General features: G+C 42.4%; 2 protein-coding genes across 4 annotated transcripts; one reads left to right on the plus strand and one right to left on the minus strand.

The window, feature by feature from the left end:
* Window positions 1–19,063: 19,063 nt before the first annotated feature.
* Window positions 19,064–49,988, minus strand: nsun2.S (NOP2/Sun RNA methyltransferase 2 S homeolog). 3 transcript variants are annotated; one of them, XM_041567112.1, is made up of 20 exons: window positions 49,785–49,988; window positions 49,307–49,473; window positions 41,379–41,536; window positions 38,525–38,629; window positions 31,054–31,159; window positions 30,300–30,371; window positions 30,084–30,168; window positions 29,779–29,971; window positions 26,635–26,709; window positions 26,338–26,468; window positions 26,076–26,149; window positions 25,860–25,990; window positions 25,130–25,226; window positions 24,366–24,538; window positions 24,187–24,279; window positions 23,966–24,101; window positions 22,556–22,636; window positions 21,726–21,864; window positions 20,906–20,945; window positions 19,064–19,848 (listed from the first exon to the last, which is right to left on the minus strand). In XM_041567112.1, the coding sequence occupies exons 1-20, from the start codon at window positions 49,831–49,833 to the stop codon at window positions 19,446–19,448; spliced, it is 2,508 nt and encodes an 835-aa protein (XP_041423046.1). In that variant the 5' UTR covers window positions 49,834–49,988; the 3' UTR covers window positions 19,064–19,445.
* Window positions 49,989–50,244: 256 nt separating this feature from the next.
* On the plus strand, window positions 50,245–54,687 carry srd5a1.S (steroid-5-alpha-reductase, alpha polypeptide 1 (3-oxo-5 alpha-steroid delta 4-dehydrogenase alpha 1) S homeolog). Its single transcript, NM_001098696.1, is given in 5 exon segments — window positions 50,245–50,532; window positions 51,591–51,757; window positions 52,123–52,224; window positions 53,443–53,593; window positions 53,988–54,687. Coding segments are annotated over 5 exon segments (774 nt in total). The 5' UTR covers window position 50,245; the 3' UTR covers window positions 54,055–54,687.
* Window positions 54,688–72,089: the final 17,402 nt, after the last annotated feature.

A 72,089-nucleotide genomic window follows, 5' to 3' on the forward strand; every position in this document is an offset into this window, starting at 1 on the left:
CGGAAGATGGTGATGGGGGCAAGCTGCCCGGCTGGGGTGCCTAGGGCGCCCAGCCGGCTAGGCTCGCCTTTGTCTCACTGTGCTGTATGGGACGTAAGGGTATAAGGGATTTAACTAGCCAGAAATGTATTTGACGAAAGATGGGTATTTAAACTAAATGATACACTTCTGCCCCAACTAGAGAAGACAATAAACACAAAATGTTAAACTTTTTTATGTTTGAGCAAAGACATTAGAAGCCAACAGCTATTTCCATTTAAGTCAATAAAACTAAAACTCCCTGTGAAGCAAAGGAAACAAGTAGGAAATTCTGGCCTTTATTATTTTGGGCAGCAAGCTTCCATAGGGTCACAACCAGTAACAATACAAAATGTAGCATAGGAATAAACCCAACATAAGAAGCAAGTGTGAAGGGATTTGTTACCCGGTTGTACTTGTTTCCAGTATTGTACAGGTTTTTTTTTTGGGGGGGGGGGGGGGAGTTGTACTAAACAAAGTGCAAGGGTTTTCCTATTGAGAACAGGCATCATGGGACAAAAAAGAGGAGAAGTGGAAAGTCATCTACAAGACCTGCAAAAAATCTTCCGAAGCTTAATTTATTTATCAGCAGTAGTCATGCACAGGTAAGAAATAAAATGAGCTTCCTCTTATGATTCTCAACAGAAACATCTTTTGATTTCACTTTGTAAGTCTGCCCCTCTCCAGGGTACCCTCTGAGATATGCCCTCTGAATGGAATAGTTAGACATCACCAAACAAGATGTGCCTGGTAACCTCAACAAAAGGGTTGGGAGGTATGTACTGATATCACCAGGGTGTCAGATGTTTAAAATGCTTGTCCACCGCCATCCTTGGGGTAAAGGGGAATTTTCCTTTCTTCCCTAAGTGGACTCCATCTTAGCCATAAAATCTAAGAAGTGGAGAGATAAGGAGATTTTGTGTACTCACCGTTAAATCTCTTTCTCTTCAGGCGCTTGGGGGGGGACACAGGGACAGTGGGGTATAGCTAGTACCACTAGGAGGCAGGACACAACTATAGAAAAAATTCACTCCGCCTCCACTGGCTATACCCCCAGCAGGCAGAGCTTAGCTCAGTTTGTATCAAAGTCAACAGGAATAAACTTGAAATTTAACGCGACAAGCGTTGTAAAACTTGAAAACAGAAGAGAATATAACCGGTAACATGTCTGACGTAAAAAAGGAGAGAGCTTCAATCCATGGAGGGAAGCCCTGTGTCCCCCAAGCGAATGAAGAGAAAAAGATTTAACGGTGAGTACACAAAATCTCCTTTTCTCCAAGTCTGCTTGGGGGACACGGACAGTGGGGACGCACCAAAGCTGTCCCCTATAATCCCGGGTGGGAGATGAGGTTTAAGTAGCCACTGCGGCTCGGAGCACCTTTCTGCCAAAGCGGGTGTCAGAGGCGGCAAAGGTGTCAAAATGGTAGAATTTTGAAAAAGAGTGGACAGAGGTCCACGTAGCTGCCTTGCACAGCTGTTCTGCTGAAGCCTGGTTTCTGAATGCCCAGAATGTACTCATTCCCCTGGTAGAGTGAGCTATGTGTCTGACTGGAGGAGTTTTACCTTGTGCGATGTAGGCTCGCTGAATCGCTTGTTTAATCCAGCGGAAAATGGTAGCTTTGGTGGCTGGAGAATCTTGGTGTGGCCCAGAATGTAGAATGTAGTAATCAGCAGCGAATCTGTCTTCCGGATATCGTGGACTCTGTGCAGATAGAACTTTAAGACCCGGACGGGATTCAAGGTATGCAGTGCCGCCTCCCTAGGGTTTGCCGGGGAGGGGCAGAAGGTTGGAACAGACATCTCCTGATTTAGATGCAAGTCCGATACAACTTTTGGTAAAAAGGATGGAATTGTGTGGAGTACCACCCTGTCATGGTGGAAAACCAGAATGGGTGCTCTGCATGATAAGGCATTGAGTTCCGAGATGCGTCTCGCTGAGGCGATTTCCAGCAGAAAAAACGGTCTTCCAGGTGAGCCACTGAAGAGATACTGAACCTAGTGGTTCAAGGGTGGTCTTTGCAGAGCGTGTAACACCAAAGTGAGATCCCAGAGTGGAGCTGGTGCTTGCACAGGGGAGGGCCACAGTGGTCTGCTCTCTTTGTAGCTTTTTTAGAATTCTGAAAGTAGAGGAATGGGTGGCAAAGCATAAGCCAGGCGAAACTGCATTTTGCCGTGAGAGCGTCTGCGTCTAGGGGATACCTGTAGCGAGCTAGAAAGGCTGGAACTTTCTGATTGTGGAATGTCGCCATTAGGTCCACCGCCGGGATCCCCCACCTCTGCGTTATCTCGAGAAAAACTTCGTCCTTTAGTGACAACTCTCCTGGGTCTAAGGACTGTCTGCTTCCCAGTTCAGCAAGCCTGGAATGTATATGACTGACAGAAAAGCTCAATGCTACTCGGCCCATTGAAATATGAGCTTTACCTCGTTTAGAGCCCCCCTGCTTCTCGTGCCGCCCTGGTGGTTGATGTAAGCTTCCGCCGTGGAGTTGTCGGCCGGAATCTTTATGGCCTGTCCTGTCAGATCTTTTTGCCAATGGGCCAGGCCTAGCCGGATCGCTCGTATTTCGAGCAGTATTTTCTCTTCGTCTGTATTCCATGTGCCCTGTGCTGATCTTTCCTCGAGTACTGCTCCCCAGCCGAAGAGACTTGCATCTGTGGTGAGGATGCGCCACAGGGGTTCTCTGAGCGGTCTGCATAAAGTGAGTGGTCAGAAGCCACCATAGGAGAGATGTCCTCGTCTTGCGAGTTAGGCTAATCTCCTGCAGTAGGGATTTCCTCTGCCAGGTTGCCAGAATGTTTCATTGGAGTTCCCAGAGATTAAAGTTGGGCGAGTTGTACCGCCTCTATGGTGGAAATCATTAAAGAATGATTTCAGGGATCTAGGCTCTAAGATCAAGGAAAGGTCTTCCAATGTCATCTTTTCTGAAATTTTGCCTGTGCCACGTGCAAGTTTAGGAAAACAGGGGGAGTTTAGGGAGCTAAATGCGTGGCTCAAGTCTTGGTGCAGGAAGGAAGGATTTGGGTTCCTAGAGCACTGGGCTGATTTTTAGTTGGGGTACAATCTATACAGCCGTGACGGTTTGCACCACAATGGAAGGGGGTCAGCGGTGCTAGGGGAAAAAATGGCTAAGAGGTTGGAGGAGTGTTTAAACTAGGCAAGGGGGGTGGGTGAGAAACAATTATGGGGAAGCTAGGGTAGACGGAGCAGTGGGGTTAGTAAGGGGTCATGGGGGAGGAGTGAGGGGGGCATACAGTTTACCAGCTAAGGAGGTCCCTCTGTTACAAGGAAAACAGAATAATACTAATTTAACGTATAATTCTTCACTAAGTAATGCAAATTTCAAAAGTGAAAGTAGTAACCTCCGCTGTATGCTGGCAAATGCACAGAGTTTGTCAGGTAAAATGGGAGACCTAGAATTAATTGCATGCTCTAAAAATTATGATATAATTGGTATCACTGAGACCTGGTGGGATGAAACATGTGACTGGATTGTGAATTTAAATGGTTACACCCTTTTTAGGAGGGACAGAGGGATTAAAAAGGGTGGAGGAGTGTGTTTGTATGTAAAGCCTGAATTAAAGCCATGCGCTAAAGAAATAACAATAGCTGGCACTGGTGAGGGTGTAGAATCACTCTGGGTAGAGATTTTGACTGGGCAAAAGGTAACAAAAAGAATTATCATTGGTGTATGCTATAAACCACCTCGTATAAGTGTCGAGTATGAAGCCCAGCTACTCTTGCAGATACAAGCGGCTTCACAGCTGGGTCAAGTTGTTGCTATGGGTGACTACAATTATCCAGACATTGGATGGGGTAATGGGGTTGCTAAGACAGAAAAAGCTAGTAGGTTTGTAAATATGCTGAATGACAACTTTTTATTCCAGCTCGTTCAAGAACCTACTAGGAATAACTCTTTTGGACCTTGTAATAACTAACAATACTGAACTCATCTCTAACATTTGTGTGGGTGAGCATTTAGGGAATAGTGATCATAACATGGTCTCCTTTGAGATTCTGTTGCAGAAGCAATTCTATAAGGGAGTAACTAAAACACTAAATTTCAGACGTGCAAACTTTGACAGTATAACTTTGACAGTATAAGGGTAACTTTGACAGTATAAGGGTATCTCTGCAACATATTAAGTGGGAAATGCTTTTCACAGGGTTAAACACAGAACAAAAATGGGAAGTCTTTAAAATGCTGCTTAAGGGTCCCACCCCTTCCTGTTTCATTTTTTTACTATTAACATATTTAAAAAATAATTTTGGATTTTTTTTACTGCTGCTGCAATCCTTTTCTATAGCAATTTTAGCTTGCCTTATAGCTTCTTTGCATGATTTATTGGCCTCCTTGTACCTTATAAATGTTTCGGCTGTACCAGCTAACTTGAAAGCCTTAAAAGCACGTCTTTTCTTACCCACCTCAACACCAACGCTTCTATTGAACCAAAAAGGTTTTGCTTTGCAATGACGTTCCTTGCTTACAAGTGGAATATACTGACAAGTCAATAGAAGCTTTGGTGTTGAGGTGGGTAAGAAAAGACGTGCTTTTAAGGCTTTCAAGTTAGCTGGTACAGCCGAAACATTTATAAGGTACAAGGAGGCCAATAAATCATGCAAAGAAGCTATAAGGCAAGCTAAAGTTGCTATAGAAAAGGATATTGCAGCAGCAGTAAAAAAAATCCAAAATTATTTTTTAAATATGTTAATAGTAAAAAAATGAAGCAGGAAGGGGTGGGACCCTTACTATCACAGGGGGCTCAGCTGGTTGATGAAAACAAAATAAAAGCGCAGATTCTGAACTCATATTTTTCATCTGTCTACACAAATGAGGAACCAGTAAGTGAAGGTTTCCTTCTTAACAGTCCCAGTTCTAGTAATAAAACTAATGATGCATGGTTCACACATGAAGAAATTCAAAAGAGACTAGAACATGTTAAGATTAACAAAGGTCCAGGGCCAGATGGTATTCATCCCAGGGTAATTAGCGAGCTTAGCTCTGTGATTGCCAAACCTCTTTACTTAATTTTTCAGGATTCATTGAGATCTGGCATAGTGCCGAGAGACTGGTGAATTGCTAATGTGGTGCCTCTATTCAAAAAAGGATCCCGTTCTCAGCCTCAAAACTATAGGCCAGTTAGTCTGACGTCAGTGGTAGGAAAGCTTTTCGAAGGGTTAATAAAGGATAAGATACTGGACTTCATAGCAAATCATAATACTATGAGTTTGTGCCAGCATGGTTTTATGCGTAATAGATCTTGCCAGACTAACTTAATTTCTTTTTATGAGAATGTATGTAGAGACCTCAATTCTGGGATGGCAGTGGATGTGATTTACTTAGACTTTGCTAAAGCATTTGATACAGTGCCACACAAAAGGTTACTGGTTAAATTCAGGAATGTTGGCCTGGAACATAGTATTTGTACCTGGATAGAGAACTGGCTAAAAGATAGACTACAAAGAGTGGTGGTAAATGGAACATTTTCTAAATGGACCAGTGTTGTTAGTGGAGTACCACAGGGCTCTGTACTAGGTCCCTTGCTTTTCAACTTGTTTATTAATGACCTGGAGGTGGGCATTGAAATTACGGTTTCTATTTTTGCAGATGATACTAAATTGTGCAGAACTATAGGTTCCATGCAGGATGCTGCCACTTTGCAGAGTGATTTGTCTAAACTGGAAAACTGGGCAGCAAACTGGAAAATGAGGTTCAATGATGATAAATGCAAGGTTATGCACTTTGGCAAAAATAATATAAATGCAAGTTATACACTAAATGGCAGTGTGTTGGGAGTTTCCTTAAATGAGAAGGATCTAGGGGTCTTTGTAGATAACACGTTGTCTAATTCTGGGCAGTGTCATTCTGTGGCTACTAAAGCAAATAAAGTTCTGTCTTGCATAAAAAAGGGCATTAACTCAAGGGATGAAAACATAATTATGCCTCTTTATAGGTCCCTGGTAAGGCCTCATCTGGAGTATGCAGTTCAGTTTTGGATATAAATGAGCTGGAGAGAGTGCAGAGACGCGCAACTAAATTGGTTAGAGGGACGGAAGACTTAAATTATGAGGGTAGACTGTCAATGCTCGGGTTGTTTTCTCTGGAAAAAAGGCGCTTGCGAGGGGACATGATTACACTTTACAAGTACATTAGAGGACATTATAGACAAATGGCAGGGGCCTTTTTACCCATAAAGAGGATCACCGTACCAGAGGCCACCCGTTTAGACTAGAAGAAAAGAACTTTCATTTGAAGCAACGTAGGGGGTTCTTCACAGTCAGGACAGTGAGGTTGTGGAATGCACTGCCGGGTGATGTTGTGATGGCTGATTCAGTTAATGCCTTTAAGAATGGCTTGGATGATTTTTTGGACAGACATAATATCAAAGGCTATTGTGATACTAAGCTCTATAGTTAGTATAGGTATGGGTAGATAGAATTTAATTAAAAGTAGGGAGGGGTGTATGTATGGATGCTGGGTTTTCATTTGGAGGGGTTGAACTTGATGGACTGTCTTTTTTCAACCCACTTTAACTACAGTATGTAACCAAGCACTTTCATGCAAAACTTTGCTGTGTGTCGAGGATTTTGTAGGAGGGATTTGATCAATCCTTGCAGATGAAGGACCTTCTCCTGAGGTTGGGAAACCCTCTGTGTTCGCGTGTTGAAATCCAAAAAGAAAATGGATGTTGAAATCCAAAAAGTAAATGGATTGGCAGGGCATCAGAGAAGACTTGGTCAGGTTCAAGACCCAGCCCAGTTCCTGGAGCTTGTCCATAGTCACCGTGAGTGATAGCTGAGCCTCTATTAGGGAGGAATCCTTGATTAACATGTCGTTCAAATACGGGATGATGGATACCCCCGTACTGCGGATCACTGCTGTGGCTGACCAATCTGAGGGACTCCATCTTGAATCGCCTTGGACAAATGAATTTGTTCAACTCTTTTAGATCTAAAATGGGACCCCTCCTTTTTGGGTACCACGAAGAGGTTCGAATAGTTTCCTCTGAAAAGTTCTCCGGGAGGCACAGGAGTAATTACCTCTGATAGAAGTAGGTTGGAAATGATGTTTAAGAAAGCTACTTGTTTGCTTAGTTCCTGTGGAATACTGGACATGAAGGTACGTGCTTTTGGTTGCGGTAGTAGAGTACTCTTGCCCCCTGTAGCTTGACTAATAATTTTGTCCAAGTCGGGGCAGAAGAGAAGTTTTCCCTTGAAGGAGATAGAAGTTAGCGAGCTTCTGGAATCGTCGGTTGGCTTGAAAACATCTCTCTGGTTTATCCCACTCCTGTTGGATGATGTGATCCAGTTGAGAGTGAGAAGAGAAAACTGATGAAGATTTACTGTGGCGCTTGAAAAGTACTTTGGAGGAGTCGGATGAGGCCTTTGGTTCTTGAAGGTGAAGGGTCTCTAGTACGGAAGACAGAGAATCTACTGACTCAGAGGAGTCTGGGTGACGACTCCTCATCTGGATCTGAGTTGGAAGATAGCTCACCCTCCAATCGAGCATATTCGCCCCCCGGATCTGGTAAAAGTGGGGAAAGAAAATCTGGGCGGAGAGTCACAATCCTTGTCTGATGGGGAAGAGGCTCTGCATTTGGTGCCTGCCCCTTAGGATTATCGAGGCGTGAAAGAAGTGAAGCCCGCTCTGGAGTGGAAGGTCTTCTAGGAGGTGAAGTTCTAGGTGGAGAAGTATCTCTAATGGAAACAGATGTTTTCTTTTGTGTGGCTAGACTCACCTAGAGGGGGGGGGGGGAAGTAGGTTCTGGAGGTTCAGAACTTTGTTCAGACGGCTTACATCTAACACAAAGTAGGTCTTTATGCCCTGAAGGCAAACATTGGCGGCACTTGGCACAGGCAAGGAATTTTATTGGGGCAGCAGGTGTTACCCTGGGAAAAAGGTTATCCCTTTGCCCTTCAGACATGGTGGTAGGGAAAGAATTACCCCTTAAGAAAAAATACCCTGCCTTAGTGCTAACCTGCAACAAAAAAGGGGTTCTGTGTAAAAGGAGCAGTGGGTCCCTAGGAGTGCCCTGCTGTTATGTAGCACTCGCTAAATACTTCCTGTGCTGAGCTGCGGGAGAGCTAGTGTAAGTGTCCCCGGATTCAGTGCTATAGGCGCTGCTGCAGAGAACTGCACTCTGATCTCTCCGGTATTGCAAAATGGCGGCCATGAACAATGCGTTGAAGTCATGCGAGAGTACCCGTGCGCTTTCAGCAAGAGCACCAAAACCAAAAACAAGAGAGTCCCAGTCCCGGAATAGCGTGCTTCTGCAGCCCAGCTTGTGCAGATAGATGCGAGGACTGTGCACGGCTCTTAGCTAACCAGCACGGCTCTTAGCTAACCAGCACTGCAGTGAGAGCACTCGCTGCGGCTATCTTTGAGCATAATAGCACTCCACTCTGCAGGTGCGGAGAATGTCTGGGGGGGGGGGAGGAAGCTCAGTCAGTACTTACCCCTTGGAGTGTTCTGCTCTGTTCTCTGCCCAGCTCGTTATGCCCCTGTAAGGGAGAAGACTTCAGTGAGCTGGGTGGTCTGTGTAAGAGCACTGTTTAAGACCCCAGACAGGTCCCCTGCTGGGGAATGCCAAATGGCTACCTCTACTCAGTGTAGAAGCCCTGGGCATACCCTGGTGTCAGTCTAGCTGATCGCAAATAGAGAAATGAGTATAATAAAAAATATAAAGATGAAATAAGGAGATTTTGTGTACTCACCGTTAAATCTCTTTCTCTCCAGTTGCTTGGGGGACATAGGAACAGTGGGGTATAGCTTGCACCATTTCCAGGTGAGCCATTGAAGAGAGATGGATGACATGGGCTCAAATGGAGGTTGTTGTAAGTACAAGGGAGAGATCCCAAGATGGTACTGGGGACCGGCTTAACATGGGCCACCCCTTGTATGAAGGTCCTGACAGAGTGTAAGGCTAGGCTCCTTTGGAACAAAATGGACAGAGCAGAGATTTCGAATTTTAGGGATCCCAACGATAGACCCATGGATAAACCCTCTTGTAGGAAGGCCAACAGGTTGGAGATGGAAAAAATGAGAAAATCTACTCCATTCTCTGGCACCACTGATGGTAGGTAGACCATACTCGATGATAGGTCTTGGCTGAAACTGGTTTGCGAGCCGCTCTCGTGGTGAGAATTATGGCGTCCGAAAAACCTTTCTTCTTTAGTATCGCGGTCTCAATAGCCACGCCGTCAATCTGAGGTTGGCTGGGCATGGGTGCCGTATAGGACCCTGAGACAGAAGATCTGGAATGTAGGGTAGAGAGGTTCGTCTAGCGATAGATTGACTAGATCCGAGAACCACGTGTGACAAGGCCATCTGGGAGCAATGAGAATGAGAGTGGTGTGTTCCCTCTGCAACTTCTTGATTGTTCTGGGAAGAAGAGGCAGAGGAGGGAAGGCATAGGCGAGCTGGAAATCCCAGGGAGCAGTCAGGGCATCCCCTGCTAGGGCCAGAAGGTCACTGTAACGTGCGAAGAAGAGAGGTACCTTTCGACCGTGACGGGTTGCCATGAGGTCGACCTCTGGAGTTCCCCATCTTTGAGTAAGTTGGTGAAATATGTTGTCCTTTAGAGACCACTCGCTTGGGTCTAGGGATTGTCTGCTGAGAAAGTCCTGAAATGTACGTAGATCGCTGAAAGATAGGATTGGTAAGTCTCTGCCTTGGTGATTGACATATGCTACTGCTGTGGCATTGTTGGATTGGATTCTTACCGCTTGACCCACTAGCTGTTGTTGCCAGTGGACTAAGGCTAGCCGGATGGCACGAATCTCCAAAAGATTGCTGTGGAGACGTTGCTCTGCAGGGTCTGTGCTGATTGTCCCTCCAGGACCGCTCCCCAGCCGGATAGGCTTGCATAGTGAGAAGGCGCCACTGAGTATCCCTGAGGGGTCTGCCCTGGGTCAGGTGACTGATTTGAGTCCACCAGTTAAGAAACGTCTTGGTCTTCTACGATAGGGATCTGCGTTTCCAGGCTGAGAGAATGTTCCATTGAAGCTCCCTGAGGTGGTGTTGAGCAAAGGGGACTCTTTCTATAGTCGACACCATGACTCCCAGGACCTTCATGCAGAATTTTGCAGTGTGCTTCGGCTTCGAGAGCAGGGACCGTACCAGGGTCCGTAAATGAAGGGCCTTGTCTGGGGGGACAGACACTGTCTGTGTATTGAAGAGCATTCCCAAGAACACCACTGATTGAGTCGGATTTAGAGAAGACTTGACACAGTTGATGTACCAGCCCAACTCCTGCAATCTATCCATGGTCAGCTGGAGAGCTTGTTGGGCAGCTGGAAGGGTCAGAGCCTTGATCAGAAGATTGTTGAGGTAAGGAGTAATGGATAACCCGAGGTATGGATCAGAGGAGTGGCTACTGACATGATCTTTGTGAAGACTCAAGGGGCCGAAGTGAGGCCGAAGGGAAGAGCCGTAAATTGGAAGTGCTGATTCTGTACAGCAAATCATAAAAACCTCTGATGGGGAGGGAAAATAGGTACATGAAGGTACGCGTCCTTGATGTCCAGGGAGGCAAGGAATTGGCCTGGGGACATTGCCCCTATGACGGATCTGAGAGACTCCATCTTGAATTTTCTCAGCTGAATGAAGTTTTTGAGCTGCTTGAGATCCAAAATCAGGTGGGCTGACCCGTCCTTCTTGGGAACTACAAACAGGTTGGAATAGTAACCCTTGAACCTCTCTCCGGCTGAAACCAGTATGATGACGTCCGACCGTAGATGCTTGTCGATCGTGTCTAGGAGCGCTTGGACCTTGTGGGGTTCTTGAGGAAGCCTGGACACGAAGAAGCGGTGAGGTGGAGAGGCAAACTCTAAGTGATAGCCTCAAGTCACAATCTTGTGTACCCAGAAGTCCTGAGTTATCCATGCATCTGCCCCTTACAGTCGCTTCACTGAAGGAACAACAGTCATGCTGATGCGTGCTTGCCGGCCGGCTTTGAAGAGGGTTGACAGGTAGGTCTGGTCTTGACTTCAAAACGTCCTCTAGCGGCAGATGTATGTCGTGGAGGAGATGATCTAGAGTTTTTGCTCTGGGGGCCACGAAAAAAATCTTCCCAGACGAAAGGAAGAGCGTGCTTTCAGTTGTGGTAAAAGGGTGCTCTTGCCCCCGGTAGCTTGACTTATGATCTTGTCGAGATCAGGTCCGAAGAGAAGCTTGCCCTCGAACAGTATCGAAGTCAGGGACTTCTTAGAAGAGAGGTCCGCTGTCCAAAGTTTCATCCAAAGTGAGTGATGGGCAGCCACAGCTAGGGCAGAAGTTCGGCCTATCACCTGGGCTGTTGCCCCCGGTAGCTTGATTTATGATCTTGCTGAGATCAGGTCCAAAGAGAAGCTTGCCCTTGAACAGTATTGAAGTCAGGGACTGCTTAGAAGAGAGGTCCGCTGTCCAAAGTTTCATCCAAAGAGAGCGACGTGCAGCCACAGCTAGGGCAGAAGTTCGAGTGATGCTACACATAAATAGTCGTTGGCTTCCTTAACCTGCAAGCCAGCTCAGAAAGTTCTTGACGGGGAACCCCGGAGACAATTGCGTGCTTCCGGTTTTGCCCATCTAGAGGCCGGAAATAGGGAGTGCGCCCAGTAGAGGGAAGGGTGCCAATGCCAAGGCACGTCACTTCAGGGTTGCGCATCTAACCACCAGCTTAACTACCGCAAAGTAGAGGGACCCAGCCGGTCATCAATTTACCCGTGATCCTCCTCCCTGAAGTGTAATGGGTGCCTGTTACAGATGCGCTTCCGAACCCCTCACATGAGCTGTGCGTTCCATGGGAAGAGGCAGGCAGAGGAATCAGAGGCAGACACTAGCTGGGGCTCCAGGCATGAGAACACTTACCTAATGTTGTAGCCCTGGTCCCCCGTAAGCCGGCCAGTAACATCCTCCACCTGAAAGGCATAAGGGGAAGGGAATAAGACTGGGTGGTCGGTGCACTCTAAGACCCCGGTGACCTCCTTGTTTGAGGTGGACAGAAAAGCAAATCACTCAGTGTGGATGCCCAGTCCATCCTCAAGGCATAGAATAAATAATAAATTAAATAAAAATCTAACTCCTGAATAGGAGCTCTATGTCCTAACCTCCTGAGGACACAACGGAAACTGGTCTGGCTCTGCCTGGGAGCTGGGGTATAGCAGGAGGGACTAGTTTGTTTGTATTTTGTTGCGTCCTACCTCCTAGTGGTGCAAGCTATACCCCCCGCTGTCCCTGTGTCCCCCAAGCAGACCAAGGAGAAATGTCCTATCCTCCTGAGAACACAGAGCAAACCAAGCTAAGCTCCACCTGCTGGGGGGTATAGTCAGTGGAGGCGGAGTCCGTTTTTTCCTTGGTTGTATCCTGCCTCCTAGTGGTACTAGCTATACCCCACTGTCCCTGTGTCCCCAAAGCAGACTTGGAGAAATATCATGGCAGGGTAAAGTCACAGAGGAAAAGGTTATCTGACAAACAAACTCATTGAAATATGGAACTTAGTCCACTAAGAGCACAGTAGCAAAGTGGATTAAGTAATGTTTTCAGGAAGACTACAAACATGAAGCAGATTGATCTCCTAATATTAAAGGCTTGGTATTAAGACTGTGTGGTTCTCTCTTGGGAGCTCTGTATTGCAAGCAGCATTACATGTGCAGCAAAAACGGTCTCTCATAGTGTTTAAACCACTTTTGTTGCATCCCGTTAGTAGTTACATCTACATGAAAGAAGCAGAAAAAACTAAAATATGGCAGTGAGCAAGGACTTCTTGACTACATGCCTGGAGGGGGAATATAATTCAATACAGATAAGTGTACTCAGAGCATAAACAATGTATTTTTACTTACCGTAAAATCCTTTTCTAGACGGCCTGGACTGTCAGTGCAGACACCTTAAGTATCTACCTCCGGAGGCAGGACAGAAGAAGAATCTCGGCTCCTCCCCCTTGATATAAGCTGCTTGCTCCTCCGGTTCCCCTCAGTTTGTGTATGTCAGCTGAGGTATTAGGAGAACATAGAGTAGAGTAGAGAGGAGCGACAATGCTATGTCATACACATAACATTCAATAACAGTTAATAACATTGAACCATATAACTGAACAGAAGGGTAGGGCTTACTGCACTGACAGTCCAGGCCGTCTAGAAAAGGATTTTACGGTAAGTAAAAATACCTGGTTTCTCTAGACCGGCCCTTCCTGTCAGTGCAGACACCATGGGGACGTTCAAAAGCTGTCCCACTTCAGGGTTGGGTTCATATTAGAATTAGTGGTGCCCAATTGCAGCCTGAAGCACTTTTCTACCAAAAGCTACAGGTGCTGAATGGAACACATGTAATTTGTAAAATTTAGCAAAAGTAGACAATGAGGCCCAAGTGGCCGCTTTACAAATTTGCTCAGGGGTAGCTAAATTTTGCAGAGCCCAAGAGGTACGCAGAGCTCTGGTGGAATGTGTCCTGACTTGGAATGGTCGGGTCTTTTTACTGATATCATAAGCACAATTTATAGTGTCAACAAGCCATCTAGCTATTGTGCGTTTTGATGCAGGAGACCCTTGATTAACACCATAAGTGACCAAAAAAGCATCAGTCTTTCGAAAAGGACTTGGATCTGTCCAGATAGTATCGCACTGCTCTGACCATATCTAGTTTGTGTAATGACTTCTCTTTGGCATTAGACGTGTTAGGACATAAGGAAGGAAGATTAATCTCTTCATTAGTATGAAAGGCCGAGACAACTTTGGGTGTAAAGGATGGAATTGTCCTGAAAACCGCCCTATCTTGGTGAATTATGAGCCATGGTTGTTTATGAGATAAGGCTACTAAATCAGAAACTCGCTTAGCTGAGGTGATAGCCAAGAGAAAAGTCATCTTCCAGGTAAGGAACTTCAGTGCACATGATGCTAACGGCTCAAAGGGAGGTCCTTGGAGAACATTCAAAACCGTAGTGAGATCCCATGGCGGAGTAGGATCCCTGTAAGGTGGTCTGACTTTACGAATGCCTTGCACAAAATGAACAATATCCGGATCCCGTGCCCAGGGATGTTGAAGCAAGATCGACAAAGCCAACAGCTGACCTTTCAAAGTAGCCAAGGAGAGACCCAATTCGAACCCTTGAGTGAGGAACGCGACAATCGTCTGTGTAGTTGCGTGTTTCCATGGCATAGTCAAGGACTCGCGAAATCGATAAACGCTCTCAAGTCCTATAATATACTTTAGTGGTGGATGGCTTCCTGGCATGCATTAAAATGTCAGTGGCCTTGGCAGAAAACCCTTTGGACCGCCAGATCTCGGTTTCAATAACCAGGCCGTTAAATGGATGCGCTGTAGGTCGCAGTGTTTTATTGGACCCTGAGTAAGTAGATCTGGACGAAGAGGTAGACGCCATGGTGGAGCTGCCGACATTGTGATGAGTTCCCGAGTACCACGCTCTCCGTGGCCAATCTGGAGCAATGAGGATGGTTGTCGTCCCCTCCTGCCGCACTTTGCGGATGACACGTGGTAGGATTGCGAGAGGAGGGAAAGCATAGACCTTGTTGAAAGTCCAAGGTGTGACTAAGGCGTCCACATACACCGCCCCCGGGTCTTGTGACCTGGTGCAGTATGTAGGTACCTTGTAATTGTGTCTTGTCGCTAGTATGTCTATATCTGGCAGACCCCATCTGGACACCAGATGTTGAAATATCTCCGGATGAAGTGACCACTCTCCTGGATCGATCTGTTGACAACTGAGATAATCCGCTTCCAAGTTCAGAACGCCTGGAATGAACACCACTGAAATGGCTGGGACATGGTGTCCTGCCCAACTGAGGATTTGAGCTACTTCTCGCATAGCTCGGTTGCTGCGGGTTCCCCCTTGTTTATGTAGGCCACTGCTGTGGCGTTGTCTGAGTGTATGCGGAGTGGTTGATTTGACAACTCTCTTGACCAATATAGGATCGCATTTCGTATTGCTCTGATTTCTAGCACATTTATTGGTATTCGAGACTCTTCTGGCGACCAGAGACCCTGGCATGCGTGTGGTGGCCACGTTGCTCCCCAGCCCGTGAGGCTGGCGTCGGTGGTGACTACTGTCCACTAATGGAGAGTCCATGACTTGCCCTGTGCTAGGTTGTGTGGAAATGTCCACCAACTGAGCGAATCCTTGACTAGCCTGCTGAGCGGAATCTGTTGAGAGAGGTCGAGATGGTTCTTGTTCCAACTGTGTAGAAAATGGTTTTGAAACAGTCGCATGTTGGCCGTATGGTAGCGCTTCCAAGGCCGCTACCATTTAGCCCAGAAGTTGTAAGCACTTCTCCGCTGAAATTGTGTTCTGAAGGCGGACAACTTGAGCTGATTGCGTGAGTGTCTGAATTTTTTTCCGGTGTCAAGGCAATGGTTTGTAGGGATGAGTCAAACCACATTCCTAAGAATTGGATTTGTTGAGTTGGAATGAGGTGACTTTTGTTGTGATTCACTATCCAACCGAATCGTGTCAATGTTGTGACACAGGACTGGGTGTCCGTGAGACTCTGTTGGTAAGATGGAGATCTGATGAGCAGGTCGTCCAGATATGGAGTAATGGAGATCTCTAGGCGCCTGAGGTGAGCAATAAGAGGGCTGAGTATTTTTGTGAACACCCTGGGGCCCGTGCAAAGGCCGAAAGGGAGCGCCGTGAACTGATAATGATCGTCCAGAATCAAAAACCTCAGATATTGTTGGGATTCTGGTCTGATTGGGTCATGCAAGTAGGCATCCTGAAGATCCACCTTTGTCATGTAGCACCCCTGTGTCATTGACATCAGTACTAATCGGATTGACTCCATGTGGAATTTTTGTGTGGACACAAAGAGATTGAGGGACTTTTAAGTTGAGTACTGGTCGGAAAGATCCGTCCTTCTTTGAAACTAGAAATAAATTTGAGTAGAATCCCTTGTAACGCTCTGAGGAGGGAACATTGGTAATCACATTGTTGCTGAGTAGGTCTGAAACTATGTTGAGTAGAGCCATTTTTCTTACATTTGTTGGATTGGTTGAGCGTTTCAACGTGCGAGGAGGTAGAGTCTTGAACGGAATTCGGTATCCCTCTGTGACGATGGATATCACCCAATTGTCTTGAATGTGGTTGAGCCACAATGGAAAAAATTGCTGAAGCCGTCCGCCTACCTTTCCTGCACTCGATTTCTGGAAGTCAGGAAGAGTTAGGTTTGGGGGGCCCTGATTTCCTGCCTTGTGTTTGGTTGAACCAGGCCGGTCTGCCCCTCTTGGCCTCTCCCGCAGAGTGCGGATTCCGAAAAGTTGAACTCCGGGAGGTACGAAAGGAGCGTCCTTGCGCACTGCATGACCTGTTGTATGGTCTGTGTGGTTGATCCGTTCTGGGGTTCTTCCCGGAGGGTAGGAACGTGCTTTTGCCACTGGTGACCTCTGTAATAATTTGCTTGAGGTCAGGACCAAAGAGTGAGTCAACAGTAAACCTTAGGTTAATCAATTTGTTTTTTGAGGCTGTGTCCCCGGACCAATGCCGCAGCCACAGAGCTCTCCTCGCAACTACTGTGTCAACACTGGTTTTGGCTGCCAATCTGACGGTGTCCATGGCGGAGTCCGAGAGGAAGGCCAGTGCGGAACGAAGTCTTTGCAGTTCCTCATGTAAATCCTCAGGTGGAGGAGGATTCTTTAACAGTTCTTGGCACCAGAATCTAGCCGTACGTGCTAGGCCTGCAGATGCTACAGCAGGTCTGAGGATAACAGTGGCATGAGTGTAGCCCCGCCTTAAAGAGGTTTCCATCTTCTTGTCCATAGGCTCCCTGAAAGCAGCCTCCTCTGTTGGTAGCGTTGTGTTCTTTGAGAGGCGAGCTATAGCGGAATCTACTTTAGGAGCCTTGTCCCAAAGTTTTTGCTGTTCCTCCGGTATCGGATAATTGCTATGGAAACGCTGAGTTAGTGCGAGGCGATGATCAGGTCTAGACCATGCATTCTCTATTATCTGCGAAACAGATTTAAAAATGGGAAAAACTCTGGTGGACCGTCGTGGTTGGATCCCTAGGACTTTATCAGCCTTCGAAGTGGCCGCTGTCTCGTCTGATTTCGAGTGTGGCCAGCATTTCACGTAAAAGACGTTTTGCAGTGTCTGGCCCTGCAAGCGAACAATACTGTTGTTCCCTATCTGAGGAATTGTTGCTAACTGATAATTCTCCTGGTTCTGGATCACTATCTTGATCACTAGTGTGATTTGAGTCAGAAGAATTTGCATCTAAGCTCATCTGAGCCCTTCGCTTTTTGTGTACGAGGGATTGGATGCCTCATGGATGATTGAATTGTAGATTTGATCCAATCAAATAACTCCTCCATCTGAGGAGGTTTTGCTGAAGTGGAAGGATCTTGTGCATCAACATTCTGACTACTATTAGATTGTAGTAAATGCAGTGGAGACAACGTTGGTGTAGAATTAGGTGGATCTGTGCAATCTAAGCAAATCTCGTTCCCCTTTACGCAAGGTATGTTTGCAAGTCTTGCATTTCTTAAGTTGGGTGTGAGACTTTTTGCCAGTTGCCTTTCTTGTATTTGGAGTATTGATAATGGTGGCCATATCCCTCCTAAGATCTTCTAGTTCTAGCTGTGGATCCATAGTGAGGTATCTGTATAACAAAGAAGACTAGCTTCAGTAACTTAAAACAGTACCTTCTAGATACCCCCTTATTTGTGTATTAGATGCCTTGTAGGCCTTAATATGATAGTATGGACATGGCTGCTATAATGCTACACCAGCTCTGAAGATGGTGAGAAAAAAGCGCCTCTGCCCTGTGGGCATTATAGGCTAATAAGGCTTGTGTCCAACAAACTTTAATACCCCCCAGATTGATCTGCCGTATAGGCATCAGACTGGCAGTCTTGATGGGGATTAAGCCATGCAATAGCCTAAGGGCTGTGCTTACCCCTGCGCTGAGTTGCGCTATAATAATAGACACGCTGTGTCTGTCAGTTACCTGATGCGACTCAGCGTTGCTGTGCTGGGTAGCTGTGTGCTGATCGCGGCAAAAATCCAAGATGGTGGCCACTGTACGCGTCACCAGAGGTACGCGCGCACGTTGCACCTCACTTTGGCACCTTTGGTAGGACCCGGAAGTGCGCGCCAACCTGAAGGGCTGCTGAGGAAGCGCTCACCTCGCACTCCGGATCAGCACAGGACCATTCTCTGTGAGAAGGTATGCTGTGTAAAGCAGTTGCCCTTCCTCTAGTAATGCCACCAATCCTGAGGATGGTCAAAGGCATTTGAGAACGGAAGGGGCTGCTATGACCTGAGCTAGGATGCCTCCTGCTCAATCGATCGATCAGCTTGTAGAAGTGATGCTAAAATAGGAATAAAAATGAAGAAAGAAAATAATAATTTATAGATACAAATAATATGCTGTCCTAACCTCCAGCAGGACAGAAGAAAAAACTGAGGGGAACAGGAGGAGCAAGCAGCTTTTATCAAGGGGGAGGAGCCGAGATTCTTCTTCTGTCCTGCCTCCAGAGGTGGATACTTTACCCCATGGTGTCTGCACTGACAGGAAGGGCCGGTCTAGAGAAACTATCAGTATTGAGAAATGTATTCTTATACACTTATATCTTATTAACGCTCCAAAAGCTTTCATACAGGTCTATCATTTTCAGGCTGAGAGCAGAATCCATTTTGTTTACTTTCACATTGTTCTCATTGTTTTCAACCAGCCATCAATACTTTGTTTTCTATTTGCACACCTAAGAAACCATTCAGTGAATGTTTTTTTTTTACATTCAAGTTTATTGAAAATGTTTTATATATATTTTATATTGAATGCTTGCTTTTTAATAGGCCTATTTCAAAGTATTGACAACTCAATCAATTTTTCCTCCCTCTGATGCCAAAGTTTGCACCCCCTCTTACCTATTCATTTTTTTATTTTTAAACCACCATTTTTTTAAAAAAAAAAATTGGGATTTGTATACTCTTCACTGCAATGGCCTTTTCATTTTTAGCTTGCTTATTTTTGCATGATTTGTTGGCATTCTTGTACCAAATAAAAGTGACTTAAAACCCACCTGAGTTAACAAAATTAAGAATGAGGGAACATACAGTATTTTGTAAGCAATGCATCTTTATCTTTATTTTAAAATAAAATTTGCAGTATATTTTCAGGTGATTTCGCAAAATGGAAATGAAACCAACAGTTATAAAGTCCGGAATTACAATAATGTTGCATCCTGAACAATGGATGCCACAAACTAGCCCATATAATAAAAAAAATGATATATATATATAGCTGTAGAGAGCGAGAGAGAGAGCGCAAGATCATAAAGGCTTACTCAGTGTTAAACTTAGAGAGGTGATGTCTACTTTAAAAGGGCAAGTAAGACTCTCATGCCATACTTCCCCTTAAAATAACAAATCACTTTTCTCTGATTAAATAAAAATCCACTGTACTAAATTTATTCTGTGTAAAAAAAAAACAAAACTATTATTCAGTCTGTTGCCCCTTTCTCCATGCTCGCATTGGCATCCTTATCTACATCTGTGACAGAAAGCTCTGGGCATGCTGAGGTTTTTTTAAGTCCTACATGTTCAAAGTCTCCTGTGTCAACGCCAGCCTCCTTAGGTTCCTCATCATCACCACTATCATTTCCTTGCAATTCTTTACACTCTTCCTTGGTGCTGTCAATGTCCATTTTCTCATCTATATGCTCTTCGTCGCAGGCCTTGCCCTCTATTGCCTTTTTTCCACCGGCTTCTGCTTTCTCCTTGAATACTTCTACTCCCATCATTCTTAGATAATGCAACCTCTCGTTTTTTGGTACAAAAGAACGAATTGATGTTTTCCCACGCCAGCCACAAAGAACAATGGGGCACTGCAAAGTCTCTGGTTGCCTATAGATAAATTTGCAGATGAAGTTATTATAGGTATAAAAACGTATCTACATCCCTAGACTACCACCAATACAACACACTCGTTCTCAACTCCCTGAGCAGCAGGCAAAGGACTACTGTGATGCTTGTAGGGCCCCGAGTGAGCAATACCTGCAGCACTGAAATATTCTGCTATATCTATGGAAACCATTGCTTACCAATCATTAAAAAGACAAAATGAGAAGATCAGTAACTAAAACAAAGAACAAAACTCAGACCAACAGCTTCTCAGGATATATATATTGGCAATAGCTACAAAACAGTAAAGCAGACTGCACATTCAGCTATGAAGTGCCCCATAAACGGTTTGTTGGCTTTTAGATTGACAGCACTTTTTCTTACCTACTTCAGTGGAGTACTGTCAGAGAAATATCTCCCAGAGATAAACATTGCCCATAATATAAAGGTTGTCAAAGAGAATGATAGAATAGCTAAAATGATTTAAATATAATAAAGGGGAATTTCAAGACTTATGAAGCTAAAGGAGATATGTCATTCCATGACTCATTAAGAATCATGATGGAGCATAATTGCACGGAAGTAATTTTGTTTAACCTCTTCCCTGTCAGATGCTTTTGAGATCACCATAACATATGTTGCTACACATCCATGGTATAACATGGAAACCTGGACACAGAATCTACAGCCCTGGCAGTCAGGTAAATATCAGTGTCATAAGTTATATAAACTGATTTAGAAAAGCAAGGAAAAAAAAAAAAAGTTTAACAAATTAAGAGGAACTCCACTCCGCGGGCAATCCAACACGCTGGGCAAAACCGCAGGCGTCAAGTCGGATGTGACGGAAATAAGGTAAGCAACAGGAACGTCTGATGGTGTTGCAGTGTTCATCCGACAGTCTCGTCGGATGAACGCTTCCACTTCATCCGATATTTCCATCTCTTACCTTATTTCCGTTGTTTCCAACTTAACACCTGCATTTTTACGCAGCGCATCAGATCACACATGGAGTTCCACCCTAAGATTGCTATAATGTTTTGCATGCAAAACTACTACTTACTGTGGATCAGGTTCATATTTAAGCACAATGCTTCCCATATCTATGAAGAAACACAAAAAGTTTGACATTATTTCCAAGCTATATTATATACGGACTACTACTTCTAACCTACACTCAGGGAACAGGAACAGTTCTGGATCTAGCTGTGCTAGTCAAGATCTGTAAACTAAATTGTGTTTGCAGCTAACTGCATCATAAATGCAGATACATTTGTTATATACTAAAGGACATATTTTGTCCGGTTATTTTTGGTGTGTTGTCTGTAGCAAGGTGTCAGACAAAAAAAACTACAAAAGCGAGCTTACCACATTCAAGCCACCAGTGCACCATTAATATTTTGCATGACACCCCCTACTTTGTCAAGATGGATAAAGGTAATAACCCCCAAAACACAAGCTTGGATTAAATAAATGGAGTAATCTACATTTTGCAGTTAAATTGTGATTGTGTCTAAAGGAAGTTTGCAGTAAATCCAGGCTTGATTAAAGTTTGAAAATGCAGCTATGGATTTTATGTTTGGATGCAGAACTATTTAACCATACACATGGCAAGCCAAGTAATTTACATTACATTCATTTTATGGCCTAAACCTTACTATCAAAATAAACATAACAGGGAGGTCCAGCCCCTCACTTTCAGGTCTACCAATGCTTCTTATTGCTACCAGTGGAAAGTGCCAGGAGCCCAGATTTTTGTCATTTCCAAGGGGATATCACATAGCTACATTACAAAGTTAAGTTGGGTTGAAAAATACCAAAGTCCATCAAGTTCAACCCCTCCAAATGAAACCCAGCACACATAATTTTTTACATTTGCTTACCAAGATTATTAGCTTGTTTTTGTGTTTCTTTACTAAATTTACTAAGAAATGGATTTTCTTGAGTGAGCAGAACTTTGATATCTTCAACAGATACAGTTAGGATTCTTGCATTGATGAATGGATATAGAGAATATATGCCCTGTAGAAGAAGACAATAATAAAAGCTGTCATTTTGACACCTGTTAATGAGCAAATCTGTAAATAAGTGTATCAATATTTCTAGCCTAGCTCTTCTCAGGTAAGCCATTTATAGAAGGAAAGCTCCAAGACAGTTTATCGCCAACAGATTAGCCACAATACTGCAAGCTAGAACGCTATTTTTATTCTGCAGAATGCTTTACCATACCCGAGTAAACAGCTTTAGACACTGTCTCTGTTTGTTAAGGATAGTAGCTGCCATATAAACTTGGTGTGACATCACTTCCTGCCTGAGTCTCTCCCTCCTAAGAGCTCTGAGCTCAGATTACAGCAGGGATGGGAGGAGGGAGGGGGAGAGGAGCAAACTGAGCATGCTCAAACCCTGCCCTGGAGGTTTATGCTGAAAACAGGAAGTCTGATAAAGAAGCCCATGTGTACATAATAGAAGGAAAGAAATGCAGTGTTTCTTTTGACAGAGGACTCAGAGCAGCATTACTTTGAGGGTTTACTGGTGTATTTATATAGACCTTTCTGATAAAGCTCACTTAATTTTAGCCTTTCCTTCTCCTTTATTTACAGTGTCATTAAAGTTATATAACTCAGCATGAGCCTTCAGTGGCAACTCAATACCAGCTAAGACAATAGATGTGATTTGGTGGCAAACATTGCTTTACTAAATAAAATATTAGTACCTCTTGTGCTAATCTGTAAGCACAGCCATACTGTTCCCCATCATTGTTCCGGCATAGCACCTTAATACCAGTGTTTATTACCTGGCAAAAAGAAAAAAAAAGTGTATCAGGAATGCAGACAGACATACTGCTATGGAAAGCAATATATAGTATAAACACATAAGAGCTACGAAAGTGTAAGGCATTCCCACTAAGTTCAGATTCATGCATATAAGTAATATTAAGAAATACTCCCGAACTCAAATAAGCCTTAAGAATTAACAGCTTACTCGTCTAGGAGAGTGTGCCACAAATAATAATGTTGCTCATAACTGTAGATGTAGCCATTTTTGATAAAGTAGATGCAGGCAAGTCAGAATGGGGGAGTTGCGGATATTCAGTGGTCAACCAATAATTTAAGTTTAGCAAGGGGCAATGTAATAAAAGTTGCTCCACTTCAACAAACACCAGCCAATCATCAAAGCAGCACTTACTGGTCTGTAATTCGCTTATAGCTTCTGATCTGTGCATGAACATTTCAGTGCAAATACATTTGATTGCTTTAAAGGAGAACAAAAGGCAAACCTTACTTCTTGTCCCATTTTGTAGAACTCATATGCCCCTCCAGAATCGCTTTGTTTATTTAACCAAACACATTTACTTTCTTAATAAAAGATAGCTCTGAAGTTGCAGACTGTTTAAGAAAATGGCGCCGCCATCTTCCTAAAGGCTTCCCTTCTGCCTTCGGTTACTGTATAATACTGCACTGCGCATGCGCCAAAATACCTCCCCCTGAAGCCAGGTGCACGTCCTCATTAACATATAATTATATATTCACTGCACAGCACGGACCTCGGCACTCGTGTCCTTGCAGCTCTAAAACTGTTTCCAAACTCACAGCTGTCGGGATAATATACAGCTCCCTGAACTAAACATGTTACCAACTCTTAGCTCTTGGGATAATATACAGCTCCCTGCGTGGCTCGGTGTAAGGAAAGGAATCCAGCATCGCCATGGAGACTAGGCACACCGATTCCTATTGGCTGGTGGGCGGGCTACACAGCGTCACAAAGTGACCCAGCAGGTTTGTTAACCTTTCATTGTCCTTTAATGTGCATGCTCAAGATTAACTTCAAGAAAGTGTGCATGTGCATATCGCCAAGCGTCTAGGCTCTTTCCGAAGGGAGGGGGAAGAGAGGCTGATCGTGCAGAGAAGAAGCAGGAAGCTGCAATCAACCAAACAGCTCAGCACTTTGCTTTTCAAGGACAGGAGTAATAGGTATGTGAAGACTGTAGTGAGGCATGTTAATGATTAAATTCTTGTTGTGGGGGTTGACATGTCCTTTAATACAGGCTTTTATTGTAGTATTCAAGCCGCTGCAATTCAGGCATTCATGGGAATAAACACAGTCCACCATCATACTAACATACCTTCATCTTCTCACTGTTATGGAGAAGTACATTTCTCAGCTCCTTAGAGACCATATACAACTGCCTTTTTTTCCCCTCTTGTGTTCGTGTCAGTAAGTTCTTTTTTGGAAATGAAGGATCAAGTGCATAGAATTTCCTGATAATTACACATCAAAGCAATAAATGTATCAATATGCTTGGCATAAACAGCAGCAGGCAATTGGCATAATCACTGTACTTACTGGATTGGTTCAAAAATCGGATCGTCCTCAGAAAGAAAGACAAAGGGATCTTCTTTAAAACCAAACAACTTCATTTTTTTGGAAGGAGGTGGGCTATTAAACAGAAATATAACTCAATTACTTTATACTTGAGTATAAAATGATAAACATAAAAAGCTAATTGAATGAAAATGGCTCACCAGCAAACACTATCAGTTTTACTAGAACCACTCTGGTTTGTACAAGGTTTAGTTTCACCATTCTCTGCGTCTACAGCAGGTTCATCTGCAATTGCTGAAATATCAGCGACAGCTTTCACAATCTCAGGAGCAACAGATGCATCACAGACTGAAACAGGAGGCCTCCTTTGCAGCTGTAACAAAGCAGGTCAATCACTATTACATATAACTTCCAAATGAAAACTGCAAAACTTTGCACTTTTCTCTGCATGTCTGCAATTCAGTTCCTAAACAATCAGTAAGAAAAACATGGATGAACATTGTTAAATAAAAGTTCTTAAGATATAAAGTTAGTAATCCTAGATGCCAATGCCAGTACAATTGTATAGATGGATTTTGGACTTTTTTCAACCTGACTAAAAGTAAATTATGTAACATTTATTTCTTGTAAAGTTATGAAAGCATAATTTTTTCCCATTCAATGCAAGGGTATATTTAAAAAAAATGCCCTGGTGATGTATGCAGAGTCAGTATATTATTCCAGAGGAGCCTTTATTTCCCCCTCTTTCTTGTATTTTCATTGCAGGTGTGAAGTTCAGTGAAACATTGTTTATAATATGTTAGAGGTTATGGTACATGGTAAGGTTAAGCAGAGAACTAATTTCTCACCAGTAGTCAAAAAAAAAAATACATCAAGCAAGTTTAGCTATGCTATATTTGTCACAATAGCAAACAAGCTCATTGAGAAGTAATAATGTCTTCCATCATATTTGACAGTGCTATACCTTTGGCTGTCGTTTGTTCCATGGCATAGGTGCCTTCTTTATCAACACAGCTACAAAGAATCCACCAGTGTTTTGATGATGTGGTAGTATCCTCATGCTGGAACATTGGAGAGGGGGAATACAAAAACAGTATGAAGTAGTTATGCTTAGGATATACATGATAAAGAAAGTAGAAAGGCAAAATTTCAAAGCTGTAGTTTTGGTTCAGTAAAGCCCATTGTAATGACTGTTGATATCGGTTTTTGAAACAGCCCTTATAGTTCCCCTGCTTGTTATTACACTGTAAATGCACAAGATAATAAATGTACCTAATATTGTAAAATAAAAAATTGGAAGCAACAGAAAGTTCTATGACCATAGATAAAGGAGTTCATTTTCAGGTCAGTGAATACTGACATGAACAGTCATATTTGAAAAGAACATTCTTAAAATATTAAATTCATTGAGTCACAAGGCTAAGCACTATTTATAAACGACTGCATTAAGCGTCATTTAAAACAATACTCAAGAGCCATGAATATCCTGTAAATTATATCCTTATAAAAGGATTTGTCCTTATGTATTAAAGCTGCATAAGTGGTAGTATTTAAATTAGTTAGGAAACTACAGTCAGAATTAACAATTTTTAGTGTCACTTAGACTTAACCCCTTTAAAGCCAGCAATATGTAGGACCACATAAATCACGTGTATACAATTCTTTACATGTCATAAATTACAGGCAAATCTTACCAACGGTTTAGATTCATTGATTTCAATTTCTCTTCATCTTTTAAAGGAAACATTGTTGGGCGAATCTGAGTATGTCTGCTTGTGGGAACATCCTCCCATTTTTCAAACCACTGCCCTTCTTTTGTCATTACCTATAAAGTTGAATACAATTATTGGTTAAACTACAGATAAACAGGAGTCCTAAGAAAGCCCAAATAAGTGCTTGCTTAGTCTTACCCTCCACTGGGTAATCCCAGGCATCCATTTTAAGCCAGGAAGTTCTGAAGCCACATCAGCAAGCTCCAGGGAACCTACATACAAAATATAATTTACAACATCCTGAAGAACAATACATAGAAAATGTAATATGTGATATGACAAATGTAAACAAATTTTGAACCTAGATTTTTTTTAGGGCAAAAATCATACTTTACATTTCCTTGTGCTTGCTTAACAGTTTTCATTTTCTTGCATCACTCTGAAATATAACATTACTTGCCTTCACTTTTGTCCAACAAAGAAACTATAACAGCCTCATCTTCAACAGGATTCAAAGAGCATGTAGAATAAACCATTCGACCCCCTTCTGCCAACTGTTCAACCCCACGAGTAGCAATCCTAATCTGGAGCCTAAAAAAACAAAACAAAAACACAGAACCTGTATAATATATTATAGCATGGGTTGCTCCGCGGTGCTGACTTCCCCAGTTATTCAAAATAAAAATATACTTTAAGAATTACAATTAACCAAACTGGAGGAGACAAATGAACTATAGACAGTCTTTAGACCTTTTACCCATGCAACTGCAAGCTGTTTAAGGTTGTCCACTTCTTCCACACGTCAATGTTTTTCCTCATAGTCCCATCACCACTGCAAAAAGAAATACTGCTATAAGCTAAAAATACAGCACAGAAGAGAAGTTATTTTCTAATTTTCCATGGCTGTTATTGGGATGCACAATTAATTTCAAAGTCAAAATACAATTCCTTTAACTAGGGACTTTATTACAGACTGAAAAGCGCATATTGAAAAAAAGTATACTAAATTTTATAGAATGGCTCTAGAAAAATACAGAAAGCAGCAGCATGTATATAGAAGTTCCCCAAATTAAAAAAAAAAAAAAAAAATCTTAGAGTGTGATCTTTAATGGCTTGAGTACAAGTGTATATAATTCAATAAGTAATCAGATTTTAATAGCAATAATTTACAATAAGCTTATGGGTTAGAGCATGGACAAATAACACCACTCATACACTAAAACATTATCTTCACTGTAGCGTTTTATCTCCAGGCAGTGAACACTGCACATAGCTTTAAAGGAAAAGGAAACAAAAAAAAAATCCCTCCCCTGTGTTACCCCCCCCCCACCTCCTGAGTTACTCCTGAAATTGCCCCAAAGAATTTGCTCACATATCGGTGCAGAGTAAGTGCAGCGGAGCTCATGGGCACCATCTTCTGGATCTCCAGTCTTCTTTGGGTCCTTTTCCTTCCCTTCTGCAATTTCCTGCACTTTTAGCACATGCGCAGTTACTATAAGCCAGAAGAGAGCTCCAACTGTGCATGCGCCAATACGGCGCTCGCTTAAGAAGACTGGAGATCCAGAAGGCTGATGAGCTCCGCTGCGCTTACTCTGCACAGTTACATGAGCAAACGCTTAGGTGCAATTTCAGGGAAACTATGCAGGGAAAAGCAGGAAGGGGGTTACCTAGGGTAGTTGGTAGGGGATTCTCTATTTGGGGGTTTAGTTCACCTTTAATACGGCGTTTTGATAGAGACACTCACTAATTACAGGTAACAAGGGGACACTTCTCAAGTCCTCCAAATTTGTGTCCCGTATTAAAGACAACTTAAAGCAGGTGAGTTTTGATAGAATACAGAAATGTCACATAAGCTACAGCTTGTAAAAACATAAGGCATATAGAAGAAAAAATGACCAAGCTTAATTGCTACCCTGCAGTTTAGCAGTTTTCATGCCAGAACATTTAACCACTGCCCACACAAAACATTTTGGGTGCATCAGTCTCTGCCTAGAGGATTCTTATAAGTAACTTTATGCATCACATGTTATCTGCAGCTTTGTTTTATAATAAGACAGGCAAGCAAGATCTATGTAGATTTAAAATACAGGATGTGCAGGCTATACTGTAACATTTGCGAAAACCAAGTAAAAAAAAAATTAAAGTGGACTTGTCACCCAGACACAAAAAGCTGTATAATAAAAGTCCTTTTCAAATTAAACATGAAATCCAATTTCTATTTTTTATTAAAGCATTCATAGCTGTTGTAAACTCATTAAAAAATCTCAGCTGTCAATCAAATATTGTCTGCCCCTCCTCTATGCCAATGGGAGAGACAATTACTTTCACTTTCCATTCAGCATTTCCTAGAGGTCACTGCTCTCCCCACATTCTCCCGTTCTCTTTACAATTAATCGGGTTCCCCATTATGGCGCACAAACAAGATTCTGAGATGATACAAGGCTTGTCTTAAAGGGATACTGTCGTGGAAAAACATGTTTTTTACAAAATGTATCAGTTAATAGTGCTACTACAGCAGAATCCTGCATTGAAATCCGTTTTTCAAAACAAGAAATGGATCTTTTTATATCTAATTTTAAAATTTGCTATGGGGCTAGACATTTTGACATTTCCCAGCTGCCCTCAGGTCATGTGACTTGTGCTCTGATAAACTTCAGTCACACTTTACTGCTGCACTGCAAGTTCGAGTGATGTCATTACCCCTCCCTCCTACAAGCTGCTGTAATGTAAATAGAGCCTTGTCTGCTGAGCCTGTCAATTGAACAATAGGCAGGTATCAAGATAAGCTCCCACTGACACCACTTCAGAAGGACTGAAATAAGATACCCCCACTGTGTGATCACTGCCCCCACTTACGTTTAAAAAAAAAAAAAGTTTATTATATTTGTTTACACAAAAATGAATGGCAGAAACACTAACTAAGGAGGACATACTTGAAAACCAGGAAAATTTAAGAGGAAGTCGAGGAAGGGTTAAAATAGCTCAGGAGAAAGGAGGCAGTAAATAGTTAATGTAAAAAGAAGAATTGCAGGCAGGAAAGGAGCAAGGTCTGTGTGGTGGATAGCAGAGGGAACTCACAGCTCCTTTACCTCATCTAGTAACCAGTAAAACTACTAGGACGGCAGCAAGGAGAGAAAGTTCCCCCCTCCAAAGGAAAGCAGAGAACAAACTTACAGAACGGCAGGAGCTTTGATAGTGTGGGAGGAGGGACTGCTAGTGCAGCTGTAGAGAAGGACGTAGGAAAGTGAAAGTAATTGCTTCCCTGCAAACCATGTGACCTCTCTCCTCCAAACATCACACGCATGGGCAGAGAGGGGAGGGGGAGTGTACAGCTAGATTCTCATGTCGTAGTGCGACCTGGCTTTTCATTACAGAGTGGCTGCCTCCAAGCACACAGGTAATGCTGTGCCTGCTGTTAGAGCAGCACAGGATGAATGTGTAATGAGCAGAAATGGAAGCCCCCATGACAAAATACAAACTAAAATAACTTATGCATGGATTTGTGGATTAACATTTTATTTGCCAGACAGTGTTTATGGATGTGTGTTTTTTATAAAAATGCAAAAAAAAAAAAAAATTTTTTAAGATGACGACAGATTCCCTTTAATAACAGTGTCCACAAAATGGCTCCTGCCTGCTTGCTATAATTATCAATTCCCATACTGAAGGAAACAAGATTCAAATAATTTATACAGTGTAATTAAAGTTAATTTTGCTTGACTAATGTGATAAAATAGGATTTTGAATATTTTTTGGGTTATGGGTCCCCTTTAAACGGTGGAAAAATGTAACAGTCACAAGGATATTTCTGAGGAAAATAGAATGGAAAGGTATTGCAAAAAATAAAATCTGGGTTTTACTCTATTGTAATCACGAAAAAAAAATATATATGTATATTTACCTGCACGGTACATCACAAAGTATTCGGTCATAGTACAAAACCTCTCTGGAACCATTGTTCTCTATGAGTAGTCTAGGAATGCTGGAGGCATCATGGTTTACTACCATAATGCATGGACTATTTAGTCGCTTGGCTTGATGAACAAGTAAGTAACAGCGCTTATTGTCAACATCGTTAGCAATGACAAAACCTTCTGTTGTGGCAAAGAGAAAAAAAAAAAAGAAATGAATGTCATGTGTTCATAAGTTATGTGAACAAGACAACTTTTTAAATATTTTTAGGAAAGTATTTTCCTTAATACCTACCAGGAAAGGGTACATTCATATCTGCATGCAACATTTCAATTATTTGGGCTGTTTTTGATCCGGGAGCAGCACACATATCCAGAATCTAGGAGAGATTAGGGTTGGTTAGTTCTACACTATTACAGTGGAAAGCAAAACAGCATTTAATGCCCTTGTGGTGGATGGTCTACCAATTTACTTAGTGTTAAGGCTTCATGGACAAAACTTTTAACTGACCTTGTGATGTGGCTGAACATTCAGAAGGACTGGTGGAATCATACTAACAGCCTCTTGGCGACTAATGTTGCCCTGCAAGAGAGCAAGGTGAATACACAACACTGAAAAGTAAAAACCAAAAGCATTCTAAAAATTATTCGCTGGCAGAAATTGCAGATATTAAAATGTATTTAAAGGCGTTCACCTTCCAAACACTTTTTTCAGTTCCTTTGCATCTTTAAACTTACATTTTGGGAAAATGGTAAAAAAAAAAAATATTAAGTTTAATGTCTCTGGTGTTTCAGTCTGGGAGTTTAGTAATCCAGGAACACATTCTGACAGTTACACTTTGCTGCATTTAGTAATACATTTCTCAGCAGTATCGGTGGAATATTAGCAACAATTGTATACATTTTTAATGAAACTCGAGGATTTTGTTCAGCAGGGCTAAAGATAACAAATGTATCAACTACAGTAAATGTATGACTTTAGAACAGTTAAGAGTTGGCGACCCCCTGCCCCTCCCAGTAAACTATCTGACATCAACTGAACTGTAAAAAAAAGTTTTGAAGGTACAAACCGCTTTTATAGATTATTTTGTGAACCACAGGCAGTGAATTCAAATTCTTAAAAAAATAAATAAAAATAGTGCTATTTGCTAATAAGATGCTAGCTTTAAGATTAAACATCACCATTGTTAGAGACCAAGCAAGATTTGTATTACAGTTTTTAAAATTATGTTTATTGTTTAAAAAGTAAAAGCTAGGTTTTATACCGATTCTGTTTCGCTGACAAGAAATTGATGAAACTTTTCCAGTTCTGGAGACTTTCTTATTATTTTCCTGCTCAGGTTAGTATGCCAAGCAAGCTCTTCAGGGTACCTAACAAAAAAGTTATAAGCTCAGGGTCATAAGAAGCAGAGACGGAAATACAAAAAAATCTGTGCAAGTATCTCAACATTGTCATGTCAAGTACATAAACCAAACCGTGTACATAAGAAACATTATATTTTGGGCAATAATACCTTATGAAAGGAGATCCTCACCATGTGAGCTAAGTAACTGTTTACAACAGAGCATTCTTGGATCATTAGAAAATCTGTTTTCTACAATGCAGGATTGTGCCAAAGTAATTTAGTTGTTAGATTTTCCTGTACTGGAATCAGTTATTTGAGTAAGCTCTAATACATCTGAGAAGAAACAGAGCACCTCCAGCGCTCGTTCAAAATCAGACACCAACTCCTGCATGAACAACGAATTAAGAGGGACAGATGCCGTTTTTACAATAGCTTTTACATTAGTTCCTCTTTAAAGGAAAACTATACCCCAAAATTAATGCTTAAGCAACATATAGTTTATATCGAATTAAGTGGCATATTAAAGAATCTTACCAAACTGGTGTATGTATGTATGTATATTTTAAAGGGATACTGGGGAAAAAAAAATTACAAAATGAACCAGTTAATAATGCTCCAGCAGAATTCTGCACTGAAATCCGTTTCTCAAAAGAGCAAACAGATTTTTTTTATATTCAATTTTGAAATCTGACATGGGGCTAGACATTTTGTCAATTTCCCAGCTGCCCTTGGTCATGTGACTTGTGACTGCACTTTAGGAGAGAAATGCTTTCTGGCAGGCTGCTGTTTTTCAATCTCAATGTAACTGAATGTGTCTCAGTGGGACATGGGTTTTTACTATTGAGTGCTATTCTTAGATCTACCAGGCAGCTGTTATCTTGTGTTAGGGAGCTGCTATCTGGCTACATTTCCATTATTCTTTTGTTTGGCTGCTGGGGGGGGAAAAGGGAGGGGGTGAGATCACTCCAACTTGCAGTACAGCAGTAAAGAGTGATTGAAGTTTATCAGAGCACAAGTCACATGACTTGGGGCAGCTGGGAAATTGACAATATGTCTAGCCCCATGTCAGATTTCAAAATTGAATATATAAAAAAAAAATCTGTTTCAGTGGCGTAACTAGACCCCTAAGGGCCCCGGTACAGAAATTTACAACTGGGCCCCCAAAAAGGGATTGCTCACCTATGAGTAACAGTATGATGTAGAGAGGGATATTCTGAGACAATTTGCAATTGGTTTTCATTTTATTTTATTTGTTGGTTTTTGAGTTATTTAGCTTTTTATTCAGCAGCTCTCCAGTTTGCAATTTCAGCAGTCTGGTTGCTAAGGTCCAAATTCCCCTAGCAACCATGCACTGATTTGAATAAGAAGAGGTCTAAATACACAAATGACTATTTAAAAATAAGTATTTGTTTTTAGATGGGGTCAATAACCCTCATTTAAAAGCTGGAAAAATGTAGAAGAGGAAGGAAAAAAAAAATCAAAACAATAAAAATAAATGATGACCAATTGAAAAGTTTCTTAGAATTTGCCATTACATAACATGCTAAAAGTTACATGTAAAAAGGACATGTAAAACGGAGGTTTCATTGTATTATAATGATATAAGGGATAATGTGCCCCCTACTGTAAATAAGGATATTAGGAGTCACTGTGGGGTTCTGTGACCATATAAAGGCACAAGGATGCAGGCTGAGTTATACAGGGAACGGAGTATCACTCATGTATTATACGTGAAAATGTACCCCCTACTGTAAATGATAAGGATATTAGGAGTCACTGAGGGGTTGTTCTGTGACCATATAAAGGCACAAAACTGCAGGCTGAGATATACAGGGAACTCGGAGTATCACTCATGTATTATAAGAGATAATATACCCCCCTACTGTAAATGATAAGGATATTAGGAGTCACTGAGGAGTTCTGTGACCATATAAAGGCACAAGGCTGCAGGCTGAGATATATAGTACAGAGTATCACTCATGTATTATGTCAATTTTAAGGAGGGAGAGGGAGAGATTTTATATATATATATATATATATATATATATATATATATATATATATATATATATATATATATATATATATATATATATATATATATATATATATATATATATATATATATATATATATATATATTGGATAATGCACCCCCCACCTGTAATTTATATAGATAGATATTAGAAGTCACTGAGGAGTTACGCGACCATATAAAAGCACAAGGCCGCAGGCTTTTATACAGGTCAAGTAACTCCGAGGTGACTTCCAATATCTTTATAAATTTAGGTAGGGGGTGCATTATTCCCTATAAATAAGTAAGAAGTAAATAAGTAAATGAGTAAGAAATCTTTGCCTCTGCTTTATATTATTGAACCCAATGCCACACTTACCCTTATATTGACTCTTGAGCATGTTGTATTGCTGCAGGTTGTGGCATAAGGGGAAAGAAGACACGGAGGGTGGAAGATGGAAGTGGTGAGCAACACCTGAGATGAATGGAGAGGGACAGAGGGAGTGAAACAGATTTGAGAATGAGGGCACAAGGCTGGAAAGAGATGTAGGTGGGAGGGGCAGACAGAGCGAGACTAAAGAATGACAGGGTGTGGGAGGGACAGAAGGAGTGTGACTGGAGAAGGAGGGGGGGAGCGAAACAGGGAGGAGAGAGACGCAGGCAGACAGATCGACAACGGAGATGTAGGTGTCAAAGAAGAGGGAGAGGTACACTGAGGCAGTAAAGGGCAGAGCAACGATGTAACTAGAAGGGGTGGGCCGCGCAGCCGACCCCTCCGTACACCCGGAATTCGTGGCGCGCAAGCTGCCGGGGGGCCCTGAGGGGGTGCAGGCCCTGGCCCAATCGCACCCCCTGCTCCCCCGGTAGTTACGCCACTGCTGTTTACTCTTGAGAAATGGATTTCAGTACAAAATTCTGCTGGAGCAGCACTATTAACGGATTCATTTTGAAAAAATTTCTTTTTCCCATGACAGTATCCCTTTAAGTAGATATTGCCATTTTACATCTCGCCTTGAGCCACCATTTCGTGATTGTCTGTGTGCTACTCAGAGATCACCTGACCAGAAATACTCCAGCTTTAACTGTAACCGGAAGAAGCGTGAAAGCAAAATACAGAACTCTCTCCGTTAATTGGCTCATGTGACCTAACATGTATGTTTGTGTGCACCGTGAATCATAGGATCCCAGGGGGCGGCCCTTATTTTTTTAAAATGGCAATTTTCAATTCATGATTATCCAATGGCACAAAGTATTAAAAACGTATATTATTATGAAACTGGTTTATTTACTTGAAGCAGGGTTTTACATGAGCTGTTCTAACCCTTTAAGTGCCAGCAGAATTGACCATTTTGGTTACGCGAAATGCCAGACGTTTTTGAAACATTCTGTGCTCTCTCACTTTAGGGGCATTTTCTGAGGGGAAACCTATAGTTCACCTAGGAAAACTATACATTGTTTTTTTCGGGAGAAACTGAGCTTTCTAAATCTGCCTGAGTTTTCATGTATTTCCACCTCTGCACAAAGATTTATAGTGCTAAATACAAAAACAAAAATGAAAAATTCCTATTTTTCACAATATATGAACTTATACCTGAAAAATATTTCATTTTACTCATGAAAATCCAACTGATTTGGAAAGCCTCATGTCTCTCAAACGTGCCAATACCAAATATGTATAGTTTTAGGCAGATTTAGGACATCTGTACAGCAAAAACTCCCGGCAGTATATTACCGAATTTTTAAAGCAGAAGGCAGAAAACGGCATACTTTTGATTCCAATGCCACAAAATCCTGAAACAGTATGTTTACCCCAGAAGACCATATATTTTTGGAAAGTACACATTCTGCCGATTCCAAAATGGGTAACTGTGTCTCTCTACTCCTAACTACCAAACATCAAAGCTTGTTTGAAGTAGCGTTTATCAAAATTTATCAAAATTTTGAAAAATCACTTCAAAGGTTTTATTTTGCTGCTCCGCATATCACACACTATATTAGATACCAAGAAAAAGCACCCTGAATATGATTGCCAGGGGTCCACTGAACAGCTTGATCCCCATTGTGCATAGGATTACCAAAGTACCTGGCATTTAGAGACCCCAATATGAAGTTACCACATCCAAATTGTTCAGGACTTTACTTCAGCTACTGAAAAATCAACACTGACGGCATTTTTTGTGGGGTAAAAACACAGAAATATACGTTTACCCCCCAAAACCATATATTTTTGGAAAGTACACATTCTACCGAATCTAAAATGGGTACCCATGCCTTTCTGCTCCAAACTACTGAGTCGCATGGCTTTCCCAAAATTGTCGGTTTGGTGAAATATCTGAAAATTGCCTCAAAGCTTCAACTTTCCAGCATTGTATCGTCCACGTATCATTACCAGCATAAAGCATCCTAAATATGAATTCCGGGGGTCTACTAAACAGTTTGATACCCAATAAACATAGATTTACCAAACTATGTGGCATACAGAGAGCCCCAAATCCAAATAGGGCATATGAATTTTCAAGTATGACACTGGCTACTACAACAAAAGCACCCAATGAGACCCCCTAACAGTATGGTGAAATTACACATTCAGGCGAATCTAAAGCAGGTAATTACATCTTTCTACTGCAAACTACCAAACCGCAAAGCTATGCTAAACATAAGGCTTTTTTTTTAATTTTCTGAAAATAGTCACAAAGCTTGCATTTTACCCCATTATATACCCCACATTTTGTAACGTACCAACAAAAGTCATCCTAAATATGAGCACCAGGGGTGTACTGAACAGTTTGATGCCTGATATGAAAATATTTACCAAACTAGGTGGCATACAGAGATGCCCAAATGAATAGTACATATGAAATTTCACATATGACACTCTGACTGCTACAATACAAGCACCTGGTATGTGCATTATGCACTGTAAGACCCCCTAACAGTATGGACACCCTAGAAAACCAAATTTCACATATGACACTCTGACTGATACAATACAAGCACCTGGTATGTGCATTATGCACTGTAAGACCCCCTAGAAAACCATATAGTTTCTGAAAGTACATATTCAGACGAATCTAAAGCAGGTAATTACATCTTTCTACTGCAAACTACTAAACCGCAAAGCTATGCTAAACATTAGTCTTTTTTTTTTAAGTTTCTGAAAATAGTCACAAAGCTTGCATTTTACCCCATTATATACCCCACATTTTGCAACGTACCAGCAAAAGTCATCCTAAATATGAAAGCAAGGAGTGTACTGAACAGTTTGATGCCTGATATGAAAAGGTTTACCAAACTATTTTGTACACAGAGACCTCCAAATGGTTATATAGCAGACAAAATTTCCAAGGTCAAAATGAAGTAACAAAAATCACTAAAATCCAACAAAACCGCAAAAATCAATGCTTTTTTTTTTAGCCTACTGTATTCAGCAGTCAGAATCAATATTTGATTATTTTAGCATGGCCAAATAGGTTTTAGACAGAAAAAGGGGAACACCACCTTTGCAAAGCTGAAAATGTAATAAAATGGCAAAACATGCAATAAAATGTCTAAAAATCACCAAAATAACATACAAAAGGTATTGAGCTGTGCAATTAGCGAATACGCTATTCGCAATGGCAATAAAACAGTTTTTTCAGCCAAAAAAAAAAACAGACGATGCGATAAGGAAAAAAAAAACGACAACAGTGTAAGTGTGTATGTGTGTGTACAACTGACCAATTGCATGTTGTGTGTGTGTGCATGCGTGTGGGGGTGCTGTGAATGTGTGTGACCCCCCTGATCCCCCAAAATGTATGATTGTGTGTAAGTGTGAATGTAAGTGTGTAATGGGAAAATAAGTGTGTGTTTGTGTGTGTGGATGGGCACTAACCTGGGGGAAGCAGGTCCAGATCGTTGTGCAGGGCTGGAGGAAGAAAATGCTGCATCACCCAGGAAGATCCGTTGTGAGGGGGCGGAGCTTCGGCTCAGGAAGTGAAAGCAGCAGCAGGATACGCAGTGTGCACGTGTCTGCTGCTGCATTTGGGGCCCCATGGCGATCGCGCCTCAGGGGCCACTCGTTCCCGGCCCCTGCTCGTTGCCTGGGGGCTGGGGAACGAAGAGGAACGGAGCAAGCGGCTTGAAAAGCCGCTCCTCCGTTCCCTAACCCTGAAATGCTGCAGAACGTAGAATCGACGTTCTGTGGCATTTCAAGTGCCATCCCCACAGAACGTAGATTCTACGTGGGGTGGAACTTAAAGGGTTAAGCAATATATTATTATAGAGATCTACATTGTTTGAGGGGGGTATAGTTTTCCTTTAATAAGACCCATTTTTTAGATTGCCACTAGCGATGAGTGAATCCGTTCCTTTTCGCTACACTGAAAAATTCACAAAACCATAAAAATTTGCTGAGTGCATTGAAGTCAATGGGTGTTATTTCACAGCAACGCTTTCTCCCAAAATATCTTGAAATCTGGGTATTTTTTGAGGTGACCTTTTCCCCGCACAGGATAGACTTGAGTCTATGGACATTTTTTCATGCAAAATACATTGCATTTCATATGCAGCTGCACTTTGAAGTTTGTGAAAATATTCCCCAATGGTGAAGTGTGAGATTTTGACACAAACCCATACCAGGCAAAATATTTCACTTATCACTAATTGCACTAAACAATTTCTTCTTTCCCAAAACATAAAGGTCATCTAGCTGTAACTACAACTACCAGCATATTGTGAAATAATTCCAGGAAATGCAACATGCTTTAGTGTACCACAAATTCATGTTACAATATGTACATCTCTGTTAGCCATTACCTCTGTTAAGTATACCTAGTACCCCAAGCTTACACTTTCCACATACCCATTCTATTGAGACTTGTAAACCCTTGTGGATCACTGCAAATGCCATGTCTTTAAATCCTGGTGGCAACAGACTTTCTGGACCCTGACCAAGGGCAAAGGTTAACAGTTTATTTTTGCAGACTCTTCTGGGTTTGGCTGCACTTTTTCCACTACATATATTCTTCTATTACACTACATACATTAGGCCTTAATTGTACAAGGACAGTGTCAGAGTAGTGCAGTGACATAAGTATCATACTATGTGTGAGCAGTGCCATCAGTAATAGAGTATTGGAATGTGTTGCAAACACAGAAAAGTAATACAATGGAATGAATGCTAATTAAGGTATCATCATTCATTAATTCTGATGAACAATCTGAATGTCAGATTAGTTTGATGAAAGCAATACTGGGTGTGTTCTGACTGCATTATATCTAGGTTGAGTTATTCTGCATTAGAACTTCACACCTAAATTAACATGTCATACACAGTTGAATTCCAAGTCTTCATATACACAATAATGGTTATTTTATTACACTTCAATCAATTCTTACCAACTCAATGGCTGAGGGGCTTCTATCTTCTGTCCATCAACCTCAATATCTGGCAATTCTTTAAAGTATTTCTCCTTCAGACAATGCAGTATTTCTTTAGCATGGCTAATGAGAAAAAAAATGGACTACAAAATTTAGCTTCAAATTAAATGGGCAAGCTAAATAAGTCAACTGTTTTGTCTAATTGGCTAATCCCAGTGATAAACCTAAACATTCTTAATCACCTTTCTTTGAGACAATATTTTTAATTGTAAAGTAAGACACTCTTTTTATATGGATGGTACATAGGATGTTAATTGGTACTTCATCATTTTAAGATGAAATGCAAAGTGAATAAGTGCAAATTAGGATAATATATCATTTAAGATACTATTTCATGCTATAACCATTTTTGCTGCAGATGTTTTAAAATATACAACTGACAGTATTTATATGTGGAGAATGTTCTGAACAGGGACTATTAGGGACAGAAGCTGCATTTAATGAATATTAGGGACTATTAGGGACAGAAGCTGTATTTAATGAATATAAACACTGTAATAAATGTTGTAAATCAGCAATCCGGAAGGCAAAGAAAGGAAAGGAAGAGTTAATTGCGATGGAGGTGAAAACTAACCCTAAAAAGTTTTTTTTAAATATATTAATAGTAAAAAGATGCAAGTTGAGAGTGTTGCTCCATTAAATAATGGTACAAGTATGGTCGTAACAGATACAGAAAAGGCAAATGTGTTAAATCAGTTCTTTTCTTCAGTGTATACAATAGAGGAGTCCGATTTCCCAGGCTCACTTTATAGCTGCACCAATGGCTCAGCTCAATCTAGTCAGTGGCTGACTCAGGATATGATTCAAAAACCTTTAATAAAAATTTATGTAAACAAGGCTCCAGGGCCTGATGGCATCCACCCCCTGGGTTCTAAGAGAGATTAATTCAGTTTTAGACCTGCCCCTATTTCTGATTTTCTCAGATTCACTTTCATCTGGTATGTTGCCTATGGATTGGAGTAAAGCTGATGTTATTCCAATATTTAAAAAGGGATTACGATCTCAGACTGACAATTATAGGCCAGTAAGCTTGACATCTGTGCTGGGCAAATTATTTGAAGGCTTGTTAAGGGATCACATTCAAAATGGTGTCCTAGTGAATGACATTGAGCAGCAATCAGCATGGCTTTATTAAGGATATGTCATGTCAGATAAATGTCATTGCTTTTTATGATGAGGTAAGTGAGATACTGGACAGTGTGGGGGGGGGGGGGCAGTAGACGTGATCTATTTGGATTTTGCCGAAGCGTTTGATACTGTGCCCCACAAACGACTGCTTTCTAAACGAAGGTCTGTTGGGCTTAATGAAGTAGTTTGCACATGGATAGGAAACTGGCTACAGGATCGGGTACAGAGGGTGGTTGTTAATGGTACATTCTCTACTTGGACTAAGGTTCTTAGTGGGGTCCCCCAGGGCTCGGTATTGGGTCCACTTTTATTTAACTTGTTCATTTATGACTTAGGGGAGAGTGTTGTAAGTAATGTATCAGTGTTTGCAGATGACCCAAAAAACTATCCAGCCCAATAATTCCATCCAGAATGTGGCATCCTTGCAACACGATCTTGACAAACTGGCAATCTGGGCAGCTAAGTGGCAAATGAGATTCAATGTTGATAAATGTAGTCATGCACATGGGATGTAAAAATATCCAAGCCACTTATACCCTTAATGGGACTGCACTAGGCAAATCCATTATGGAAAAGGACCTTGGAGTCCGTGTAGATGATAAACTTGGCTGTAGCAAGCAATGACAGTCAGCAGCACCAAGGGCAAATAAGGTCTTGATCTGTATTAAAAGGGGCATAGAGTCACGGGAGGAGGGGTCATTCTTCCACTGTATAGAGCACTTGTAAGGCCCCATCTAGAATATGCCGTACAGTTTTGGTCTCCATCACTCAAACAGGACATTATTGTATTAGAGAGGGTACAGAGAAGGGCAACTAAGCTGGTGAAAGGTATGGAAAATCTTAGCTATGAGGAAAGACTGGCTAAATTGGGGATGTTCACGCTGGAGAAGAGGCGCTTAAGGGGTGATATGATAACTATGTATAAATATATAAGGGGATCATATAATAATCTCTCTAATGCTTTATTTACCAGTAGGTCTTTCCAGCTGACACAAGGTCACCCATTCCGATTAGAAGGAAAGAGGTTCCGCCTAAATATTCGGAAGGGGTTTTTTACAGTGAGAGCTGTGAAGATGTGGAATTCTCTCCCTGAATCAGTTGTACAGGCTGATGCATTAGATAGCTTTAAGAAGGGGTTGGATACCTTTTTAGCAAGTGAGGGAATACAGGGTTATGGGAGATAGCTCATAGTACAAGTTGATCCAGGGACTATTCCGATTGCCATTTTGGAGTAAGGAAGGAATTTTTTTCCCTCTCTGAGGCAAATTGGAGAGGCTTCAGATGTTTTTTTTTGCCTTCCTCTGGATCAACTGGCAGTTAGGCAGATAAAAAAAAAAAAAGGTTGAACTTGAAGGACGTGTGTCTTTTTTCAATCTTACTTACTATGTTACTATGTTACAGTTTTCATTGTTATAAGGCAATTAAAGTACGTTGAAACTGGTAATTTTTTTTAAAATTTTTCCTTTGTTCTTATAACCACTATTCTGAAACTGTAACTAAGGGGTGGTTGAAATTAACAGATGTTATGAATATAAGAGGGAGGGGTCTAAAATAAATACTGCAGAAATGTACCTATTATTTTATATATATATTTATGTAGATCATATACACACACACACACACACACGTATATGATCTACATAATAATAAAGAGTTCATACTTTCCCTTTTAAGAGTTTTGTACCTTTTGTATCCTGTGATTCGTATAGTAGCTGGAAGGGGTTCCCGGAGAGCATCCATGAACTTGTCCCACTCCCCATCAGGCACAATCTTCAGTTCCTGATAATAATGTTCAAATAATTTGTTTTCTTTGATGATTTCGGGGTAACCACCTTCCCAAGCCTTGACAAACAGAAATCATATTAAATTACTCAGAACAGTGTTGTCCAACTGGCAGCACACCTCAGAACAAGCCTGTAAGTGCCCACATTGTTCACACCTCAAGGAAACTGCTGAAGGGGCACCATCATTGTGTCACTGTATGTAGTACAGTGTGAACTGTTCATTGTAGGCTATAGGCACACCGGCTGAAGGCTCTGGCTGATGCCAGGCTAGGTATTTTTGCAGGCTGAGAAAAACAGATCTGCTCAGTGCCCCTGCTCCATTGATTTGAATCTGATCAGTATGGAGATGCCTCAATTTGCGTATTTGGAGTGCTACGACCATTAATGTAGGCATGGTGGTAACATGGGTGTGGTTTGAAAAAAAAAAAAAGAGTGTGTTCTTACCGTTTAATCTCTTCAGTTGCTTGGGGGGGGGGACACAGGGACAGTGGGGGTATAGCTGGCACCACTAGGAGGCAGGACACAATAAAAAAAAAATAGAAACTTGATCCCTCCTCCTCTGTAGGCAGAGACACTCAGTTCGTACCAAAGGAGAAACAGGAGGTTGTTAATAATCAACAGAAAAACTGATAACTAATTACAAGAAGAACAGATGTTTGAGTCAACAAACTCTGAAGCCAAGAGAAGGCCTCTATCCAGGGAGGGAAGCCCTGTGTCCCCCAAGTAACAAGAGAAAGATTTTTAATGGTGAGTACATAAAATCTCCTTTTCTCCAGGTCTGCTTGGGGGACACAAAAACAGAGTGGACGTACCAAAGCTGTCCCCTGAATCAAGGGTGGGAAGTAGAGGCCCACGTGGAACCAGCCACTGCAGCCTGAAGTACCTTCATGACGTAGCGGGTGTCAGATGCCGTAAAGGTGCCAAACTGGTAAAAAATTGGCAAAAGTATTAACTTTAGTCCACGTTGCAGCCTTGCACAATTGTTTTGCTGAGGCTTGGTCTCGAAAAGCCCAGGACGCACTCATTCCTCTGGTGGAATGTGCCCTGATTGAGTCTGGGGGAACCTGACACTGTGATGAATAGGATCTCTGGATGGCCTGTTTTATCCAGCGGGATATGGTAGTTTTAGTAGCTGGTGTGCCCCTGAGAGGGCCTGAGGGAAGGATGAACAAGGAGTCCGATTGACGGATGTCCTCGACCCAGTGCAGGTAAAACTTGAGGGCCCTAACGGGGTCGAGGGTGTGCAGTGCTGCTTCCTTCGCATTGTTAAAGGATGGGCAGAAGGTAGGAATCGTAATTCCTGGTTGAGGTGGAAAGTGGAAACCACCTTGGGAAGAAAAGAGGGAGAAGTATGAAGTACTGCCCTGTCATTGTGGAAGGTCAACAGAGGAGACCTACAGGAGAGTGCAGGGATCTCAGATACTCTCAGTACTGAGGAAATATCCAGCAGAAAAACTGTTTTCCATGTGAGCCACTGAAGTGGAATAGAATCCATGGGCTCAAAGGGAGAGCGTTGCAGGGCACACGTTGCAGGGCATGTAGAACTAGGTTAAGTCCCAATTGGGCACCGGTGAACGTACCGGGGGCTTTATGTGGGCCTCTCCCTGAAGAAAAATCTTAACATCGGGGAGCAAGTAGAGACGTCTTTGGAACAGGATGGAAAGTGCCAAAAACTGAGATTTCAGCGACCCGAGGGACATGTCCAAGGACAGTCCCTCCTGTAGAAAGGCCAGAAGGTGTGGAGTGGAAAAACTTCAGTGAATTGAAACTATTACGTTGACACCACCGATGGCAAGTGGACCAGACCCGATGGAACGTCTTGGCGGAGATCGGTTTGCGGGCTGCACGTATGGTAGAATGAGTCAGAGAACCCCTTCCATCTCATGATCACGGTTTCGGTAGCCACATCGTCAAATTGAGGTTGGTAGGACAAGGGTGAAGTATTGGACCCTGAGAGAGAAGGTCCAGGATGAGAGGCAGAGTCCAAGGTTCCTCTACTGAGAGATGTACTAGATCCGAGACCCAGGATCAACGGGGCCATCTTGGAGCTATGAGCATGAGAGCAGTGTGTCCTCTCTGAAGCTTCTTGATCATTCTTGGAATGAGAGGAATAGGAGGGAAGGCATACACGAGATGGAAGTCCCAGGGAGAGGCAATGGCGTCTGTAAAAGAAGAGAGGAACTTCAATTGTGACGTGATCAAGCTGTGGCGTCCCCCATCTTTGAGTGATCTTGTGGAAGATGTCGTCCTTTAGAGACCACTCGCCGGAATCTAGGGATTGTCTGCTACAACAAAAAGCAAGAGACCTGCGGCACAACTGATGCAATTGATTAAGTGATATTTTGTGATGTACAATTTTGGGCTTTGGGCAGTATTGGGCCCGATACCTGAAGGCACCTGACACCAATCCGGTGATACAGACCTGGAATAGCACTCCAATTTTGGGATTCTAGGGATTGTCTGCTGGGATAATCTGCTTCCCAGTTTAAGAGACCTGGAATGAAGATGGCTGACAGGCGAGTCGGATTGCCTGTAACTCGAGAAGGTTGATGTGAAGACTTCGTTACAATAGAGACCAGCGACCCTGCACTGACCGACCCTCCAGCACTGCTCCCCAACCAGAGAGGCTTGCATCTGTGGTAAGCACTTGCCATTGTGGATCCCCTGGGGGTCTGCCCCTGGTCAGGTGACTGGTTTGCATCCACCAGAGAAGAGAGACTCAAATCCTGCGGGATACACAAAATTCCTGGAGAAGGGATTTGCGCCTCCAGGCCGCAAGAATATTCCACTGAAGCTCCCTGAGGTGATGCTGGGCGAAGAGAACTGCTTCTATCGCCGAAACCATGACTCCCAACACCTTCATGAAGAATCTCACGATGTGGGATGACTTTGAGAGGAGAGACCACACGAGGGTCTGTAGATGCTGGACCTCGTCGCTGGGACAGTGTGTGTCTGGGTGTTGAACTGCATCCCGAGGAAGACCATGGATTGGCTCGGGGTTAACGAGGACTTGTCCAGGTTGATGTAACTCCTGTAACCGAACCATAGTGAAGTGCAACGCCTGCTGGGCCTCTGTGATGGAAGGTGCCTTGATCAGGAGATTGTCCAGATAAGGAGTTATGGAGATCCCCCATGTGCGGATTAGAGCAGTGGCTACCGACATGGATCTTGGTAAAGACACGAGGGGCCTAAGTCAGGCCGAAGGGAAGGGTCGTAAATTAGAAGTGGAGATTTTGGAAGGCAAATCGCAAGAATCTCTGATGGGGATGGAAAATTGGGACATGAAGGTAGGTGTCCTTTATGTCCAGAGAAACCAGGAATTGGCCTGGGGACATGGTCGCGATGACAGACATGAGGGATTCCATCTTGAACCTTCACGGTCTAATGAATGTATTGAGTTCCTTGAGGTCCAGGATTGGCTGAACAGATCCATCCTTCTTGGGAACTACAAACAAGTTCGAGTAATAGCCTCGGAATCTCTCTTCGGTCAGAACAGGGATGATGACCTCAGAACGGATAAGCTTGTCAATCGGGCCGTGCAGCGCCTGAGCCGTTTGATGCCCCTGAGAAAATCTGGGCATGAAAGACTAGCGAGGTGGGAGAGAAGTAAATTCTAGGTGGTAGCCCTGACGACCAGGCGTCTTGAGTCAGATTCTTCCAGGAGTCAGCAAACCTGTGAAGTCTCCCCCCTACGGCTGAGTCACCGGAGGGAAGAAGGGGCGAGTCATGCAGACGTGGGCTTGTTGGGCGGCTTGCAGGACTGCCAGGATGGCCTGGAATTTCCACTGAAGCGTCCTTTGCCGGTGGTGGAGTGTCGGGGAGGAGACGATCTCGCGCCCTTGTGCTGGGAGCCGCGAAAAAAAATGGTTCCAACGAAAGGAGGGGAGAGATTTTGGTTGTGGGAGTAGAGTACTCTTAACCCCGGTGGCCTAGATGATGAACTTGTCCAGGTCTGGACCGAAGAGGAGTTTTCCCTTGAATGGAATTGAGGTGAGAGTATTTTTTTGAAGACAAGTCCGCGGTCCACAGCTTCATCCAGAGAGATCTGTGAGCCGCTACCGACAAGTGAAGTCAGCTGAAGTTCTACTAATCACCTGTAGCGCATCGAGGGAGGCTTCACATAGGTAGTCATTAGCCTCCTTGATTTGCGAGGCCAAATGAGCGAGTTCTTCACGGGGGACCCCTTTGGCAATTGCTCGGCATAAGGAGTCTGACCAAGATTGGACTTGCCGAAGCTAGAACCGCCCGGAAGGAGGTACATAAAGCAGAGAAGAGGGAACGTAGAATGCCCTCAAGCTTCTTGTCCATGGAGTCCTTGAAGGAGGCTGCATCAGGAACTGGTAAGGCAGTGTCCTTGGATAGTCTAGAGACAGGGGCGTCCACTGAAGGTGGGAGGTCCACTTTTCCGTTAGATCCTGTGGAAAAGGATATCGTTTGAGAAAACGGGGTTAGCCTGGAAACGTCTCCCTGGCTTGTCCGATTCCTGTTGGATAATTTGCTCGAGCATGAGAGGGAAAGGAAGGTGAGGATCTGATGCGGCGCTTAAACAAGGAGGTGGAAGCACCGGAACTAGGTTCAAGCTCCTGCAAGTGAAGGGTCTCTAATACTGAGGAGATGAGGGAATCAATGGCCTCGGAGGAGAGTTTGGGGGAGTCCTCTTGGTCGGAACTGTGAGATGGAGGCTTAGGCCCAGGATTTTCACACAAGAAGTGGCAACATTGTAAAACAATATTACCCTATATTTTGTTTCATTTGTCTGTCTCCTGTGCCTTTGGCGCTGGCTTTTTATTTTAGTGACAAATTTGCGGACTTGGAGGGATACACGTGGGAGCCGGCTGGGATTTGTGGACACAATTGAACCTTGGGCCTATTTTTCTTCTAGGATACATATTAGGCCGAGGATTACCGTATATACTCGAGTATAAGCCGTCCCGAGTATAAAACTCTACCTCGGCTTATACTCTGGTCAAGCGCAAAATCGACTATAAGCAGAGTATAAGCCTAGGGTGAGAAATGCAGCAGCTTCTGGTAAGTTTCAATCAAAAAATTGAGGGTTTCTGCTCCCATTGGAGGTTCCGGCGTATCGTTTTTGGACGCCAACGACCATTCTTGGATGCCGGCAACTATTCCTTGAGACTATTCTTGGATGCCGGCGACTATTCCTTGAGACTATTCTTGGACGCCGGCGACTATTCTTGGACGCCGGCGACTATTCTTGGACGCAGGCGACTATTCTTGGACCGATTTTACGCTTGACCAGAGTATAAGCCGAGGTAGAGTTTTTCAGCATATTTTGGGGGCTGAAAAACTCGAGTATATACGGTATCTAGCCGCGCTAGCAGTTTATCAAGGGAGAGGGCCAATTTAGGAATGCTGGCGGCAAGCGGAGATGCCCCTTCTGGGGATCCAGGGGGGTGGAGTCCCGGGGCTGGCCTGTTGGGTCCCCATGGGAGGCTTGGCTTACCTGAGGACGGAGTTCTGAAGTTTCCGAAACGGCCTGTGGTGGCTTGCACACTGAACACAGAGGGTCCTTGTGACCAGATGGCAGGCGTTTGCAGCATTTGGCACAAGCTAAATACTTAACCTATGCAGAAGTAGCTGGCCTGGAAAAAAGGTTATCACCTGTACCTTCAGACATGGTGTACACAAGCTGTTCATGTAAGAGAGGAATTAATTTAAACTAAATATATATACATACATACATCTATATATATCTCTATCTCTTGAAAACGCCTCCCCAGTGCTGCCGAGTGCAAAGCCTTGGAGGAGAGTAGAAGCCCGATAAGGCATTAATTACAACGGCTGCTGCCCTGTGGCAATAGCTAAATACCCCACTGTGTCAGAAGTACTGCCCTGTCGTGTTCTAAGAAAACCGGGGGGGGGGGGGGGGTTGCGCTGCAGAGAAGCTGTGGAAGAGCTCTGCACAGCGTGGGGAGTCTGCTAGTAATGGAGACTGGAGCATCGCCGGAAGAGGAACCTCCTCCAGAATCAATGGGAAGTAGCTGCCTGGGCGTGCAATGGAGAGCGCGAAGAATGGCCCATCCCCTAGCAATGACGTATGGTGCCACTTGTGCGCCAGGTGCGCGTACAGTAAGTGCAAAATCTGGCTGATGCCGTTGCCTCCCCAAGTAGAGTGAAAGACAGCCCCGGTGAGTGAAAGACAGCCCCGGTGAAGTCGCTCGTAAAATAGTGTTGCACAACCGGTGTTAAGCCCACAATAACTCTTGCGCTGACAGGGAGGACAGTAAGAAACATAATTGTCATACTCATTGCCTGCCTGTGTGTTTGGTGGAGGCTGTTTAACATACTGCCTGGGTTTGAACTAGTGACCTGTAGGTTGCAACAAAGTCTCCTATACTGCTGTGCTATAAAGACAGATGGATTGTGAAGAGGGGGAGGGTGCTCAGAGAGTGAATAGGCTGGCTATTAAGGATATATGCTTACCTTAAATGAGCCACGGCAGGAGTTCCCAGAGTGCTAGTAGAGGGATCGTGGAGGCATATAAGTAGGAATCAGCCACAGGATGACACTGGCTATACCTCAGCCCTGTGTCCCGGCCAGTGCATCCTCACTCTGGACGACAGAGGGAGGGAATCAATGCTGCTGGATGGTCAGTGCAGAGCAGAAGAGACCCGGTGACATCCTGAAGTAATGGATCAGACTACTCAGTGTAGCTGTCCAGCTCAACATAATGTGAAGGAATTGTAATAAAATAAAAAGAGCAAAATAAATACTAAAATACTCCTGAATGCAGGAGACGGTCCTAACCTCCTGAGGACACAACAAAACTGGGTGTCTCTGCCTACAGAGGAGGGGTATAGCAGGAGGAGGAGGGATCAAGTTTCTATTTTTTTATTATTGTGTCCTGCCTCCTCGTGGTGCCAGCTATATCCCACTGTCCCTGTGTCCCCCAAGCAGACCATGAGAAATAGGGAGTATCCCTCCACCATGTAGGCCAATGGAAAGGAATCATTTCAACCCTGTGTACCAGGGTTGAATTTGGACAGCACTTACTTAAGGGGCAGATTTATCAAAATGTGAGAGAACTCACGACAGACAAATTTACCCATGTTCTATTCATTCCTGAAGGATTGTTAGAAACGTATTTATCAATGGAGTTCACCATCTGATAAATATGCTTTTAAAAATCCCATAGGAATGGATAGAAAGGGAGTGAGTTTTACTGTGGTGAGCTCTAAATTAACACTTTCATAAATCTGCTCCTTAAGGTTACATAAAACTAACCGGATTGGGTTTCTGCGAATACCACTTCTGGAAATTTCCAAACGGTTAATGAAGTCCTAGTGCATGAATCCTGGGTGGAACAAAATTCTGTATGGTCCCAGGAACATAGCTACTATCATGTGTGTATATCAGCCAGGCATAATTCTAAATTGGAGAAAGGAGGTACCGCTCGCACACGCTGGCCGACAAGCCCGATCGCCTGGTGCACGGTGATGGAGGGATCGGCATCCTCCTAGTACAATACAAGGAAAAATTCACTGGCACTTGTGGCAGGTGCATGCAGGGTCAAGCCCTTGCGTTTTTATTAAGCAGAAAGGTGCAACGTTGGGCTCGATCCTGCTTGCACCTGCCTTCGAGTGCCAGTGATTTTTTCCTTGTATAATTCTAAATTGACAATAATTCTACTCTCCCACAAACCAAGCCAACATTACATCAATCCAAGTATAATCATGTGCATTAGCTCAAGTAAGAAAATACGATGTGCAATAACAATCGTTTGCAGCAATGTACATTTGGCCAATATATAAGTGTATTTAATACCATGTTTTGAGCCAGTAATCTATTAGCCCCTAGCCAAGCTCACCGCCTGTTCTCTAGCTTTGCGCCGCTCTTCCTCCGCAGGACTTCGTTGCTCAGTACGTCTTTGGCGATTGCGACGATTTTTGCGGCCCATGATACACCCAATGTGCAACGACAAGAGTGGTAAAGGGCAACAAAGAAACGTGGATGATCCAAACACCAATAGATTATCTGCAGAGAAGAAAATAAATATGATTTTGTCTACCCCTACTAATATTCTGAAGGAGTTCAATACCAATATCAATAACCCCGAAGCCAAAGACATGAGTTTTAGTACAACAAGCAGCATCTGGCCCCAGCCAGTGTGCTTCCAATTCAGTGAAAACTGGAGTAACACATACTGAATATTTCTTCAGAAAGGGAAAAAGAAAAAGTATTCACGCTTTAAAACACGCTCAGTCTAAACCATAAACAGAAGGGAATGAATAATTCTACACTAAAATTCATAGAAGATAGCAACAAAATATATTTACCGCACACACAGAGAGAGAAGGCGCAGTCTGCGATCAAACACGTGTTAAGTAAGCGCATTTGACCGTGGCGATGACGTCCAAAGCTGGCGCCGAGTGGATTCGCAATAGTCGCCTAAAGGGGGAGTGCTGAGGAGGCCATCTTTGTATATGGAAAATGTGGAGCGTCAGTTTTAAATGTATTAGTCTGAAGCCATGGTGCGACAGAAAATTACAGCAAGAGTGTATCAAGCAAACGACGAGTCACAATTAGAATATGCCAAATTGACAAGCGTTACAAAATTGATCAGCATATTCATACCGAGTAACTTTACGTGTTGATTGGCTTAAACAAGACGGACGATCGCGTCACGTGGCAAATCGATATATATGATTGGCCTTTGCGTAGGGCATGGGAGGGATACGGGGAAAGAGGCATTGGTCTTTCATGTTGGTAGAATTACGTGCATGTGAATGACTACAGCTTTTAAACCATGTCGCTATCCGAACTAGTTGGAGATGAACGGCAGTTTCTGAACCTCTTGGCTATGTTTATGGCCCTTATGGGCCTGGTGTCCTATGCCATGCTGCAGTATATCCGAATGCCTTACGGTCGCTATGCCACCTCGGTGTTCGGGCCGCCAGTACCAGTGCGTTTGGCTTGGTTTGTCCAGGAAGTGCCGTCGTTGTTCATTCCCGTATTTTTTTATTTAAGACAATCCGAGTTAGGCATCGCTAATCAGGTGCTGATGGGAGCCTTAATCTGTCACTACATTCAAAGGTAGAGGTTGGGTTCCAACGGAGAAACATACTAACATACTTGTTGTGCAGCCCCTTCTTTGTATCTTACAAAAGTCCTGTTTTCTCTGCACCCTGGAACTAACCCGGGGCTCAATCTATTCCCATTACCTGTTTCCAGCACCTTGGGTTGGGGCCCTGAGCGGTTACTAGTAGTTACCAGAATCTGGTCTTATCTAATAGCTCTAAAGGTCCAGTGTAAAGTCATTTAGGGCCTTGCCTCAAAGAGAGCTTCAATTTAAATGGGTTGTTCACTTTTAGTGTGATGTAGAGAGTGATATTCTGAGACAATTTGCATTTGGTTTTCATTTTTTTTGTTTATTGATGGTTTTTGAGTTATTTAGCTTTTTATTCAGCAGCTCTTCAGTTTGCATCTGGTAACTAGGGTCTGAATTACCCTAGCAACCATACAATGATTTGAATAAGAGACTGGAATAGGAGAGGGCCTGAATAGTAATAGTAAATAGTAACCTTACTGAGCATTTGTTTTTTTTAGAAGGGAGTCCGCGACGCCCATTTGAAAGAGTCTATAACTATAAAAAAAAATAATGAAAACCAATTAAAAAGTTGCTTAGAATTGACCATTCTATAACATAATAACAATTACCTTAAAGGTGAACCACCCCTTTAAGTTCCTAAAACTACTGCTTTATAGCCACCCATGGTCTCTCGCACTCCCACACCCTACCACAGAGCACTAACTTCCCTTTCGGACTACTAGCCCTAGCCTAGCCATCTTCTCATTACCTTATATTTAACCAGAGCCTCTCTCCTCTGATCATACAACTTAGTGGACCCTACCTCTTCTGCACTAGGCAACTAACCAGACCCTCTCTCATTTTCACCTTATAGCGATCTAGTCTTATTTTGTGTGCTCCATCCATCCTAATCATTCTCCAACCTTATTATTATGCCAAAATTGTAGAATGCAATTTTATGTGGAATACCTATATCAAGAAAACCAAATGTGATTTTTTTATTTGGATGTTTAGTTGCTAAGTAACCCCAATTTATTTAAAGCCTGTATAACTATTTCCACAGGACTCTTGTATTTCCATTCTTAATCAGAGGGGGGAAGCCTACTCCATTTGCGTCATTTGCACTTGCCTTCATCTTTTGCTGTTACAATGGTTACATGCAGAGCAGTTATCTGTGCCATTATGCTTTCTATGCCTCAGACTGGATTCATGACCCTTGTTTTATAACAGGTAAATTTAAAGACAATTATTCACGTTATTACATTACATAGTAGGGAGTACATCATATTTTGTAATACACAAGTTACCCTTTTTTGTAAATAAACAGTTAACACCAATATTTTTGCTGTTAAAATCATATCCCTCAACATGTATTAATTACTGCACTCACTAATAATAAATATTCACAACTGGACAGACTACAAAGCCATGATACCCTGTGAGAAACTGTCTTCTCACAGGATGGCAGCTGGAAGAGAACACAATAGCAATGATGGTTGCTTATAATGTTTTGAAGGTTTGCTAAGCCTCGTAGGTTGGTTTGCCTGCTGTGAGTTAAGGTGAAGAATGACTGGTATCTTGCCCCCCATTCTTAGGCATAATGCTGTTTTTCTGTGGCATGTTCATCAACATCTATTCTGATCGCATTTTAAGGAATTTACGTAAACCTGGTGAAACTGGATACAAAATTCCCACGGGTGAGTTATAAATTAGATTTAATGCATTAAGATTAGTGTCTTAAACTCAGATTTGTTAAGTGGTTGTTGCTCCATGATATGGCTGCTTCCCTTGATGATGCTAGGTCCAAAAGCATGAAATACATTAAGCTACACATGCACACTTGAACTGTATTGTTTCAATTAAAACCCCAAAAGAACATCCAGGGTTGGCAAATTGACAGGATAGTGGTGGCCAGATTTAGAGAACTTTTACTTTTATGACATAGGGCTGTCATACAGGGGTCAACAATGCTGTCCATTTACTCTAGACCTAGTCAACAGCTTATTGGCCCATGAATAGAGCCTTCCTGACCAATACTTGGGTAAATATAGCCTAGAGGACAGGTTGAAAAAAACCCAGTCGGCTGAAGACCACATCAGCAATCCTGTACCGATGCGCCTGCATACCACATCAGCAATCCTGTACCGATGCGCCTGCATAGGCATGGGGTAGGATAGTTGACTGTACTGCCGTTTGAAGTTCTTTCACTGTAGCTCCAATGATAATCTGTTTCTTAAAAAAAATAGTGACTGTACTGAATTATGTACAGTTCAGTACAGTTTTTTAGACAAGCTTTTATAAAGCAGAATTACCATTGCTGATTATCTGCAGCATTTGTGACTTGTTTCTCATAGTCACTGACAGGTAATGTCACGTTCGCACAATTCCTGCTGGACAAAACGGGAGTCTGCAAATTTGGCCATTCATAGAACTATAGCATCTGCGTTCCATTAGCTAAAGGCAGAAAAGTGCTGGCAACCCGAATGCCTTCTTTACTTAGATTTAAATCACTGGGAACTTGGATGGTGCTGATTGGACATTTGGCCACCAGTGTACCCATATTGGCAAGTGATATGACATTGTAGCATCTGGCAGACTTCAGACAGATTTATCTGTTTGTACCAAGCCTTTTGCACTGTGCCAAGTTTAGATAAGCTAACATGTGCACATACACATCCATGTTTACACTGATCAGGGAATAGGATGTTCAGGTAACATAATTGGCAACCAATGAGTTGCTATAATACTATAAATCGGATATTATTATTTATCTAGATGTTGTGTAGAATATCTTCCCACATTTGTTTTGTTGCTGCAGTGTTTTTGTTGTTTTATATTTTTCAAATCAGGGTTTTAATTTTTCAGTTTTTTGCCTTATTTATGTTTTATTGTTTTACTTTTGTTCTTCCAAAAAGGTGGATTGTTTGATTATGTATCAGGAGCAAACTTTTTTGGCGAAATACTTGAATGGTCTGGATTTGCGTTAGCTGGGTGGTCACTTCCTGCTGCCGCATTTGCAATCTTTACAGCATTTGTCCTCACTTCCAGAGCGCAACAGCATCATAAGTAAGTCACAACATAACAGTACCATTCAATTTACCCAGCCATTATCCAACACTAGTTATACAGGTAAATGTTAGCTGGTTGAACTCTTCCAGTACAGGCAGTGTACTACATAAAAGGTTTTAAAAAAAAAAAACAATCTCAAAGTATTGCAGTATTAAAATTTAAATTCTAAAATCATGCTTATCAGTGAGAGAAATATAAATAATACCGGTAAGTCAGCAGTGTTTGTTTGATGAGCTGAATGTACACAACTGGCTAGTTCAGCTTTCACCCAACTGAAGCACCGGGGGGGGCTAATGGGGAGTAGCTAACATATACTGTATTACATGTCCTTTAATATGAGCTAGGTCTTTTGCAATGGGAAGGATTGATTGCCCTTTGTTTTCTTTTTCAGATGGTACCTTGAGAAATTTGAAGACTATCCAAAAAACAGAAAAATACTTGTACCATTTTTATATTAAACTGAGTTCAATATAAAAATGGCACAAGTGGGATAAAACGTATTCAACTTCCTGGGTGAAATTTGTTTACCAGTGCAAATAAGTCTTTTAATACTGATCCAGCTGCAATAGCCAAGAATTCAAACTGCCTCTACATCTGTAAGACAACGAAGAACAAAGTTACCTTTTCATAACTTATTTATAGACTTCCAAGGCCTGCGCAGGAAAAAGGTAGCAGGGGCCATACTGAAGGGCTACACAGAGAGTTTGTGCGGCGTTGTTGATTTAGTGGAATTCATCCTACAAACGTGTGGGTATGTAAGAAATTGATGGTGGAGGAATTTCGACAGTGGACCAAAAGGGAAAATGTATCCTGTAGCATTATATTTTATAAACATATATATTTTACAAGAATCAATTCTTAAAAAATAAATTATACCTCTGGACTTTTTGCATAATTTTACAAAACACTAATATGTGACTCATACTTTAACGAGTTATATTCCTTTTCTTTTTGGAAGTTCGCAAATAGAAACATAACTTACTATGTTATTACATTGTTTTAAAGGACTTGGCTAGTTTCTTTCCATGTACAAGTAGATTGACATACAGTATTACATTCACCTACCTCTCAATAAATCTGATTAAACAAGCTGTTTTTGTATTGTATTCTTCTATTAATATCGCTGACACATTTATTTTCCTTAGATCCATCACTTAAGCATTGACAGTTCTTATGAGGGTTGAGCACCTACAATAACAAGTTATCTCTATTCAGATACTTTGCTCTTTGTAGTGACCATTTCGCTCTGTTACATTAGCTGTGGTAAGCCCCAGCAGGCAGAAGGTCATACCTAACGATGCCTGGTGGTCTTCTTGCGGGGTTGCCTGCTTCCTCCAGTGTTGTCCTTTCAAATTCGGCATGACAATACTGCTCTTAGAGGAAAATTCAAATATTATTAACCCTTTAACCGCCAAGCACGTACGGCGTACGTGCTGGCGGTTCAGGGCTCAGGCTGCCAAGAACGTACCTCGTACGTTCTTTTGCAGCTGAGCCCTTCTCTCTGCATCGGCGGCTTTTGCCGCCTCTGCAGAGAGTCAGGAGGGTAGACAGCCCCCTGGGCAACGTGGCTGGGGGGCTGTCAAGTCGGATCTGCGACGCGATTGTCGCAGATCCGACTTCAAAGTAGCAGAAGCGCAATGTAAGCGCTGCTGCTGCTGGCTTACCTCCTCCTCGTCGCACCACGCGCCCAGTCACTTCCTGCTGCGCAGTAACTCTGCAGACACGCTGCCAGGAGTCGTCCTTCGGTTCCAGCGATCCTCCTGCTACAAAAACGGTAAGTGCACTTTTTTTTACACACTTACCTGCACTTACACATACCTACAGTACATTTATACACTTACATGAACATTTTAGTAAAAAATTTTTTTATTTTTTTATTTTAGCACACTTAGTCGATTTTGTACACTTATTTACACTTAATTACATGTATTTGCACACTCAGACAACTTTTATTAGTGCACAAATATGTATACACAAAAACTCACAAACAGGGTTTTTTTTTTTTTTTTACTTATTCATTGTACTGTTTGTTTTGCCTAAAAGCATGTTATTTTGGCAGCGTGACTATTGGATAATCGATTTCGGCCACTAATTACGCTGCCGGATCAATTATTTTGTTATTTCATTGATTTACGCTATTTTTGTGGTTTTATTGCAATTTTATCCATGCATTATTGTTCCTTATGTATCTTTAGTATAGTTTTGCTGTTTGGTGCTTTGGTATAGAAAGATTTATTTTACTTAGTTTGATTCGCCAGAATATATGCTTTCCAAAAATATATGGGTTTCTGGGGGTCTTTTTACAGTTTTGGGGTCTTATGGCACATAACGCACAGTTGGGGCTCTCTTTTCTGCAGCTTAGTTGGCTAGCGTGAAAATTCATAGGCATGTTTTTCATTTGGGGTCTGTACACGCCACATACTTTGGTAAATCTATGCATATTGGGCATCAAACTATTTAGTAGACCTCTGACGTCCATATTTAGGGTGATTTTTCTTTATACGTAAAACAGTGTGTGTGATAAATGCGGCAAACTGCAACAATTTTAGGCGATTTTCAGAAATGTAAAAACCTCTGCGTTTAGAAAAGCTTTGCAGTTTGGTGTAGAAAGACGTCTTTATCTTTTTTGGATTCGTCAGAATGTGTACTTTCCAAAAATATATGGTTTTGGGGGGGTCTTTGCTGTTAGGAGGGTCTTGAGGCATATAATATGAAGTCAAGGGTCTATGTTCACAGAAGGCGAATCGGCAGCAGAGAAAAATCATATGCACTATTTTCATTTTGGGTCCGCACATGCCAGCTGCCTTGGTATATCAATGCATATTGGGCATCAAACGGTTCAATTGACCCTTGGCATCAGTATTTATGGTGTTTTAGAATTGTATGTAAGAAATTGGGTGAGATAAATGCGGCCAATTGCAATATTTTTAGGCAATTTTCAAAAATGTAAAAACTGTTGCTTTTATCGCCAAATTTAGGAAAGGCTTGCGGCTTGGTACTTTGGAGTACAAGGACATGCATACCCAATTTGGATTCGTGGGAATGTGTACTTTCCGAAAATATATGGTTTTCTGGGGTGAATGCACTTTTTTTTACCTTTGCTCCCCCCAAAACTATGTATATGTGTTGATTTTGCAGTACCTGAAATGACAGACCATATGGGGGTCTTCCTTTTGGGGCCCCTGTATGCCACGTGCTTGGGTACACCTATACATATCGGGCATCAAACTGTTCAGAGCACCCTAGGCTTTCATATTTGGGGTGATTTCTCTTGATACCTAAAAGTATGTGGGTAATACGATGCTTCAGGGTAGATATTTTGAGGTGATTTTTGGAAATGTCACCTAAATCACCAAATTTAGGAATGATTTGCGGCTTGGTACTTTGGCGTAGAAAGACATGCATACCCAATTTGAATTCGTGGGAATGTGTACTTTCCAAAAATATATGGTTTTCTGGGGTGAACTTACTTTTTTCTACATTTGCCCCCCTCAAAACAATGTAAATGTGTTGATTTTGCAGTACCTGAAATGACAGACCATATGGGGGTCTTCGTTTTGCGGCCCCTATACGCCACGTGCTTGGGTACACCTATACATATTGGGCATCAAACTGTTCAGAGGACCCCAGGCTTTCATATTTGGGGTGATTTGTCTTGATACCTAAAAGTATGTGGGTAATACGATGCTGCAGGGTCGAAATTTTGAAGTCATTTTTGGAAATGTCCCCAAAATCACCAAATTTAGGAATGGTTTGCGGCTTGGTACTTTGTAGTAGAAAGACATGCATACCCAATTTAGATTCGAGGGAATGTGTACTTTCCGAAAATATATGGTTTTCTGGGGTGAACTTACTTTTTTCTACCTTTGCCCCCCCCAAAACGATGTAAATGTGTTGATTTTGCAGTACCTGAAATGACAGAACATACAAGGAGGGGTCTTCATTTTAGGGCCCCTATATGCCACGTGCTTGGGTACACCTATACATATCGGGCATCAAACTGTTCAGAGGACCCTAGGCTTTCATATTTGGGGTGATTTCTCTTGATACCTAAAAGTATGTGGGTAATACGATGCTGCAGAGTAGATATTTTGAGGTCATTTTTGGAAATGTCACCAAAATCACCAGATTTAGGAATGATTTGCGGCTTGGTACTTTGGCGTAGAAAGACATGCATACCCAATTTGGATTCGTTGGAATGTGTACTTTCCGAAAATATATGGTTTTCTGGGGTGAACTTACTGTTTTCTACTTTTGCCCCCCCCCCCCAAAACGATGTAAATGTGTTGATTTTGCAGTACCTGAAATGACAGACTATATGGGGGTCTTCCTTTTGGGGCCCCTGTATGCCACGTGCTGGGGTACACCTATACATATCGGGCATCAAACTGTTCAGAGGACCCTAGGCTTTCATATTTGGGGTGATTTCTCTTGATACCTAAAAGTATGTGGGTAATACGATGCTGCAGGGTAGATATTTTGAGGTGATTTTTGGAAATGTCACCTAAATCACCAAATTTAGGAATGATTTGCGGCTTGGTACTTTGGCGTAGAAAGACATGCATACCCAATTTGGATTCGTTGGAATGTGTACTTTCCGAAAATATATGGTTTTCTGGGGTGAACTTACTGTTTTCTACTTTTGCCCCCCCCCAAAACGATGTAAATGTGTTGATTTTGCAGTACCTGAAATGACAGACTATATGGGGTCTTCCTTTTGGGGCCCCTGTATGCCACGTGCTTGGGTACACCTATACATATCGGGCATCAAACTGTTCAGAGGACCCTAGGCTTTCATATTTGGGGTGATTTGTCTTGATACCTAAAAGTATGTGGGTAATACGATGCTGCAGGGTAGATATTTTGAGGTGATTTTTGGAAATGTCACCTAAATCACCAAATTTAGGAATGATTTGCGGCTTGGTACTTTGGCGTAGAAAGACATGCATACCCAATTTGGATTCGTTGGAATGTGTACTTTCCGAAAATATATGGTTTTCTGGGGTGAACTTACTGTTTTCTACTTTTGCCCCCCCCCAAAACGATGTAAATGTGTTGATTTTGCAGTATCTGAAATGACAGACTATATGGGGGTCTTCCTTTTGGGGCCCCTGTATGCCACGTGCTTGGGTACACCTATACATATCGGGCATCAAACTGTTCAGAGGACCCTAGGCTTTCATATTTGGGGTGATTTGTCTTGATACCTAAAAGTATGTGGGTAATACGATGCTGCAGGGTAGATATTTTGAGGTGATTTTTGGAAATGTCACCTAAATCACCAAATTTAGGAATGATTTGCGGCTTGGTACTTTGGCGTAGAAAGACATGCATACCCAATTTGAATTTGTGGGAATGTGTACTTTCCGAAAATATATGGTTTTCTGGGGTGAACTTACTGTTTTCTACTTTTGCCCCCCCAAAACAATGTAAATGTGTTGATTTTGCAGTACCTGAAATGTCAGACTATATGGGGGTCTTCCTTTTAGGGCCCCTATATGCCACATGCTTCGGTACACCTATACATATTGGGCATCAAACTGTTCAGAGGACCCTAGGCTTTCATATTTGGGGTGATTTGTCTTGATACCTAAAAGTATGTGGGTAATACGATGCTGCAGGGTAGATATTTTGAGGTGATTTTTGGAAATGTCACCTAAATCACCAAATTTAGGAATGATTTGCGGCTTGGTACTTTGGCGTAGAAAGACATGCATACCCAATTTGGATTCGTTGGAATGTGTACTTTCCGAAAATATATGGTTTTCTGGGGTGAACTTACTGTTTTCTACTTTTGCCCCCCCCCCCAAAACGATGTAAATGTGTTGATTTTGCAGTACCTCAAATGACAGACCATATGGGAGTCTTCCTTTTGGGGCCCCTATATGCCACGTGCTTGGGTACACCTATATATATTGGGCATCAAACTGTTCAGAGGACCCTAGGCTTTCATATTTGGGGTGATTTCTCTTGATACCTAAAAGTATGTGGGAAATACGATGCTGCAGGGTAGACATTTTTAAGTGATTTTTGGAAATGTCACCAAAATCACCAAATTTAGGAATGATTTGCGGCTTGGTACTTTGTAGTACAAAGACATGCATACCCAATTTAGATTCGTGGCAATGTGTACTTTCCGAAAATATATGGTTTTCTGGGGTGAACTTACTTTTTTCTACCTTTGCCGCCCCCCAAAACGATGTAAATGTGTTGATTTTGCAGTATCTGAAATGACAGACCATATGGGGTCTTCCTTTTCAGGCCTCTATATGCCACTTGCTTGGGTACACCTATACATATTGGGCATCAAACTGTTCAGAGGACCCTAGGCTTTCATATTTGGGGTGATTTGTCTTGATACCTAAAAGTATGTGGGTAATACGATGCTGCAGGGTAGAAATTTTTAAGTGATTTTTGGAAATGTCGCCAAAATCACCAACTTTAGTAATGGTTTGCCGCTTGGTACTTTGGTGTAGAAAGACATGCATACCCAATTTGGATTCAGGGGAATGTGTACTTTCCGAAAATATATGGTTTTCTGGGGTGAACATACTTTTTTCTACCTTTGCCGCCCCCCAAAACGATGTAAATGTGTTGATTTTGCAGTATCTGAAATGACAGAACAAATGGGGGGTCTTCCTTTTGGGGCCTCCTATGCCACGTGCTTGGGTACATCTATTCATATTGGGCATCAAACTGTTCAGTGGACCCAGGATTTTATATTTGGGGTGTTTTACATTGATACCTAATGATGTGTGGGAGATATGTTGCTGTAGAGTGGAAGCTTTGAGGTCATTTTTCAAAAAATTCACCAATTTCTATAAAACATTATAACTTTAGGAAACAATTGCAACTTGGTGGTTTGGAGTACAAAGATATTTCTACCCATTTTTGATTCACCAGAATCTGTTCTTTCTAGTAATGGGTAGTTTTCTAGGGTAAACCTACTGTTAGCGGAATGTTTGGCCTTGAAATCAAAAGTATGCCGTTTGGGAAGTGTTGCTTTGGAAATTTGGTTGTGTACTGCTTGTAGATTTTGAGCTATACAAGTGAGAAATCTCCATAAAACTATATATATTTGGTATTGTCGCGTTCAGGAGACATAGACCTTTCTAAATCGGCTGTGTTCTCGTACATAAAATGAATGATGTTTCTGATATATGTGATTGTTCTTCGTGCAACATGATTTTTTTCATTTTATTTGACACTTAGAATCCAATATTTTATTAGAGAAGTAGAATTACACCAAAATTCTTGCATATTGTGAAAGTTCAGGTTGTCCTGAAAAAAACAATACATTGTTTTCCTGGGTTAACTAAAAGACCACCCCAGGAAAGGCCCTTAAAGTGAAAGAGTGCAAAATATCTAAAAACTGCTTGGCAGTAGATGTTCGCATCTAGGACAAAACGGCTGGCAGGGAAAGGGTTAAAAGGTGTGTGCTCCCTTTTTCAGAAGTTTAACCCATGACCAGAACCTTAGCGTCTGTTCTGAGTGACAGGACAATACATTAGCAACTGGTTGTACCATGAAATATAATATTTCCATCTCTCACCTGCCACTATATCCAGTGAGGCACATAACCAGTGATACATTTGGCCATGGACAAACAAGTACAGTCATATGAAAACGTTTGGGAACTTCTTTTAAGTCTTTGGAGTTTTGTTTATCATTGGCTGAGCTTACAAAGTAGTAACTGTGTTTTAATATATAACATGCCTTATGGAAACAGTAGTATTTCAGGAGTGACATAAAGTTTATTGGATTAACGGAAAATATACAATATGCATCATAAAATTAAACGGGTGCAGAAATTTGGGCACCCCAACAGAGATATTACATCAATACTTAGTTGAGCCTCCTTTTGCAAATGTAACAGTCTCTATATGCCTCCTATAGCTTTTGATGGCAGTATATTTTATTGTTTATAAAATGCAAAATAAAAACCTTGAAAAAAAAAAAATCGGCTATTTCGTTCAACTGCGCATGCATTTGCCCTGGGAAATTTGAAGAAAGAAGACGCCAGAAGAGGATATCTCACTGGTATAACACTGGGCCGGTGCAGTTTTCTTCTGATAGGAGCACCGGCTCGGGTTTTCAGGTAAGTATATACAATCACTTAGGGTGCCTAACATTTGGCACCCCCAAGTGTACGAAGCCTTTCCTTCTCCTTTAAGTTTTTTAAGTGCCAGAAGTACCTTGACTTATTACTGTCATACCCTAATGACTTGTTTCAAGTTGTATTCTTTCCTAACAACAAAGCAGGACAAAAAAAAATATTTCTATGCTGCTTACTACTACCTATACTACATATACTAGACATATAAAAAGATATCTACCTTTATGTACAAGGCCCTAATATGTCCAGCGAGCCAACTAAAATAATCCACCAGAGGTTGCTAGAGGGCTGCTAAAAAGTAAGTTATGATATCTAAATAAAACAGAAGCAAATTTAATTTTTAAAAGTTCCATCAGAAAGGTTTGAAGAAAAATGACCTGGTCATAATTAAAGAAATGGTTGCCAAAACAGATGGGGAAACAATACTTCAAGCATCATCATGTGGTCACAGCAACCCTACACCTGTCCTTTTAATGATGGTTTTATGCCTCTAAAAACTGGGTGTTGGTCTGATCAATCTCTCTTTTTTAACAGCTATAAACAGGGTCTTGGCAAGCATTCCCCTATAAATGCTAATGACATGGGACAGGATCAACCCCTGTGAGATCAGTGCCTTGATCAGGACTTTTCCCAAGAAATGCTGCTATGCAGCAAGGTGCCAAAAAATGTGGTCAGAGGTAAAAAAGGACCACCATATGGAGTTTACCTGGATGTATTATGGTGTCTTGCCAATTTTATGATTATAACGTAACTAAAAACTGTTTTTGCAAATCCATGCTCTTGCATAGATACTAAATTGAAACAGGGGACTAGGAAATGTGCATTGATCAATTCCCTCTCTCTTGTATATTTGTAGCTAATTTGGCCAGATCAGTTGCACTTTCATTGTACGCTCCATTTTTATATATGCCCTTTAGAAAAACTATACCCCAATGTGGGTCTCTATGAAATATATTGCATAAAACAACTAGTGTAAAACCCTGCTTCATGTAAATAAACCATTTCCATAATAATATACTTTTTTTAGTAGTATGTGCCACTGAGTAATCCTAAATAGAAAATTGACATTTTAAGAAATAGGTGCCACCCCCTAAAATCATACAATTTATGGTGCACACAAAAGGGGTTTTTGCAATTTCTGTGTTACTATTTGTTAGGTTTGAGGATCTGTTTGTACAGAATCATAGTTAACTATGCTAATTTTATTATATCCAGAGATTGTATTTTTATCTTTACTATATGGGAATGAAAGTTTGGTTTGCATTTTAACTTTTGGTGCACAAGTGCAGTTGCCATTATCAATCAATGAGCAATTCGTTTTCAACAGTCTACTACAAGTTTTAGGCGCAGCATACTTCCCTGCCGCATTCTATGAAGTTCTATGAAGTACAACTCCTGTCTACAGTACTCCACTGCATGTGCATGGGCTGGTGATGGAAATCCTGGCCTGTTTATTTGTTTATGTGAAGCTGTATGGCTAAGGTTCCAGTTGTAATTTTATCTGTTGTGTTAGAGTTTCTGGTCTAGCAGTCCAGGGGGTGTTGTTGGGGGGGGGTGACAACCATGGGTGGTATATGGTGCCCTGAAGTTTTGGCCCGGTACCGTATTTTCCTGTACTACACACAAAGTCTGTTGGAAAAATGATGATTTCGTTTTGAGATTAGAATTGGTGGTGCAGTAATTCAATTTGTGAACTTTATATATACCGTAGCAACAAACTGAATGGCAATGTCCAGTTGATGCACCAGACTCCAATTGAGTCTCGAAATGGACACTATGCATCATCCATACAGTTGGGCAGTATTTTGTATACCCTTATGATTAACTGTTTGGACAACTCTCAAATTCTTCCTTACTCCTCTGCCAGATACATGAAAGATTGTCAATGTAACACATGTATAGAAATATTGTAGACTTGGGAAGCACACATGTTTCGGGCACCAGAGGCCCTTTTACAAGCTGTACAGATCAGTTTAAAACAGAATCTTTTTAGTACCACACAGGAAGTCCCCATCCACCAATTTCTTTGTGAAGCCAATTAACCCATTAGTCCTTGTTAATGACTTTGGGAGTCTTTTCTTTTTAGTTCATTTGCCGTGAATAGTGTACAAAATCCAAGCATGAATGTGGAGCCAAGTCCATATTTGTAACCAATGTGATGGGCATCACCAAATAAAGTAAAACACTGTACAAAAATAAAAACAACATTGTACATCTATACACATATACATATACAAGTTATAACCAGGATAAAGGGAATAAGACAGCAAAAGTCTTTATACCTATTGGGGCCATTGTTTTAATTGTTTTGATCCAATAGGCCTCCCTTTGTGCAAGGATTTTCCGGAGGTCTCCACCCCGTTTGGGCAGTTTTATTTTTTCTAATATCATCCACCTCAGTTGGTTTAAATTATGTACCTCTGTATGGAAGTGTCTGGAAACTGGTGTATCTGTGGTGGTACCTGTTTTAAAATTCTTGATATTGCCCCTGTGTTCCTTTATACGGTCCTTGGCAGCTGTGATAGTTTGTCCAATGCCAGTCTGCAAAGAACATTTTAACATATATACAATGTATTTGAATCACAGGTGGCATAATCCTTTAATTTCATTTGTATCCCCTTAGTTGGGTGGCAAACTGTATTTCCTCTTACAATTCTGATTTTCTCATAGTGTTCACTGTTATTAAGTAGTCTATAGGCTTCCTCCATATATTTGTTTTTGTCCATCACTACTATGGCTTCCCCTTTATCTGCTGGCATTATCATAATTTTGTTATTATTCTGAAGTGCCAAAAGTGCTTCTTTTTCCTTAATAGTGAGGTTGTATCTATTCTATATATATATTTTTATATGGCTTATCTCATATGCATGAAACCTCATTGAGTATTACATTTTCAAATGTTACAATATGTGGATGTTCAACTGTAGGCATAAAGGTACTGGACTTTTTTTAAGCAGATATTCATAGTCTGGTGTGTCCAGGAAGTGCATTTTCAGTTTAAGTTTCCTAATGTAACACACATATGATTTCAAATGAATTTTCATTTATGCTGATCCTCCCCTTGCAAAATTTGTGCTCACTGTTATATGTGCTATATAAATAAAAGATGATGATGTGCCCTAATTTGTTAATCCCGGTGCAAAAACTGCACTGTTGTTTTGACGTTGATGTGAGCATTCTGAAACATGCATTGTCTCAAACAATGTTTGCATACAGTTTAACTGGTTCAATTTGTAATCCCTATTGGGGCAACACACAGAAAGAGTCCTCTTGCACCTAAGCGTGCTGTACATTGTACCTTTAGGGCTAGTCCACATGAGGAGATTCGGGGGGGATTTTGTCGCCTGGCGACTAATTGCCTCGTCTTTTGAGTGACTATCTCCCTGAACTGCCTCTGCGTTTTTCCCCATAGGTTACAATGCAAAGTCGTCTGTGGCCACTATCCCCAGTGGGCCCCGGGCCCCCCAGACTGACTCTGATTAGTTTCATAGATTTGTTGTTAATAGTGCATTCTCTATTTGGAGTAAGGTTCTTAGTGGAGTCCCTCAGGGCTCTGTATGAGTCCACTTTTATTTAACTTGTTTATTAATGACTTAGGGGAGGGCATTGTAAGTAATGTATCAGTGTTTGCAGTCCTTGCAGCAGGATCTTGACAAATTGGCAATCGGGGCAGCTAAGTGGCAGATGAGATATAAAGAGGTAGGTCATCGTCCAAACACTTTTTCCAGTTCAGTTGTTTTCAGATTATTCACCATAAACAAAGACTTTTTTCAATTGCATTCTTTTATTTTATACTGCTTTTCCCAAAATGTAGGTTTAAAGTTTAATGTTCCTGTCTCTAGTGTTTGAGTCTGGCATCTCAGAAATCTCATCATTCTGAACTGTTACAATTTGCTACATTTAGTTGATACATTTCTCATCTTTGGAATATTAGCAACTATTTATCAATTCTAACAGCTGCCTGTAACGTCTCACCCTGGTGATCTAGTGGGGGGACGGCAGGGACGCCTGCCGCCCCCTCGGCGGGGACGCCTGCCACGCCGCATTGTTCCTTCCCCTGTGCCGGCTCTCTCCTAGTGCGCGCGCGCACTTCCGGATTTAAAGGCGCATGCGCGCTGACGTGATGACGTCAGCGCGCAATGGCGCCAAATTCAAAAGTATTAAAGGGGCATTCCCTCAGGTTGTCATTGCCCGTGATAGGATTTGTTCCTGGTGCTTTAGCTGTTGCTATTCTGTGTGAATCTGATCCTGATTATCTGTTTTGACCCTTGCCTGCCTGTTTGACTATTCTGATCTCTGGAACCTGACCCTTGCCTGAAACTGACCTTGACTCTGCTTAATCCTCCTGTTTAATGTTCTGGTGTTACCCCTGCCTGTTATTTGACTCCGATTCTGCCTCAACCATCTGATTGATCACCTGGTTTTGACCCTTTGCCTTCCTGACGATTCTGATTTCCGCCTGCCTCGATCCAGCCTGTCTGACCATCCGCTTGCCTTGAACTTTTGTACCGTGACCTTCGGCCTAAAGACTCTGCTATACAGCCGTGCCCCTTCGCCAGCCAGAACATCTCGCCTTGCACCCCTCGTTAAGTCCAGGTGGCACCCAAGTAAGCTGAGGGCTCCTCCCAAAGCCCAACTGTGGTCACACTACTGGTGAAGCCGAGCCGAGACCAGGGTGCTTGGCATTTGTTCTGGTATCGGGTGCCGGCCGTGACATTATCATTATCTCGACGATTCTGCTGCTGCTGCTCCGCCCACTCCATCTGCTACCACTGAAGCGCTTCTCTCTGCCTTATTACTGCGCTTGGAGGATCAGGAGCGAAAGCAGAACTATCTCCTGCAGGGTTTTCATAACCTAACCTGCCAGTTGGAGAATCCGCAAACTCCACAGCAGCTGCCTGTACCAGCTCCATCTTCTCCTGTGGGTTCATCTGCCATGTGGGGTAATACCTTTAAGCCCCAAGAACCCAAAATTGCATTCCCAGAGAAATTCTCTGGGGACAGGTCTAATTTTTTCGTCTTTAAAGAGGCGTGTAAATCGTATCTTAGCTTTTTCCCACATTCTTTTCCATCTGGTGAGGAAAAACTAAGATTTGTAATGACCCTGCTTCAGGGTGATCCCCAAATTTGGGCCCTCAGATTGCCCACCTCTGATCCTGCCCGTTACTCCCTAGATTCTTTCTTTCACACCATGGCAATCCTTTACGATGACCCGAATCGAGCATCATCTGCCGACTCCGCGATTCGTAAATTGCACCAAGGGAGACGGGATGCGGAGGTGTACTGCACCGAATTCCGCCGGTGGGCAGTTGAGACTGGGTGGATACGGCCCTGCGCAGCCAGTTCCGTATCGGGTTATCAGATTCTATTAAAAACAGCCTTGTTAATTACCCCTTGTCGTCCAGTTTGGATGATCTCATGTCACTAGCCATTCTGATTGCTAGAAGACAAAGGGAAAGAAGGGGTGAAAGGGGTAATTCTAATTTTTCTGGGGTTACTAATTAGTGATGGGCGAATTTCGCGAATTCGTGAATTTTTCGGCGAAGCGAAACGGCGCAAATTCGCCCATCACTATTACTAATGTGAAACCTTACTTAGTGACCAATGTTAAGTCTTCTGATTTTTCTGTGTCTTCACCTCAGGAGGAGCCTATGCAATTAGGCCTATCTCATCTTTCTCCTGAGGAAAAGACACGCAGGCGTACCCTTGGGCTGTGTATATACTGTGGGGATAAGGGTCATTTTCTTAAACAATGTACTAAGAGGCTGGGAAACGCCCAAGCCTAAATGGAGAAGGGGAGCTCCATTTGGGTGCAGGCGTTTCCTCTCCCCAATCTGCCTCTAATGTATTGTTACCTGTTAAACTGACCTGGCCTACGGGCTCTATTAATTTGTCCGCCTTTGTGGATTCTGGGGCTGAGGGTAATTTTTTGGATGCGGCTTTTGCAGCCAAACATGGCATTCCGCTAATTCCTTTAAGTACCCCTATTAAAATATTAGCAGTGGACAAAAGGCCTCTGGGGTCAGGTATTATTTCTTAGAAAACTGTGTTTCTATCCTTGTGTGTCAACAATCATCATTGCGCGGAGATAGCCCTTTTCCTCTTCGAAGGCGCTTCCTCTCCTCTTATTTTGGGATTACCTTGGCTCCAAGCCCATAATCCTGTTATTGATTGGGTATCTGGGGAGATTACTCAGTGGGGTTCTAAATGTAAAGGGGTCTGTATTTCTCCGGTGGTGGCAACTACCTCTCTAGAGGGCCTTCCTGCTATTTATGCAGAATACTCTGATGTTTTTTCCCAAAAAGCCGCAGAGACCTTACCTCCACATAGACAATATGACTGTCCCATTGACGTCATCCCAGGTTCTACTCCCCCTCGAGGTAGAACATACCCTCTTTCCTTGCCGGAGGCCCAGGCAATGAAAGAGTATATAAAGGAAAACTTAGAAAGGGGGTTTATCAGGCCTTCTAGTTCCCCTGCGGGGGCAGGGTTTTTCTTTGTTGGGAAAAAAGATGGTGGTTTGCGCCCCTGTATTGATTATAGGGGTCTCAGTAAGATCACCATAAAAAAACGCTATCCTCTCCCTTTAATCTCTGAATTATTTGACCAGGTTAAAGGTGCTAAGGTTTATACCAAACTTGATCTTAGGGGGGCCTGTAACCTGATTCGTATCAGGGAGGGTGATGAGTGGAAAACTGCATTCAACACCAGGGATGGCCACTATGAGTACCTCGTAATGCCATTTGGTCTCTGTAACGCCCCCGCAGTGTTCCAAGAGTTTGTCAATGATATCTTTAGGGACCTGCTGGGGTTTTTTGTAGTGGTCTACCTTGATAATATCTTAATTTTTTCCTCCAACATGAATGAACATCAAAAGCATGTTTGTGAGGTCTTGAGAAGGCTAAGGGAAAATGGTCTTTATGCAAAACTAGAAAAGTGTACTTTTGGGGTTTCTTTTGTCCAATTTTTGGGGTTTAACATCTCCAACAAGGGTCTAGAAATGGATCCAGGCAAGGTGAGAGCTGTCCTGGATTGGACCCAACCCCTTTCGTTACGTGCAATCCAGAGATTTCTAGGTTTTGCTAATTATTACCGTCAATTTATTAAGAATTTTTCCGTTATTGTGGCTCCCATCACTGATTTAACTAAAAAAGGCGCTGACCCCAGCATTTGGCCTTAAGAAGGAATTCAGTTCTGCCCCTATCCTTAGACACACCAACTCTGCGCTCCCATTCATTGTGGAGGTAGATGCCTCTGAGGTAGGAGCTGGGGCAGTCCTTTCTCAGAGGCACCCGACAACCAACAAAATGCATCCCTGTGCCTTTTTCTCTAGGAAATTTTCTCCTGCAGAGATAAATTATGATATTGGTAACAGGGAGTTGTTGGCTGTCAAATGGGCCTTTGAAGAATGGCGGCATCTTCTAGAGGGTGCTAAACATTTGGTGACGGTCTACACTGACCATAAAAACCTGCTTTATATTGAGTCGGCTAAACGCCTAAATCCCAGGCAAGCTAAATGGGCTCTATTTTTTACAAGATTTAATTTTACTCTAACATTCAGACCCGGTTCCAAAAACACCAAGGCGGATGCACTCTCTAGGAGTTTCGAATCCATTTCTTCTGACTCTAGTGAGTGTATTCCTATCATTCCCAGAGAATTAATCTTAGCGACTCTGACCTCGCTTCTTTATTGTTCCCTTTACAAACATCGGCTCCTAGTGATATTCCCCCCGGGAGGTGGTTTGTACCTAAAGAGTTAAGGGAACAAGTGTTGAAGGAGGTTCACGATTCTAAGATGGCAGGGCATCCGGGCATTGCTAAGACTGTGTCTCTGCTATCCCGCTACGTTTGGTGGCCTTCTGTCAAACAGGATGCTAAGGCCTTTGTTAATTCTTGTCCGATCTGCCTAAGGTCTAAATCATCTCATCATCTGTCCCAGGGTCTGTTAAATCCCTTACCCATCCCAGAGAAACCTTGGTCCCACATTTCCATGGATTTTATTGTTGAGTTGCCCCCTTCTCAGGATAAGACTGTGATTTGGGTGGTGGTCGATAGGTTCAGTAAAATGGCTCATTTTATTCCTCTTCCACATCTCCCTTCTGCTAAAATCCTGGCTGATTTATTCATTTCTCATGTTTTTAAGTTTCATGGTTTTCCTGAAAATATTGTTTCTGACAGGGGAGTTCAGTTTGTTTCAAAATTTTGGCGTGCTTTCTGTTCTCTGTTTGGAACTGAATTGTCTTTTTCCTCTGCCTATCACCCCCAAACGAATGGTCAAACCGAAAGGGTAAACCAGTCCTTGGAACAATATCTTAGGTGCTATGTGTCTGATAACCAGTCTACTTGGTCTGAATTGTTACCATGGGCAGAATTTGCATATAATAATGCTACCCATTCCTCCTCAGGAGAATCTCCTTTCTTTACTGTCTATGGGATGCATCTCAAAGCATTTTCTTTTTCTGGCTCTAATTCCCCTGTACCCTCTGCCAATTCCTCTGTTGTTAAATTTTCTGAAATTTGGTCTCAGGTGCACAATTCTTTGTCCGCATCTTCCCTAGCTCAAAAAAGGGCTGCTGACAAATCCCGTAGGGAAGCACCCCAGTACAAGGTGGGGGACTTAGTATGGTTATCTACAAAGAATATTAAACTGAAGGTTCCCTCTCCCAAACTTGGTCCCAGGTTCATTGGTCCATATCCCATCATTGCCATAATCAATCCTTCCTCTGTTCGTCTAAAATTACCTTCTAATTTCAAAATTTCTAACAGATATGTTTCCCTTTTAAAACCCGCATCTAATGTTCGGCACTTATCTGTTCCTCCCCCAGTGTTGGTTGAAGGTCAGCCTGAATATGAGATCCAAGAGTTCCTCGACTCCCGCCTTGTGCGAGGTAAGCTGCAAGATCTTACTAAGTGGAAGGGCTTTGGCCCTGAAGAGAACTCTTGGGTCTCAGTTGATGACATCAAGGCTGACCGACTCAGGAAGAAGTTTCATCTTAAATTTCCTGGGAAGCCTGGGGGTCCAGTGGCCCCCCCCTAGAGAGGGGGGTAATGTAACGTCTCACCCTGGTGATCTAGTGGGGGGACGCCTGCCACGCCGCGTTGTTCCTTCCCCTGTGCCGGCTCTCTCCTAGTGCGCGCGCGCATGCGCACTTCCGGATTTAAAGGCGCATGCGCGCTGACGTAATGACGTCAGCGCGCAATGGCGCCAAATTCAAAAGTATTAAAGGGGCATTCCCTCAGGTTGTCATTGCCCGTGATAGGATTTGTTCCTGGTGCTTTAGCTGTTGCTATTCTGTGTGAATCTGATCCTGATTATCTGTTTTGACCCTTGCCTGCCTGTTTGACTATTCAGATCCCTGCCTGTTATTTGACTCCGATTCTGCCTCAACCATCTGAATGATCACCTGGTTTTGACCCTTTGCCTTCCTGACGATTCTGATTTCCGCCTGCCTCGATCCAGCCTGTCTGACCATCCGCTTGCCTTGAACTTTTGTACCGTGACCTTCGGCCTAAAGACTCTATACAGCCGTGCCCCTCGCCAGCCAGAACATCTCGCCTTGCACCCCTCGTTAAGTCCAGGTGGCACCCAAGTAAGGTGGTCACAGTACTGGTGAAGCCGAGCCGAGACCAGGGTGCTTGGCATTTGTTCTGGTATCGGGTGCCGGCCGTGACACTGCCTTTCATGAAACTCAGGAATTCAGCTTAACAGGGACAAAGATAACAACTGTATCAACTAAATGTATCAATTTAAAATAGATAAAGAGTCTGCGACCCCCCCCCCCCCCGAGCTACTTTAGAAGGTGAAAAATGAAACTTTACACTTCAATATTATAAAAACAGTCTCAAATAGAAAATAGAAAGTAATTGGAAAAAGTATTTATGTCTGGTGTTCTATCTGACACCAGCTAAACAGAAAAAAGAAGTTTTGAAGGTGAACAACCCCTTTAATGTTGATAAATGTAAAGTCATGCACCTGGGATGTAAAAATATCCAAGCCACTTATACCCTTAATGGGACTGCACTAGTTAAATCCATAATGGAAAAGGACCTTGGAGTCCTTGTAAATAATAAACTTGGCTGTAGCAAGCAATGCCAGTCAGCAGTATCAAGGGCAAATAAGCTTTTGAGCTGTATTAAAAGGGGCATTGATTAGTGAGAGTAGGGGGTTATTCTTCCATTGAGTGCTGGTAAGGTCCCATCTAGAATATGTCATACAGTTTTGGTCTCCAGTGCTCAAACAGGACATTAGTGAATTAGAGAGGGTCCACAGAAGGACAACTAAGCTGACAAAAGGTATGGACAATTTCAGCTATGAGGAGAGACTGGCCAAGTTGGGGTTGTTCACGCTGGAGAAGAGGCACTTAAGGGGTTATATGA

This window comes from Xenopus laevis, chromosome 6S (genome assembly GCF_017654675.1).
Source record: "Xenopus laevis strain J_2021 chromosome 6S, Xenopus_laevis_v10.1, whole genome shotgun sequence".
NCBI classification, from domain to species: domain Eukaryota; kingdom Metazoa; phylum Chordata; class Amphibia; order Anura; family Pipidae; genus Xenopus; species Xenopus laevis.

Excerpts from the sequence above, each read along its gene's own strand:
- nsun2.S (XM_018268657.2), bottom strand. The coding sequence starts at position 49,833 with ATGCGCTTACTTAACACGTGTTTGATCGCAGACTGCGCCTTCTCTCTC. Across the intron at positions 30,372-31,053 it reads TTGTCAGCGAAACAGAATCG|GGCAACATTAGTCGCCAAGA; the intron begins GTATAAAACCTA and ends GCTCTCTTGCAG. Across the intron at positions 29,972-30,083 it reads TATGAATGTACCCTTTCCTG|AAGGTTTTGTCATTGCTAAC; the intron begins GTAGGTATTAAG and ends TTGCCACAACAG.